This window comes from Megascapheus bottae, chromosome 18 (genome assembly GCF_031878675.1).
Source record: "Megascapheus bottae isolate mThoBot1 chromosome 18, mThoBot2.hap1, whole genome shotgun sequence".
Classification (NCBI taxonomy): domain Eukaryota; kingdom Metazoa; phylum Chordata; class Mammalia; order Rodentia; family Geomyidae; genus Megascapheus; species Megascapheus bottae.
The window spans coordinates 32,479,755-32,538,301 of NC_143526.1; the positions used below are offsets into that span (position 1 = coordinate 32,479,755).

At 40.1% G+C, this 58,547-nt stretch overlaps 1 protein-coding gene across 1 annotated transcript; it reads right to left on the minus strand.

Moving 5' to 3' along the window:
- Window positions 1-4,104: 4,104 nt before the first annotated feature.
- Rbl1 (RB transcriptional corepressor like 1) lies at window positions 4,105-58,233 on the minus strand. The gene is made up of 22 exons (XM_090352315.1): window positions 57,942-58,233; window positions 52,678-52,811; window positions 49,605-49,805; window positions 48,365-48,429; window positions 48,109-48,237; window positions 47,854-48,014; window positions 44,284-44,333; window positions 42,836-43,010; window positions 41,304-41,470; window positions 39,271-39,383; window positions 37,215-37,318; window positions 34,653-34,790; window positions 32,322-32,486; window positions 30,764-30,896; window positions 28,689-28,952; window positions 27,107-27,315; window positions 19,248-19,424; window positions 17,056-17,127; window positions 12,728-12,818; window positions 9,508-9,656; window positions 8,168-8,332; window positions 4,105-5,384 (listed from the first exon to the last, which is right to left on the minus strand). The coding sequence occupies exons 1-22, from the start codon at window positions 58,095-58,097 to the stop codon at window positions 5,214-5,216; spliced, it is 3,189 nt and encodes a 1,062-aa protein (XP_090208441.1). The 5' UTR covers window positions 58,098-58,233; the 3' UTR covers window positions 4,105-5,213.
- Between the last annotated feature and the right edge of the window lie 314 nt (window positions 58,234-58,547).

A 58,547-nucleotide genomic window follows, 5' to 3' on the forward strand; every position in this document is an offset into this window, starting at 1 on the left:
GACAGCATTTTGGATAAGGACTAAGCCTGTGTTTGAGAGTTGTGATGCTCAAACAAAATAATGACTAGACTTTCTATAGGAGACTGGCAATCCCAGGTAAAAATAACTTATAGAGGGGCTGGGAGTTTGGCCTAGTGGTAGAGTGCTTGCCTAGCATGTACAAAGACCGGGGTTCAATTTCTCGGTACCACATACATAGAAAAGCTGGAAGTGGTGCTGTGGCTCAAGTGGTAGAGCTCTAGCCTTGAGAAAGTCCAAGGATGGTGCTCAAGCCCAGGACTGGCAAATAAATAAAAATAAAATAACCTATAGAACCTTTAAAAGTTGTTGCTAAGAGTCAATTACATTTTTTTCCCCAGTTCTGAGGACTGAACTCAGGGCCTGAGCACTGTCCTTAGGCTTTCTCAAAGGTAGAGCTCTACCACTTGAGCCACATTACCACTAGAGGCTTTTTCTATATATGTGGTACCTAGAAATCCAATCCAGGTCTTCATGCATGCTAGGTAGGCAAGCACTCTACCACCAGGCCCAACTTCCAGCCCTCAATTACATTTTCTTAAATATTTTATTTATTGGTGCTTAGGACTAATGCTCTACCACAGGTCCACTTCTGACTTATTGAAGATTTTCATGGACTTTCCTGCCAGAGATAGCTTTGAACCATTGTCCTCAGATCTCAGTCTCCTAAGTAGATAGGATTACAGGCATGAGCCACTGGCACCTGGCTTATAGTTTATATTTCAGACAGTATTGATTTCTAAATTTGAACCATAATAGTATCAACCTGTCTTATGCCAACATGGATATGCTTGGTACCCCGAACTACAACAGAAGGGTAATTTGTTACTGATAGAGTTAGTTAGTCTACAACTATTAGAAGAGCTTTTAGAATAAGCTAACACTGCAGCTAGACCCTGGTACTCTGCATACATAATTATTTGAAATTCTAGAAAAGGTGAAACTACAGTGGCATGAAACAGACCAACAATTGACTATGAACAATGGACAGAATGTGGAGTGGTCAAAGTGCACAAGGAAAGTTTTAAAGTATGAGACCATGTTATCTGAAAGTAGGAATAAGTTGACTTCTTTCCCTGTTTGAAACATTTGTGTGTGGATACCTTTGTCTCATTTTTGACTTTTAGGGATATGATTTCAGCTTTTTCCTGTTTAGTTTGATATGGGCTACAGGTTTATCATATATGGATTTTTTTAATGTTTAAGTACATTCCTTTATTTCCCAGTTTCTTTGAAGATTTTATTATAAAAAAAGGATGCTGAATTTTGTCAAAGGCTTTTTCTATACCAATTGAAAATATCATGTGATTTCTATCCTTGGTTCTGTTTTTGTATTATGTTTATTCCACACACATTATTGCATCCCTGGAAAGAAACCAAGTTGATCATGGTACATCTTTTCATTGTGTTGGCTCACAAATTAATTCCAAGGCCTTGAAATAATTCTATTTATATGTTAAAATAATTAGCCTTATTTATATATTATCGCTTTTAAAAATTGAGGTGAAATTCATATAACCACTTTAATATGTATAATTCAACAGCTTTTAGTAAATTTGTGTTAAGCAACTATCACTATATATGTGTACATATATATGTTATATACACATGCATATGTACATGTGGGTGCATACACATGTATATAAGCTTGTTCACTATATTTACATAGGTATGCACGGTGATACACACACACGCACACAATACACACAAAGCTGCAAAATATTTTGACCACTCCAAAAGAAAGCCCTTTGCCCACTTAGTAGTAACTTCCCACTCCTTGTAAACCAAAGAAACAACCAAGAATGTGAACTTTTAGGCTGCACTGAAAAATTTTAAAGATAATTTAAGAACCAAAGATTTGCTTCTAGTCACAAGAATATTTTTTTCAAAATCTTAAAAATTCCCATTTTTATTCCCATTTATGTACATTGATACAAATATTAAAATTGATAAAACATGTCCAAAGCTTCCTACAGTCAATGTACAAATACTCATTTATATTTTGTAATTAATAATGAGAATAATACAGTAGTTACAGCTACACAGAAGTATGTACAAGATGCAAGACAGACTTTGTTATTTGGCTTATAAAGTGTAGATACTACACAAAAAAATGAGGATATAAATTTTCAAAAAAGTAGGATGTGACCAAAATTCCTTTTAAATTTTAAAAATAAAATTCTTGATGTTAATCATTAATTGTTAGTCATATCTGAGACTATTTAAATGAACTAGGATTAGGTAAGTTAAACATTACTATCTTTTTTTTGGTAGTGCTGGGGATTAAACCTAGGGCCTCACAAATGCTAGTCAGCACTCTATATCACTGAGCTACATATATCTTTTGCCTCATCATTGTGCATCTAAAAAATGCGGTTTGCATTTAAAATATAAATCCAATATCATTTTTTAAAAATGAATCAAAGCTGGCTGATCCAGTCTGACACTGGATGGCCTATGCCCATAATGATACTATTCAGAGGATTGTGGTTTGAAGACAGCTGGGGTAGGAAAGTCCACAAGAATCTTATCTCGGGGCCAGGAGTTTGGCCTAGTGGTAGAGTGCTTGCCTAGCATGCACGAAGACCCAGGTTCAATTCCTCGGTACCCCACATACATAGCAAAAAGCCGGAAGTGGTGCTGAGGCTCAAGTGCTATCCTTGAGAAAGTCCAAGGACAGTGCTCAAGCCCTGAGCCCAAGCCCAGGACTTGCAAAAAAAAAGAATCTTATCTCTAACCATTAAAAAGCAAGATTTGGAATGTAGCTCAAGTGGCAGAGTATCAGTCATTAGCAAAAAAGCTAAGGAATAGTGCCCAGGCCCTGAGTTCAAGTCCTTGTACTGGTACTAAAAAAAGAAGAATGGCTAAACCTTCCAATTCTGGAAACACTAGAAAAAGTGAATGTTGAAGGGCTGATTCTTTGGAAAGCTGAGTTCCTAGTAGGTGGAAAGCACCTTTGGGGAACTCAGTGGTGACATCCCAAGAGGAAAACTCGAGATATGCTAAAAGTTTAAAAAAAATTGTGGGGAAAGGCCGGGAGTTTGGCCTAGTGGTAGAGTGCTTGCCTAGCATGCACGAAGACCGGGTTCAATTCCTCGGTACCATATACATAGAAAAAAGCCAGAAATGGTGCTAAGGCTCAAGAGGTAGAGCTCTAGCCTTGAGAAAGTCCAAAGACAGTGCTTAGGCCCTGAGCTCAAGCCCACCACTGGCAAAAAAAAAAAAAAAAAATTGTGGGGAAGTAATAAGCTGCTATTTTAGTGATACATGTTAAAATGGTAAAGCATGAGGTGGTTTTAATGGAAACTGGGAATTAAGACAATAATTTTATAATGGCCTCAAAAGCAATATATTACATATTATCATAGTGCTACATTACTAAACAAGTTTATTTTTTATTTTTTTATTTTTATTTTTTTGCCAGTCCTGGGCTTGAGCTCAGGGCCTGAGCACTGTCCTTGGACTTTCTCAAGGCTAGAGATTACCACTTGAGCCTCAGCACCACTTCCGGCTTTTTTCTATATGTGGTACCGAGGAATCGAACCCGGGTCTTCATGCATGCTAGGCAAGCACTTTAACCACTAGGCCAAACTCCTGGCCTCAAGTTTAGTTTTTAATAACTATTGAGTTTTACTCTACTGGTTTGAGAAGCAGCTTCCTATTTTGAGAATTACATGACAATGACATTATAACCACATATAATTGTTAATACTATAATTATAATTATAACTATAATTATAGCTGTTTAAAAAACTAAAACAAGTTTAGTTTTTAATAACAATATTGAGTTTTACTCTACTGGTTTGAGAATTACATGACAATGACATTATAACCACATATAATTGTTAATACTATGAAAACTATAATTATAGCTATTTAAAAAAGTGAAGCATAGGACCAGGAGTTTGGCCTAGTGGTAGAATGCTTGCCTAGCATGCACAAAGACCTGGGTATGATTGCTCCGTACCACATACAGAGAAAAGGCCAGAACTGGTTCTGTGGCTCAAGTAGTGGAATACTAACCTTGAGGAAAGCCCAAGGACAGTGCTCAAGTCCTGAGTTCAATCCCTACGACTGGCCAAAAAAAAAAAAAAAAAAAGCAAAACATAGGGCCAGGAGTGCAGCCTAGTGGTACAGTGCTCACCTAGCATGCACAAAACCCTGGGTTCAACTCCTTGGTACCACACATTCAGAAAAAGCCAGAAATGGCAATGTCGCTCAAGTGTCAGAGTGCTAGCCTTGAGCAAAGAAAGTCCAAGGACAGTGCCCAGATTGGCAAAAAAAAAAAAAAAAGAGAGAAACAGAGAGAGAAAAAGAAGCATATGCCCCCTTTGCTAAGAAAGTGCTCAGGACTGGAAATCAAGAAATGGGGTAGTTTAAGGCTCAAGGAGAGGAAGAGGACAAGGGATCCAGAGAACCCAGAATGGAGTTACCATAATGGCACAGACCAGCTGGTGCTATCACCCTTGACCTATGTACTATGGGAACAAACCTTACCTTCAACAGTAACTGAAAATACAAGTATTTCAGAGCATACTTAGCAAGAACAGATAACTTTACCTCATATTATAAGACACAAAGGGAGATATTCAATTGCTTGAAAATGAGCTAAAAAATGATGAGGGTGGGGGGAAGGAAATGGGAACAAAAACATGAGAAGGGGTATCAATGTGTGAGAAGTAATGCACCTACTATCTGGCAAATATAACTGTAACCCCTCTATACATTACCCCAACAATAATTTTTTTTTCTTTTTGCCAGTCCTGGGGCTTGAGCTCAGAGCCTGAGCACTGTCCTTGGACTTTCTCAAGGTAGAGCTGTACCACTTGAGCCTTAGTACCACTTCCAGCTTTTTTTTTATGTATGTGGTACTGAGGAATCAAACCTGGGTCTTCATGCATGCTAGGCAAGCACTCTACCACTAGGCTAAACTCCTCGTCCCACTAAAATTTTTTTTAAAAAAGATGAGTTTTCTTTTTAATTCATCTTTGAAAAAAGTAATAATCCAAGAAGAAACATTTTGAAAAAGTCTTATGACTTAATATTTATAAAGGCACTTATTAGAACACTCCCTTGCATTTCAATTTAGGGACTTTTTCTGTATAATCTAGTGATAATTACCATCTACAAGACAAACAGCTTTGAAACCCAACTTTCTGCAGAATCTGAAAATGCTTTCAGCATGAACAGGAACATTAGTGGTTTGCTCTTTCACTGACAACATCCTGCAGCCGTTTAAGTAAAACATCATCATTTTCTTGGCAGAGACGTTTAGAAGGGGATTCTGCATCTCCACTGATTGCTATGGATCGCTTCTTGGTTCTCTGTTCACCTTGCCTTATCATGTTGTTGATCTCTTTCAAACTCTGGAAAACGGGGGATATGTGTAAATAAACAGGAGAAAAGGGAAGCAGCAATGGAAAAAAAGGGAGGAGGGGCAGAAAAAAAACAAGTCAACTCCTTTCTGCCTCGAACTCCTGTCCACATCTGACATTATTTGAATCTATACCAAACTAATATGGAAGATGACTTTTGTGGGTGGTTTAGAAAGATGAATGTACCATACAGCAATTGTTCTTGAAATGTAGTAACCACATCAGAAGCATGTCCCCTATGACACATGTCACATGATACTCATATTATTAGGGATACACCTGACTTGTATGTCTCTTATCAACCCAGCATGCATCGTCCACATCACAAATGGTATAAATATTATCATTGGCTCATGTGTCACAAATGATAGGCATGCCAAATTACATGCGTTTCAAAAATGACACATTTGCCAGAAATGTGACGTGTATGTTATGAACAACACTCTCACCTCATGTGCTATGCATGTCATGAATGACACAGCATTCATTGCGTATGGCATACATGCGAAGACCCATGCCATGTATGGTGTGCACATGTCAAATTACGCCTTTTTTCTTTTTGGTGGGTCATGGGCTTGAACTCTGGGCCTGGGCGCTGTTCCTTAGCTCTTCAGCTCAAGACTATTGCCTTATCCCCAGTCCTGGGCATTGTCCCTGAACTCATCAACTCATGGCTACCACCCTCCCCCTTAAGCCACAGCCCCTCTTCCCATTTTCTAGTGATTAATTGGAGACAAGAGTCTCATGTTTTAGTGCCTTTCAACCATGATCCTCAGATCTTAGCCTCCTGAGTAGCTAGGATTACAGGTTTGAATCATTACCCTCGGCTATATTTTCTACCCACACTTGTTTTGAGCATTGATCCTCTACACCTTAGTTTCCTGAGAGCTAAGATTACAGGTGTGAGTCAACTGCTCATACTTATTAAAATATTTATTTAATAAATATTTATTAAAATAAACATTTAGTTTTCTATAACTAACCCCATTATAGACATGAGCCAACTGCTCTTAGCTTCTTCCTCTACTTAAAAATGTTTTAGAACATTTTCTGTACTAAACAAACTTATATTCATAGTTCTTTTTTTTGGGGGGGGGTGGTCATGGGACTTGAACTCTAGACCTGGACACTGTCCCTGAGCTCTTCAGCTCAAGGGCTACCACCCTACTCCTGGAGCCACAACACCACTTCCGGTTTTCTGATGGTTAATTGGAGATGAGAGTCTCATGGTCTTTAGTGTCCAGGGTTGGCTTTGAATGTTGATCCTCAGATCTCAGTATCCTGAAAAGCTAGGACTATAGGCATGCGCCACTGTGTCTGGGCAATGTTTCACTTTTGTCCGATATTTCACACCTCATATGTGTGAGGTGTGACATGCACATCATGTTAGTTACATGTCACAAGTGACATCCATAAGTATCACAAATGACATCCATGTCATGAATGACACATCACATACTATGCAGAAATGAAAGGCATATACATATTTTGCCACAAACTATTTAACTGACGTGACAATGTTGACATACATGTAATTCCTGACATGCATGACAATTCTGACATGTGTCAAGGCTGACACACATGCAATTTTGATGGGTATGTCAAGTCTGACGTGTCAATGTTGGCAAACGTGACTCCTGACACATGTCTGGCACACATGAGACTCCTGTTGCGTTAATTCCAATACGTGTCAATTCTGTCACATGGTTCAATTCTTTTTTTTTTTTTTTGCCAGTCCTGGGCTTGAGCTCAGGGCCTGAGCACTGTTCTTGGACTTTCTCAAGGCTAGAACTCTACCACTTGAGCCTCAGCACCACTTCCGGCTTTTTTCTATGTATGTGGTACCGAGGAATCGAACCCGGGTCTTCATGCATGCTAGGCAAGCACTTTAACCACTAGGCCAAACTCCCGACCCCGCACATGGTTCAATTCTGAAGTGTGTCGATTCTGACACACACATGATTTCTGGTGCACATGTCAATTCTCACATGACTCCTGACATGTGTGTCAATTCTGGAATACATGTCAATGTTGACATGTGTGTCATTTATGACACATACAACTCCTGACATGTGTCTTTGGCCCACATGCAATTCTGGATATCTGTGTCAGTTCTAGCACACATGTAACACCTGATACTTTCTGATGAGTGTCAACTCTGATGCATATGTCAATTCTCACATGTAATTTCTGATATGTGTCATTTCTCACACACATGTAATTAGATACATTAGTCAATTCTGACACACATGTAATTCCTGACATGTATGTCAACTCTGACTCATTCAGCTCCAGACATGTGTGATTCCTGACACATGTCAATTTTGACATGCATGTAATTCATGTTTTATTAATAATAACTTTATAAGAAAGATTAATGATTTATGTTTCGTCATCAGGAATCTTTTTTTTTTAAGTTACTTCAAAATTCCTCACTTGAAGTCTTGATTAGTGGCTCAAGCCTGTAATCCTAGCTACCCAGGAGACTGAGTTCTGTGGATCGTGGTTCAAAGCCAGTCCAGGCATTAAAGAACTAAAGAGCATGAGACTCTTATCTCCAATTAATTACTAGAAAACGGGAAGTGGGGCAGTTGCTCAAGGGTAGGGCAGTAGCCTTGAGCTGAAGAGCTTAGAGACATTGCTCAGCCCAGCATTCAAGGCCCATGACCCACAAAAAAAAAAAAAAATAAGAAAAATCCTGACTTGAAATTTAACTTAGAACATATTATGTATTTAAGGATATGTATGTTTTGGATAGTCTTCAAGCATCTTACCTTTGAAGGGCTGCCACTGAACCTATATAGAAGAGCACTGCTTGGTGTAAGGCTGGATCCATTCTTGTGAGGGGAAACATAAACAGAGTGCTGCTGAGAAATGCGGCGTGGAGAGCCTGGCTGTTGCTTAATGTGTGGAAAAGGAGACAGTGGTGGAGCATCCATCTAATATGGCCAAAAATAAGATTCATAAGAATTTTTCTGAATCATCTCATACTTTCACTTTTATAGCATGTCTGGTTAGTTAGTAACAGCTATTTATAATTTTAAAAAAAGGGGTGGCCATTATTACTTTTCAACAACATACTCTTGCTTGCTTGCTTGCGTTCTGTTTTTTTGGTTGGTATGGGGCCTGAACTCTGTGCTTGTGTGCTGTCCGCTGTCCCTGAGCTCTATCAACTCAAGGCTACTACTCTACCACTTGAGCCACAGCAGCACTTCTGGTTTTCTGGTGGTTAACTGGACGTAAGAGTCTCATGGACTTTAGTGCCCGGGTTGTTTTTGTTGTTTGTATTTTGTCAGTTATGGGGCTTGAACTCTAGATCTGTAGTTATCCCTGAGCTCTTCAGCTCAAGGCTACTGCCCTACCCTTGAGCCACAGCCCTACTTCCCATTTTCTAGTGGTTAATTGAAGACAAGAATCTCATGTTCTTTACTGTCTGGGCTGGCTTTGAACTGTGATCCTCTTAGATCTCAACCTTCTCAGTAGCTAGGATTACAGGCATGAGCCACTAGCACCCAGCTTAGGACCCTTTTTTCTTAAGAAACGAATGTATCAAGCTCACAATCACAAGGTCCTGAATTCATCCTTTTAACATATTTATTCTCATAATATAAAGAGAAATAAAAAAATATATCAGGACCAGGAGTGTAACTTAGTATAGAGTGCTTGCCTAACATGCATGAAGCTCTGGGTTCAGCTCCTTGATATCACATACATAGGAAAAGCAGGAAGCGGCTCTAGTGGTAGAGTGCTAGCCTTGAGAAAGCTTAAGGACAATGCCCAAGCCCTGAGTTTGGTTTGTAGACTAGCAAAAACAAACAAACAAAAATACCCAAATTTACTGTCTTAATATTTTCATGGTCCTGTTTAGTCCTTGCCTCTATACACACAAAATTTCTAGCAGAGTATAGGTGAAATCCCCATGGCTACCTCTGGACTGTTATATCATACCGCCTTAGTAATTCTAATTAATTGCTCTAATTAAATGCTAATATACTAATTTCCTACATAAATTATTGGTGAGGCTTTAAACTCTGAAATAATTATCTAACAAAATACACTCAGAAGTAATCCAAACATGACTCTAGAAATCAAGTAGTGAAACTGAAAAACATACCATATGTTCTTGATTTGACATGTCGTATTTCAATGCAAATGATTTCACTCTTCCTACAAATATTGTATTATAAAATTTGATAAGATCACCTCTTTCTTCTTTCACTGGTCCACTAGAACAGTCAGGTGTTTTTGTAGCATCTTCCATCTCTGTTAAAAACAGTTCAGTGTTGCAATAGATGTACTTTAGTATGTAAGTTGTTGATTTGAATCACAGCCCTCTATACAATATTATAAATGTCACAAATCTTTATGAAGAGGAAAATTCCAGAGAAGGTTCAAAAACCCATATACACTGTTTACAAACTGAATTTGAACCTAGAGAAATACAGCATGTATTAATTATACTTTTTTTTCCAGATACTCTTTCAGCAGTATGTTTACACAGCACAGTTTTTGAGTTCAATGTATTTGGTGGCTCTTAAAGAGAAACCAGGGACCGAAGTTTGGCCTAGTGGTAGAGTGCTTTCCTAGCATGCATGAAGACCTGGGTTCGATTCCTCAGTACTACATACATAGAAAAAAAAAGCTGAAGTGGTACTGAGGCTCAAGTGGTAGAGCTCTAGCCTTGAGAAAGTCCAAGGACAGTGCTCAGACCCTGCGCTCAGGCCCAGGACTGGTTAAAAATAAATAAATAAATAAATAAGAGAAACCAGCCCCGATGGGGTTAGCTAAACTTCACAGCATGAAAGGCAGTGGTGTAGCTTGAGCTTCAGATTATAAAAAGCCTGTAGCTATTTGTATGGATTCTTTGAAAAAGGTGGTAAAGCATATCCCCACAAATTAAGAAAGAAAAACTGCTTGTGTTTATCATTCTTCAAATATCTGATAAGTGGTAGGTGTTCTAAAATTCTTGCTTCCCATGTATAATATGAACTCTAGTGCTGATTCTAGTTAGTGCCCTCCATTATAAAATGGGTAAGCCATATAAAGTGGTGAACTGGGCATGGTGGCTCATGCCCGTAATCCTAGCTACGCAGGAGGCTGCGATCTGAGGATCACAGTTCAAAGCCAGCCCTGGGCACTAACGTTGGTGAGACTCTTATCTCCAGCTAACCACCAGAAAACTGGAAGTGGGTTGTGGCTCAAGTGGAGTGAGGTATTCCTGAGCTGAAGAGCTCAGAGACAGCGTCCAGGCCTAGGGTTCCAGAGTTCAAGCCCCTCGACTGACCAAAAAAAAAAAAGAAAGAAAGAAAGAAAAAGACAGTGGTTCCAGGGTGCTTTTCTTTATAGTGGTGCCATTCTGCCATAGCTTCTTACTCTATCCATAGCTTTTTTCCTACTCTTGCTTGAAGTCAGTGGCTAGTGGCTCACATTTTTCATCCCAGCTTCCCAACTACCTAACCAGAAAACTCTGTAAGACTTGAATGTCAAAAATAGTGAGGGTATGGAGCTGGGAGTTTGGCCCAGTGATATAGCACTTGCCTAGCATGTACAAAGACCCAGTTCACTTCCTCAGTACCACATACATAGAAAAAGTGGTGCTGTGGCTCAAGTGGCAGAGCTTTAGCCTTGAGAAAGCCCAAGGACAGTGGCCAGGCCCTGAGTTCAAGGCCCAGGACTGGCATAAAAAAAAAAAAAATGAGTGTAGGGCCAGGAGTATAGCCTAGTGGTACAGTCTTGCTTAGCATGCAAAGTTCGATTCCTCGGTATTACATACACAGAAAAAGTTGGAAGTGACGCTCAAGTGGCAGAGTGTTAACCTTGAGCAAGAAGTGTCTAAGGACAGTGCCCAGGCCCTGAGTTGAAGCTGCAGGATTGGTAAAAAGGAAAATAAAAAAAGCAGTGTTAAAAGGGGATGCAGGCATGGCTCAGTGATATTGTACTTGCCTAGCACCACAAAAATAAAACAAAAAAATGCACAGTATAGGATTCACAACACATTGGCACGTAAACATTGAGAACACAGATAGAAGCATGACTTTCCAAAACTCAAGCGAACCAGAAAATACAAATAGAGCTCAAGGACCAAGCAACTCTAGGAAGTCACCAAAAAGTTTTCAATCCTCATTTCAAGGTCATCCCTCCCATTTGAGCCCAGGACCTGTCAAGTACTATATTACTGGGTAATAATCCTAGGCCTAGATATCTTTTTTTGTGAAAAATAAATTGGTGTACACACACACACACACACACACACACACACACACACACACACACGCATATGAATATATCCTAGGCACTGGGTAGCTCATATCTGTAATCCTACTCAGGAGGCTGAGATCTGAGGATCATAGTTCAAAGCCAGCCTGTGTAAGAAAGCCTGGGAAACTCTTATCTCCAGTAAACTATTCAGAAAAATCCAGAAGTAGTGCTGTGGCTCAAGTGGTAGAGTACTAGCTTTGAACACAAAGAGGCTCAGGGACAGTGCATAGGCCCTGAGTTCAAAACCAAGGACTGGCAAGAAATAAAATAAACGAAGAAGGGTGGGAAGGAAAGCAGGAGAAAATGAAAGAGAGAGTAACACTGTTCAAAAAGAAATTGCCTTACTTATGAACTATAACTTCTCTATGCAATAAAATAAAAATAAATAATTATGGGGGTACACAGTACCAGGTCTTGAATTCAGGGCCTTGTATGAACTAGGCAGGAGCCTATCTAGTCTGGCCATGTTGCCAACCCCATTTCTGCTATTTCTCAAGGGGGGGGGGGGAGGGTGTGCGCGTGTGTGTGTGTGTGTGTGTGTGTGTGTGTGTGTGTGTGTGTGTGCGCGCGCGCGCATGTGTGCGTGTGTCGGTCATGGATTTTGATTTCTGGGCCTGGGCATTATCCCTGATCTTGATTTCTGGGCCTGGGCGTTATCCCTGAGCTCTTCAGCTCATGGCTACTGCCCTATCCTTGAGTTACAGTCCCTCTTCCCATTTCTAGTGATTAATTGGATAGGATTCTCACAGTCTTTAGTGACCCGGGCTGGCTTTGAACAGCGATACTTGATCTCAGACTCCTGAGTAGCTAGGATTACAAATGTGAACCACCAGCGCCCAGCTATGTAAGGAATCTGGACATACAATGTTTGTGGGATAGACTCAGAGGTTTAAATCAGTGCTACAATAGCTCCGATGTGTATACACCAGGCCCTAGGTTTGATCTCTAAACTATAAAGCAAAAAGTGCCTTGTCTGACATCATGACCCCGAAGTTGCCGGACACTCATAGTATAATAAGATCATATGATGCAATCAAAGGTATAATGTATGTAGCATGTTAAATTGGATAGCTTACCGATGCCTGTCATTTCACAATCACCATTTAGGTCACTATTGCATGTCACAACTTCTTTTGGAATACTTTTCAACAGAACACTTCTATAAACCTACAGGCGAGAGTGGGGAAAAACCTAAGTCACACAAAGCACAGGATAAAGAAAATAAGGAAAATAAATGCTACATGGCTGATGGTTAAGTTTAAAACTTTAGTAACTATGGTAAGTGCAGAAAATCTCAAATAACATAGAAGGAATTATGAGGTAGAGATTACTACCCCAAATTTGCTATCTTAGCTTACAAAACAGAAGAAGAAATTAGTAACTAAAGACTAATGAGGGCTGGGAGTTTGGCCTACAGGTAGAGTACTTGCCTAGCATGCACGGAAGACCAGGTTTGATTCCTCAGTATTACATACAAAGAAAAGGCCAGAAAGTTTATAATTCTAGCTACCAAGGAGGTTGAGCTCTGAAGATCACAGTTCAAAGTCAGCCCAGGCAGGGAGGTCTGTGAGATTCTAACTACCTACCATAAAGCTAGAAGCAGAGGTATAGCTCAAGTAGTAGAGTGTTAGCCTTGAGTGAAAAAGCTAAACGAAAGCACAAAGGACTGAGTTCAAGCCCTAGCACTGACACTAACTAACTGAATTTAATAAAGTAATATCAAAAACTGAAACTTATTCTTCCTTCCTTTTCGCTCCTTACACAAGAATAATTTGATCTGACTGAGTTGTTCCTAGCCCATTTTTATCTCCTTTCTGATAGTCACATGAAATTTATTTTTTCCTTGCTCCTAAAACCTTTCCTATTTCCTATGCAACAGAAGGACATGATCCAGTACCCCATCTTGCAAATTACTGATAGCTATTAGGAAGGCTATTTAGGAAGTAGGAAGCAGTGCTTGGCCTATTTTTGTTTTTTGTTGGGGGGGAGGGGTCTTGAACTCAGGGTGGGGTGGTTTTCCTAAGCTTTTTTCTGTTCAAGGCCACAGTGCCACTTCTGGTTTTCTGATGGTTAACTGAATATAAGAGTCTCAGAGGGCTGGGAGTTTGGCCTAGTGGTAGAGTGCTTGCCTGGCATGCATGAAGACCTGGGTTCGATTCCTTGGTCCCATATAAATAGAAAAAAAATCCGGAAGTGGTGCTAAGGCTAAAGTGCTAGAGCACTAACACTGAGAAAGTCCAAGGACAATGCTCAGGCCCTGAGCTCAAGCCCAGGACTGGTCAAAAAAAAAAAAAAAGCCTCATAGAAGCTGGTATTGGTGGCTCACACCTATAAATCCCAGCTACTCAGGAAGCTGAGATCTGAGGATTGCAGTTTAAAGCAAAACCAGGTAGGAAGTCCATGAGACTCTTCTTTTTTCTTTTTTTTGCCAGTTCCGGGGCTTGAACTCAGGGCCTGGCACTATCTTTGAGCTTTCTCAGGGCTAGCCCCCTACCACTTGAGCCATAGCATCACTTCTGGCTTTTTTTGTGCATGTGGGGCCAAGGGACTGAACCCAGGGCTTTATGCATGCTAAGCAAGCAATCTACCGCTAGGCCACATTTCTGCCTCCCCCCCTTTTTTTTGTCAGTCTTGGGGCTTAAACTTAGGGTCTGAGCACTGTTCTTGGGCTTTCACAAGGCTAGAGCTCTACCATTTGAGCCACAGCACCACTTTTGGCTTTTTTATGTATGTGGGACCAAGGAATTGAACCTGTGTCTTTGTACATGCTAGGTAAGCATTCTACTACTAGGCCATGCTCCTCACCCAGATTCTTTTTTTCCCCCCCAGCCCTGGGGACTGAACTAAGGACCTTGGACACTTTTTGCTCAAGTCTAGTGCCCTTGCCACTTGAACCACAGCACCACTTCTGGCTTTTTCTGAGTATGTGGCATCAAGGTATCGAACCCAGGGCTTTATGCATGCTAGGCAAACACTCTACCACTAGGCTACGATCCCAGCCCCCAGATCCTTTTTAAAAAAAAACATTTTTTTTTTTGCCAGTCAGGACCTGGGTACTGAGCTTCTTTTGCTCAAGGCTAATGATCTACCACTGGAGCCACAGCACCACTTCAAGCGTTTTTCTGTAAATGTGGTTCTGAGGAATCAAACCCAGGGCTTCATACATGCTAGGCAAGTACTTTACTGCTGAGCCATAACCCCAGCCCCATGAGATTCTCCAATTAACCACCAGAAAACAAGAAGTGGTTCTGTGGCTTAAAAAGGTAGAGCACTAGTCTTGAGCTGGACTCAGGAATAGTGCCCAAGTTCAAGAACCACAAGAACAACAACAACAAAAAGTCGCACAGAGCCTGATGCTTGTGTCTCATGCCTATAATCCTAGCAAATCAGGATGCTGCAATCTTAGGACTGTGGTTCATAACCAGCCTGAGCAGGAAAGTCCACAAGACTCTTATCTCCAGAAAACTGGAAGTGGCACTATAGCACCAAGTGGCAGATCACTAGCCTTGAGTAGAAAAAGCTCATGGACCAGGCCCAGGCTCTGAGTTCAAGCCCCATCACAGACAATAAAACGAAACAAAACAAAACAAAACAAAAAAGTCTCTCATACTTTCTCCTTGGGCTGGCTCTGAACCATGATCCTCAGATTCTAAGCAGCTAGAATTATAGGCATGAGCCACTAGCACCTGACTGCTTGGCCTATTTTCAACACATCCTAATTTCACTGCAATAATCTTTAGGGAAAAGCTAAACTTCTTAAGACTTGATTCCTGAGGGATTTTCTTCAGGAGTCTCAGAAACTGTCACAAGATTTAACAAATATGTATTCTTGGCTTTTAAATGGCTTTCTACTACTTATAGTCAGTGTATAGTCTAAGGCTTAAGTGAAACTATTTTGGGGATCTTAGTAGATATGACTACTTACCTCATTTCTCTCTTTCTACTTCAACCAAGGTTAAAGAAGAGGTCATTACAATCCCTAAGAGCAGAGATACTAGTTTCTTGTTTTTTTTTTTTTTTTTTTTTTAATATCCCATGTCTTAAAGTAACTTCACTATGTTCTTCAGCTTTACTAACAATATAAAACTAACACTTGTTAAATACTTACTGTGTGTCAGGATGACATACTAACTTTTTACATTTTTATAACTGAAAGGTTTCATAAGATTACTACCATGGCTATTAAGATAAAATATCAGAAAACTGAGTGCTGGTGGCTTATGCTAGTAATCCTACCTACTCAGAAAGTTGAGATCTGAGTATTACAGTTTGAAGCAGTCCAGGCAGAAAATATTGGAAGACCATGACCTACAATTATAACCACCAAAAAGTCAGAAATGAAGCTATCACTCAGGTGGTAGAGTACCAGCCTTCAGTGAAAATGCTAGGGGAGATTACCCCAGGTCCTGAGTTCAAACCCTGGTAATGGTACAAAGAAAGACGATCAGAGTTTAACATTTATTCAAAGATGGCAATTAGATACAGATGGTAAAAGAAGCTTTAGTAAATAAATTCTCAAATTTTTCAAAAAAAAAATCCAGAGAATCAAGTTTCACATAATTAAAGAATATTATTATTAAATATCTCACTACCTCTTTTAGTAAAAAGTGTCACTAGGGACTGGGAGTTTGGCCTAGTGGTAGAGTGCTTGCCTACCATGAACAAAGACCCACGTTCACTTCCTCGGTACCACATCCATTAAAAAAAAAAAACAGAAAAAAAAGCCAGGCCCAGTGGCTCACGCCTATAATCCTAACTACTCAGGAGGCTGAGATCTGAGGATCAAGGCTCAAAGCCAACCCAGGCACAAAAGGACCTGAGACTCTTATCTCCAATTAACCTCTAGAAAGAGAGAAATAGGGCTTGGCTCAAGGGTAGGGCGGTAGCCTTGAGCTGAAGAGCTCAGGGATACCACCCAGGCCCAGGGGTAGAGGGGTAGCCTTGAGCTGAAGAGCTTGAGCTGAAGAGCTCAGGGACAGTGCCTAGGACCCAGAGTTCAAGCCCCCAAGACCCACAAAAAAAAAAAAAAAAAAAAGCTGGAAGGTGCTGAGGCTCAAGTGGTAGAGCCTTGAGAAAGTCCAAGGACAGTGCTCAAGCTCTGAGCTCAAGCTCATGACTGGCAAAAAGAAAAGAAAAAAAGTGTCACTCAATAAGGAGCAATTGGAATGTCAGACTTGGCAAGAAATATATGCCAGTATATGGATATGTCAGAAACAGCCAGGTTTCCTGGCTTGAACTGAAACTGTCTTTCCATAAAACTTGTTCAAATTTAACAGTATCTATTAAACTAGAAAATCAAATGCACAGTAAAAATGTAAAGGTAATTTATATATTTTAAATGATTTGTCAGCAGAGAAATAGTTCAAATCTATTTTTGGACAGTAAGAAAAATAATATAACTCACATGACTATTAGCTTGGGGCTGATTCCTGTAACTTTTCATTATTTCTTGAAAAGTTCTTTCTTCTTTTGTTACCTAAAGAAAATAAAAACTACATTTATCAACTGGTTTTAAAAGAAACTATAGGGTTTCTAATACTTAGACAAGTCACTGTGGTGGCTCAAAGACAGAGAATTAGTGATCTAAATAGGAATCGCTTCTGTTTCATCTGTTATAAGAAAGTTCAATCCCTGTCTATTAGTAGCAAGTCTATTCTCTGTAATGATGAAGTAGAAAAAGGAAAGTCCGGGGCCGGGAGTTTGGCCTAGTGGTAGAGTGTTTGCCTAGCAAGCACAAAGCCCCAGGTTTGATTCCTCGGTACTATATACATAGGAAAAAAAGCCGGAAGCAATGCTGAGGCTCAAGTGGTGAAGCTCTAGCCTTGAGAGAGTCCAGGGACAGTGCTCAGGCTCTGAGATCAAGCCCAGGACTGGCAAAAAAAAAAAAAAAAAAAAAAAAAGGAAAGAAAAGAAAGAAAAGGAAAGTCCTAATTTCAGTGCTTTCTGAAAAATACAAATGATGAAACATTTATTAACAATTTTTTTTGCCAGTCTCAGAGCTTCAACTGTGGCGTGGGCAATGACCCTGAACTTGTTCCTGGGCTAATACTCTACTACTTGAGCCACACCACCACTACTGGATTTTTCTGTTTCTGTTTTTCTGTTCATGCATGCTAGGCAAGCACTCTACCACTAAGTCACATTCCTAGCCCCTTAAGATTTATTTTGTATAAAGTTTTTTTTGCCAGTCCTGGGCTTGGGCTCAGGGCCTGAGCACTGTCCTTGGACTTTCTCAAGGTTAGCACTCTACCACTTGAGCCTCAGCACCACTTCTGGCTTTTTTTTTATTTATGTGGTACCGAGGAATCGAACCCAGGTCTTCGTGCATTCTAGGCAAGCACTCTACCACTGGGCCAAACTCCTGGCCCTTGTATAAAGTTTTTTAATTTTAATTTTTGTCAGTTGTGGGGCTTGAACTCAAGGCCTGGGAGATGTCCCTGAGCTATATTTGCTAAAGGCTAGTGTTCTACCACTTTAAGTGACACTTCCAGTTTTCTGGTAGTTAACTGAAGAGCTTCATGGACTTTTTTGCCTGGTCTGACTCTGAACTGTGATCCTCAGATCTCAGCCTCCTGAGTAGCTAGGATTATACCAGTGCCCATCTATTTTGTATGAGGATTTAAACAATGAACTGTGAGAGAGGAATTCCAAAAAGCTTGAAAAAAATGTTTCAACTGCATATCTCAGCTAAGAGTACCAGTTTGGCCAATGTAGTCAAGATAGATATTGCAAATGATTTTTTTTAGATTAAAAAAAACAAGCAAGCTATGCTATTTTATGACTTAAAACAGTGTTGCAACAAGTGAAATTCATTAAAATTTTATTGTAAAATTAATTTTTTAGGCAGCAAAAAGTCACCAAAAGGTAATACCAGATTATGCAGAGATTCTAGGTTGCCTCTGTGTAACTCTGGCCAAGTTATAGTCTGTCTGTCTGTCTCTTTCTCTCTCTCTCTCTCTCTCTCTTTTCTCTCTCTCTTTTCTCTCTCTCTCTCTCTCTCTCTCTCTCTCTCTCTCTCTCTCTCTCTCTCTCTCTCTCTCTCTCTCTCTCCCTCTCCCTCCCTCCCTCCCTCTTCCTCCCTCCTTCTCTCTCTCTCTCTCTGTCAGTCTTGGGGCTTGAATTCAGGGCCTGGGTACTGTCCCTGAGCATCTTTTGCTCAAGGTTAGCACTCTACCACCTGAGCCACACCACCACTTTGGCTTTTTCTGTTTATGTGGCACTGAGGAATCGAACCCAGGATTTTATGTTTCTTAGCAAGCACTCTACCACTAAGCCACATTCCCAACCCTGGCCCAGTTGTTTTCATTTGATCATTTTACACTTAAAGTATCACATCAGAGACATCAGAGGGCTAGAGTAGAAAACATGTTATTTGCATTTTATAATTTCTTCATTATCAATGTAGTCATATGAAGTGGGAAAGCTGATTGTTATGATACTGAGGAATCCAAAGAAAATAGCCCAAATTATTACTTAATAATGATACCATTGGATCGAAGCACTAAAGGAAAACTAAGCATCAAATTCAAGACTTTTTTCTTTTAATTGATTCTTCAAAGTAAGTCAATATGAGCAAAGTCCCAACCTGTACATTACCTTGGCCATGATGTAAAAGGCACAAAGGAGGAGCTGATCCAAATGTCTATCTTTCATTAAGTCAGGGCAGTGAACTAACGTAAATTCAAAACATGTCCATATTTTCCTTCGCAGCTCATTTGAAACATCTAGCTTTAAACACAAGTCACGCAAGCGTACACTTGCCAAATGATATACCTAAAATAAGAGATAACACATTGATAAGTAAATTAGTTCTCAAATGTTTAAAACCATGAACAAGGACATAAAAGCCAAAATTTAATTAAAAACATCTGGCCTGTTGATACCAAAGTACTTAAAAGTTTCTGTTCTATAACATTAGCTCACTGCTATGGCAAGAGATTATACGTTAAAACGGAATCTCCTTGGCTGAATATGACTGAATACATGTGTGCATGAAAACAGCATAATGAAATCCATTCAAAAAGGGAAGATAAAAAAAAAAAGAGTATGGGGCTGGGAATTTGACCTAGTGGTAAAGTGCTTGCCTAGCATGCACGAAGACCTGGGTTCGATTCCTCAGTACCACATAGGTAGAAAAAAAAAAAAAGAGTAATAGGTGATGAAAATGTAAATAAAATAAATGTACTCATTACCTGACTTATATAACTGTAATCCCCCTGTACATCACCTTTAAATAAAAAATGAAAAATATGAAAAAAAACCCAGAATCTCCTTTAGAATATTATTTTAAAAGCATTTATGAATAGGATTAATCAATGTCAAATATGTATAGTTTTCAAGTGTTCAAAATCTCTATGTTCTTTTTCTTTCTTTTTTTTTTTTTTGCCAGTCCTGGGTTTGAGCTCAGGGCCTGAGCACTGTCCTTGGACTTTCTCAAGGCTAGAGCTCTACCACTTGAGCCTCAGCACCACTTCCGGCTTTTTCCTATGTATGTGGTACCGAGGAATCGAACCCGGGTCTTCATGCATGCTAGGCAAGCACTTTAACCACTAGGCCAAACTCCCGGCCCATCTATGTTCTTTTTCTATTAAGGTAAAATTGCTAAGAAGTCACTCATATGCCAGATAGTTAAACTACAAAAATGACTCAGAAGGCAAAATAATTAAAATTTTTTCTTGTATGCTATATTGTTTATAATGAGCAAAAACAAGAATACTTAAAGCAAATAATTTTGTCCCTACACTCCTTTGGCTCAAGGCTATAGCACTCTACCACTTGAGCCACAGCGCCATTTCTGGCTTTTTCTGTTTGTGGTATTTTCTGATTATGTGGTACAGAGGAATCAAACCCAGGGTTTCATCATGATAGGCAAACACTCTACTACTAAGCCACAATCCCCAAACCGATGAGGGTTCTTATTACTGAAAAAAAAAATTAGTTAAGTACATCAAGACATACATATATAGTCGATATGAATTCACACTAGTCTACATGATGTGAAAAAAAACTGCAAGAGGCTTTATTTTATTGCTTTAAGACTTAGTGATGTGATATGATGCAACTAAGCTGAATTATTCTCTCCCTCCCCACCTCTCTTTGTCAGGGTTTCAGCTCAGGGCCTGAGCACTGTCCTTGGGCTTTCTTAAGGCTAGAGCTTTACCACTAGAGCCACAGCAAAATTTCCGGATTTTTTTTCGACCCAGGAATCGAACCTGGGATTTCATGAATGTTAGGCAAACACACTATCACTAGGTCAAATTCCGGCCTTTTCTCTTTTCTTTCTTTCTTTTTTTTATTTTTAAAGACAATTCGAAAGTTAAACTGTACATATTTAGCAATTGTGCTTTGGTTGTTTTAACCTACAAATTTTGCTTCCTTATGTAAAAAACAGAATGTATAGGTTATTTTGTTTGTAATATTGAAAGGAAAAAAACTGCACAGTCACTTTTTTTTTTTTTTTTGCCAGTCCTGGGCTTGGGCTCAGGGCCTGAGCACTCTCCTAGGATTTTCTCAAGGCTAGCACTCTACCACTTGAGCCTCAGCACCACTTCCAGCACCACTTTTTGCTATGTATGTGGCACTGAGGAATCGAACCTGGGTCTTTGTGCAAGCACTCTACCACTAGGCCAAACTCCCGGCCCGCACAGTCACTTTTTAAAATGAATTTCTCCATTTACAATGGATAATTTGAACATAATAAGGTATATAAGAATGTCTAATTCTAATCATCTTACTACTTTTGGCAAATATATGTATTGGATATGACTGTACTTTATTTAAAATTTTTGAAGTAGTTGTGTAAAGGGGTTTTAATTCCACAAGTCAGATTTAATATAAGGTATCTGATTTTTGTGTGCTTCTTCTTTCTGGCTGTCTTTATCTTCCTCTCTGTGTCTGCCTGTGTTTCTCTCTCTTGTCTTGTTGCCTGAAGAACTGTCGGGGCTCTAAGAGCATCACACCACATGTAGAGAGCAGCTTATGGACTACACAAATAATTCCTTCAATAAGGCATTTACTGGAAAGTATAGTAGGGATAAACGGATAAACAGGTAAACACAGTGAATAACGTTAAGTGCCATGGCTCATACCCATTATCCTCACTACTCAGAAGGCTGAGATCTGAGAATTGCAGTTCAAAGCCAACCTGAGCAGGAAAGCTTGTGAGACTCTTCATTTCATTTTTGCTAAAACTAACTATAATTAAAAAAAAAAAAAGAAGCCAAAAGTGGAAGTATGGCTCCAGTGATAGAGCACTACCCTTGAGCCAAAGAAAATCAGGGACAGAGTCAAGGCCCTGAGTTCAAACCCCAGGACCAGAATGTGGCTGGCTTATGTACATGCATATTCACACACACACACACACACACACACACACACACACACACACACACACACACACAGTGAATAATTATTTTTAGAACTTTGATGAGTATTAACTTCCTTATAAAACAGATAGACTTTTTTACTAAGTAAATAACATTCTAGTAAGAACACATATTTTTGTACATAGATGTAATTGTGCACCCAAACATCCAGGGTTAAACTGGTGGTGCCTGTTGTTCATTTATCATGGGTGGATTTGCAACTTTACAAAAGGTGTCTCATGGTTTCAGAATGTTTTTAGTATGTATTTCCTGATCCCTTTGGGGCAGAACATCCAGAGCAGCCACCAGCATGGTGTAGTAGGGCTCTTAACGTGTCTGTAGTTAATATGCAGAAAGACTTAATACAAACAGGAGAATTCCCTGGTAACCCAAACATGTTAAACAATAGTTTGCTTACTGTTTCCTCAAATTAAAAAACAAAAACAATTTCTTGTCTTTCCAACTCCCCCACCTCCCTTTTCCAGTTGTTATTTGAAATTGAATTAAAAACTTCTATCCAGGGGCCGGGAATTTGGCCTAGTGGTAGAGTGCTTGCCTAGCATGCATGAAGACCCGGGTTCAATTCCTTGGTACTACGTGCATAGAAAAAAGCTGAAAGTGGTGCTGAGGCTCAAGTGGTAGAGCTCTAGCCTTGAGAAAGTCCAAGGACAGGGCTAAGGACCTGAGCTCAAGCCCAGGACTGGCAAAAGAAAAAAAAAAAAAAAGCTATCCAAACACTACCAAAAAGATGAGGCAAAGTCCTATTTCTCCAGTAAAGGAAGGAAACATTTTTTTCTATTTCACTCTATATTAATTTAGGCCTTCTTTTCCTTTATTAAGCATCTGGTTCCAATCTTTTTGCTGCTTCATCTAGTTAATCACAAGCTGAACCATTCTGAGTTTTTTGTTGTTGTTGGTTTTTGCCAGTCCTAGAGCTTGAACTCAGGGCCTAAGCACTGTCCTTGGGCTTTCCTCAAGGATAGTATTCTATCATTTGAGCCACAGCACCACTTTTGGCTTTTCTATGTATATGATACCAAAGAATTGAACCTGGGTCTTTGTGCATGGTAGCACGCATTCTGCCACTATGCCAAACTCCCAGCCCTTGAACCATTCTGTTTAAACTGACTTTTTGTGTTGTTTTTGGCCAGTCCTAGGGACTAAACTCAGAGCCTGAACACTGTCCTTGGGCTTTCCTCAAGGCTAGTGCTTGAGCCACAGCACCAGTTCTAGCTTTTCTATATTTGTGGTACCAAGGAATAGACCTGGGTCTTCGTGCATAGTGGGCAAGCACTTTACCACTAGGCCAAACTCCTGGCCCCTAAGCTGACTTTTTTTCCCTTCTGTCAGTCCTGGGCTTGAACTCAGGGCCTGAGCCCTGTCCTTGGGCTTTTTCCTTAACGCTAACACTGCTACTTGATCCATAGCACCATTTCTGGCTTTTCCTATGTATGTGGTACCAAGGAGTCGAACCTAGGACTTCGTGCATGCTAGGTAAACACTCTACCACTAGGCCAAACTCCTGGCCCCTAAACTGATTCTTTAATATTATGTTGGAAGGCAGATGTTGATGGCTCATGTATACTCAGGGGCTGAGATCTGAGGGCTGCAGTTCAAAGCTGGTAGGACAGGAAATACCTGTGATATTCTTATCTCCTATTAACTATCCTAAAACTGGAAGTGGAGCTGTGGCTTAAAGTGGCAGAGGGCTCTGGGCACGCCAATGGCTCATGTCTGTAATCTTAACTACTCAGGAGGCTGAGATCTGAGGGCCACAGTTCAAAGATCGCCTGGCAGGAAAGTCCATGAGACTCTTATCTCCAATTGATCACCACCATAAAACAGGAAGTGTCACTGAGGCTCAAGTGGCAGAGCATTAGCTTTGAGCTGAAGAGCTCAGGGAGAGTGCCCAGGCCCAGAGTTCAAGCTCCAGGAGTGACAATAAAATAAAATAAAAATAAAAATAAAATAAAGTGGCAGAGGACTAGTCTTGAGCAAAAAACCCATATACATAGAAAAAAACCAAAAGGGGTACTGTGGCTCAAGTGGTAGAGCTCTAACCTTGAGAAAGCCAAAGGACACTGTTCAAGTCCTGAGTTCAAGCCCCAGGACTGGAAAAAAAAAAAACTGTTCGGTGGCTCACGCCTGTAATTCTAGATACTCAGAAGGCTGATATCTGAAGATCACAGTTCAAAGCCAGCCCAGGCACAAAACATCCTGAAAATCCTGACCTGAGACTCTTATTTCCAACTAACCTCTAGAAAACAGAGAAGTGGGGTTTGGCTCAAGGGTAGGATTGTAGCCTTGAGCTGAAGAACTAGGGGACAATGCCTAGGCCCAGGGGCAGCGTGGAAACCTTGAGCTGAAGAGCTTAGGGACGGTGCCCAGGCCGAATTCAAGCCCCATGACACCCCCCCCAAAAAATAATTAGACAAGGGTATGTGAATTTAAAAAAAAAATAACAACAGTACTGTATCCTTTAGATAAAATCATTTTTGGCAAGCAAAATATTCACATACTGAGTTGAAAAACTAATTCTTTAATTTTATTGTTTGCCAGTCCTGGAGCTTGAACTCAGGGCCTGAACATTGTCTTTAGGCTTTCTCAAGGCTAGAGCTCTACCACTTGAGCCATAGCACCACTTCCAGCTTTTTCTGTGTATGTGGTATTGAGGAATCAAACTCAGGGTTTCATGCATGCTAGGTGAGCACGCTACCACTAGGCCACAGCCCTGGCTGCTGAAAAACTAATTTAAGGTAATTGATAGGCAAATTTGATTAAAAGAGACCCGTGGTCAACTCCAAAACTCTGAGTAATTTTACAGTGAAGTTATTTTCTGCATCCTATCCCTATCACAGTCCAGCAGGCCCTGAGATGATCAGGTACCAGTTTGGGTCAGAGTAGAGGTAGATTTTCTATGCAAGAGAAAAGGCAATAACATATAGTCTCAGCTAGAAGAATTAAAATATACATACTGGTACAGAATTAATCCTTATAGGTACATAGAAAAGACATTTTATACTAAAAATATTAACAGTGAATTTTATTCAGCTATAGAATTCTAGCATGACATTAAGTTCTTTATGGAATGATTATTTTAAATATATTATAGATGTGGGCATTTTAATTCTCTACCTCTGGAGGGAGGAGAAGATTGTTGCAGTTTTGGTGCTAAGTTTGAATACAAAGGGCTCATTAATGCTAAGCATGCACTCTACCACTGAAGCCATGCTATCTATGCCTCCTCATGTTCTAGGCAGGCTATTTTTTAAAAAGTTTATTTATTTATTTTTTGTCAGTCATGGGCAGTAAATGCTTATCCATTTTTTTTTGTTGTTGTTGTTACTCATGGGCCTGAGTGCTGTCCCTGAATTTTTGTACTCAAGGCTAGCTCTACCACTTTCAGCCACAACTCCACTTACAGTATTCTGATGGTCAAAGATAAGAGTATTATAGACTTTCCTGACTGGGCTGGCTTTGAACCAGGATCCTCAGATCTCAGGAATCACTAACAGGCCACCAGCACACAGCAGGCTATGATTTTATAATTTAAGGTATTTCTAAAAAAATTATTAAGAAGTTGTACAAAGAGATTTCAATTCTGTAAGTCAGATTATGAGATATTATCAGCACAGTGAAACAACTACTGCTGGGAAAATAGTTGCAAGTCTGGTAAGGGATTAAGATTTTGAACAGATAAGAGAAATACCACACCTCGATCACAAACATCCAATCATCCAATTAAAAACAGGCCAAGGACTTTCTCCAAAGAAGGTACGTAAATAGGCTCATGAAAATATTTGTAACTTCAATAATCATTAAAGAAATGAAAATCCAAATTACAAGGACATACTATTTAATCTCCATTGGATGGTTATTATTTTTAAAAAACACAGAAAATAACAAATGCTGGCAATGAGAACTTGTGCATTGCCAGTAGTCATATAAACTGGTGCATTTGTTGCAGAAAATTGTATGGCAGTTGTAAATAAGTTAAATATTACATTACTATCCCACTTTTGGGAAGATACTCAAAAGAACTGAAAGCAAGGACTGAAAACAGCATCAATGGTCCTAAAAGGCATAAAGCTGGGTGCAGTGGCTCACACCTGTAATCCCAGGTACACAGGAGGCTGAGATCTGAGGATCACAGTTCAAAGCCAGCTTAGGCACTAAAGTCTGTGGGACTCTTATCTTCAATTAACCACCAGAAAACTGGAAATGGCCCTGTGGCTCAAGGGGTAAGGCAGTACCTTTGAGTTGAAGAGCTCAGGGACAATGCCCAGGCCCAGAGTTTAAGCCCCATGAACAACAACAACAACAAAAAGCAACCTGAACAGGGAAGTCCATGAGACTCTTATCTGCAATTAAACACCAGAAAAATGGAAGTGGTAGAATGATAGCTACGAGTACAAAAGCTCAGAGACATCATATAGACACTGAGTTCAAGCCCCAGACTGAAAAAACAAACAAACAGAAACAGAGAAAGAGTTCTTTCTTAAAACCAGGGAGCCTAGTACACTCAAATATGAAGATCTTCATGAAGACCCTCATGGACAAGACCATCATCCCACAAGGTCAAGCCCAGCAACACATGGAGAATGTCAAAGTTAAAGTCCAGAGTGAGGAAGGTTTCCTAATTGGCTGGCAGTGGCTGATATTGATGGTAAGCAGCTAGAAGATGGCCACATTGTCAGATGACAGTATCTAAAAAGAGTCTATCCTCGTTTGATGCTCTGCCTTTGAGGTGGCATCACTGAGCCCACCCTACACAGCTAGCATAGAGGTACAACTCTGACAAGTTGATCTACCACAAGTGCTACCCCACCGTGCTGTCAACTATGACAAGAAGTATAGCCATACCAACAAGTTCCACCCCAAGAAAGTCAAGTAAAAGCCCCTGAGGGCCAGGGCCTCTTCCTGTTTCCCTATGTAGGTTAGAGCAGAAGAGAGAGTGACAGAGACAGAGACAGAGAGACAGAGATAGAGAGAAAACAGACAGGAAAGGAAAAAGAAAGGAAAGGAGTAAGACAAAGTTGCTATTACTTGTTGATTAAACAAGGACTTTTCAAATGCTACAAAAACACATACCTTTCTGTAAAATAACGCTAAGGACCCAGTTCTCTTTGGTTTGCTTATTCCAGTCAGATGAACATCCTGTGCATTAGTCAGATGGGTCTGTTTTGGAGAAGCACCAGTTAATGACTGAGCAGTCAGTGGTACTGGACACTCAACTTTGGATGCTTGGGTTGAGTTCCTAATAGGTATCAATGTGATCTCTCCAGCATCATTTGCAACACCTAAATGTGTAATAAGAGATCTTGGTTTTAGAAATAAGCTCTTATGTTCTCTGTATGAAAAAGCATAAGAAGATGTTAGGCAACAAGAGGAGGGGTATGAAATAATAAGTCTCTGTTAGGACTGAATTTCTATTTCTTCTTGAAAAAAGAATATTGTTCTTTTTTCAGATATTTTATTTAAAGAAACATTTTTTTCCGCTTTGCATGAGTCTGAAATGTTTTCATACTTACATTTTTAAAAGCAAATCTGGAAGATGTTAATTGAAATTCAAAATTCTTGCTCAATATACCTATTTATAAAGCTCAAAGAATAAGGAAAAGGATGACATTACTCAAGATATATTGTACTCAAGTTTGACTTATGGGATTGAAACACCTTTGTACAATTATTTTAAAAATACATAAAATGTTAAAATGCATTGTACTCATAAACTGACATGTTGAATTATAACCTCTTTGTACAATTTAAGATATTAAAATTATAATTTTAAAAAGCTCAGCTAAGATAAATTCTAACAAAGAGGGTAGAAAAACTCGAAAAATATGAAAATTTATGAAACAGTTTAGGTTCATAACAAAACTAAAGATGAAGCATGAAGGATTTTTCAGTTTACTATGTATGATACTATAATGATAGATGTCATCATACATTGTCAAAATGTTCAGTGTATAACAGCAATTATTGTATGTTATAGGCTTTGGGCAGTGAATATTGATGTAGGTACACAAATTATACCACTTGAGAATAAGAGATGATGAAAAAAAAGGCAAAGATGATGACTAGTGACGCTGGGGTGTTGGGAGGGGGGCAGGGTGTCCAGCAATCTTTGTATCTTACTTTCAATATTGCTGTAAACTTTAAACTGCTCTAAAACATCAAGTCTATTAACAAGGAAGGTTTGGGATCCAGAAAAAATACAAAATTATTGAACAGAAGACTATGAACCAATTCAATATGACATTTATTCCATTTTTAAATCTATTTCAAAAAGAGAGAGAGAGAGAGAGAGAGAGAGAGAGAGAGAGAGAGAGAGAGAGAGAGAGAGAGAGAGAGAGAGAGAGGGAGAGAGAGGGAGAGAGAGGGGGAAAGAGAGAGAGAGCTGGACACCAGTGGCTCACACCTGTAATCCTAGCTACTCAGGAAAATGGGATCTGAGAATCACAGTTTAAAGCCAACCTGGCACGAAAATCCATGAGACTCTTATCTGCAATTAACCACCAGAAAAATGGAAGTGGTACTATGGCTCAAAGTGGTAGAATGCTAGCCTTGTGCTGAAGAACTTAGGAACATCACCCAGGCCCAGAGTTCAAGCCCTATGACTGACAACAATACATTTAAAAAAATATAGATGAAATAAGTATAATAAGGTTACCATGCATTGGAATTGTAACTTTATGTCCTTGTGACCCTGTTACTGTAGTTGTGGTCATCGTTAGAAGAGTTTGCCCAGGTGAAACTGAAATGTTTTCAGCAGTAATATTTGAAGGAGCGATTTTCAGTTTTGTTCCTTCTGCTATAATCTTATCCACAAGCATTTCCTTGGGGGGGTCATCTCTAAAAAGTCTTCTCTTGGCACTCCCTGCAGCAGGAGAACTGTAGCGTTCATGTACAGAAATTGGAGACAATGGCTGCGTGTCTAATAAAGAGAAAATAAATGGACAAGTTTGGTATATATTCCAAAATAAGCAGTTTTACTTATTTATAAATTAGGCATTAGGGATGATAGTCTAACTAACATGGCTTCTGCCTTTATAGAATATCAAGTTTATTTATTGAGACAGGCATGAAATATAGCATTACAATAACAAAAAAATTGATAGTTCATTTTTCTGATTTCTTGAAGGTTTGCCTATTCAGGAGTCCCATAGTAAGAACAAAGTAGAAGAGGAAGAATGAAGTGCCTGTTAAACTCAAGTAGTCTATCTACCTTCTATATCTCAATCTTACTAATAGCATCTTATCCTATCCAAAGAAGAATATACTTATGTATCTGGAAAAGTATTAGTTTATTTTAAATAGTTTAACAATAGCATGGAGCAAAAGTCCAACTACTATTTCCATAATAATTGACTTTGCAACTTAAAAAATAAATTACCTCCAAACAGTATAAGAACAAAGACTCAATAGTTGCATACCCAATGCTATGGACATGGTACTGGAAATATAAACACAACTACATAGACATATAAATTTATGACTCTATAGACATGATGTTTTATTACATAGATTAATATGTATCTATGACACACAAACCCTCAGCCTAATTTTGATTATGTTCTAAAATCTAAGTGCCAGTGATTGTTTATAGAGATTCCCTTCTTGAATACTTGTTTGTTAAACATGTCATTTGAAATGATGTAAAAATCAATGTTAATACATTCTTTAATAAAAAATATTCAAAAAAATAAATTACCTTAGCTAGGCACAATTACAGATGGCTTACACATATAATTCTAGCTATTCAGGAGGCTGAGATATGAGGATCAAGGTTCAAAGCCAGCCCAAGTAGTAAAGTCTATGAAACTTATCTTCAATTAACCACCAAAAGGCCAGAAATGAAGTTATGGCTCAAGTGGTAGAGGGCTAGTTAAGAGCACAAAAGCTCAGGGACAGCACCTAGGCACTGAGCTCCTGCCACAGGGCAGGTGTGCACACACAAAACACGCAGACACACGCGTGCACACACACACACACACACACAAATTATATTAGAAAATCAGACTAGAAATCCTTTTACTTTGGCTGTGTAGTGGCTCATGCCTGTAATACTAGCTACACAGTAGGGCTGAGATCTGAGGATCAAGGTTCAAAGCGAGCCCAGGCACAAAAGGACCTGAGACTCTTTATCTCTAATTAACCTCTAGAAAATGGGAAGTGGGGGCCAGGAGTTTAGCCTAGTGGTAGAGTGCTTGCCGAGCATGCAAGAGGACCGGGGTTCAATTCTTTGGTTCCACCTACATAGAAAAAACTGGAAGTGGTGAAGTGGCTCAAGTGGCAGAGTGCTAACCTTGAGAAAAGACCAAGGACAGTGCTCAGGCCCTAAGTTCAAGCCTGCAACCTAGCAAAAAAAAAAAAAAAGAAAAGTAAAGAAAAGAAAATGGGAAGTGGGGCTACGCTCAACCGCTCAGCCGCTCAACCGTAAGGCGGTAGCCTTGACCTGAAAAGCGCAGGGACAACGCCCAGGCCAAGGGGTAGGGTGGTAGTCTTGAACTGAAGAGTTCAGGGACAGCCCAGGCCGAATTCAAGCCTCACGACTCCCCCCCCGCCAAAAAAAATCCTTTTACTTTAATACATACTAAGTATATAATATGCCAGAGAAGATCTAAGCATTAAGTTTTTTCTCAAATCTTTATGAAGAAATTAGATCTCTTAATGATATATTGACTTGATATTTTCTCTGAGAATGACTTTGTTATTGTTTCACTGTTTTGCCAAGGTTAAACCTACCCTTTCGAAGGCTTCCACTGTCAGTCCGAACTTCCTTGACTCTTGGATGCATGATAGGAGACATGGGTATCATAGGGAGATGCATCTGTACATTTCCACCATTTCCTATTTCAAAGTTATTTGGGAATATAACCTATAAAAAACAAAAACACGGGGCGGGGGTGTTGGCCTAATGGTAGAGTGTTTGTCTAGCATGTACAAAGACTCGGGTTCGATTCCTTGGCACCACATACATAGAAAAAGCTGGAAGTGGTGCTAAGGCTCAAGTGGTAGCGCTCTAGCCTTGACAAAGCCCAAGGACAGTGCTCAGGCCCTGAGTTCAAGCCCCAAGACTGGCAAAAAAAAAAAAAAGGAAACAAAAACACTTTATATGAATGAACCCAGTCATGAAAAAGTAGGTTTTACTATATTTAAATAGTTTCACACTAGCATGGAGCAAAAGTCATATTATCTTTCTAAAAGCCCAAATACTATAATTGCAACTTAAAAAAAAAAAAAAAACCAAATTACATTAGCTAGGCACTGGATGCTCACACCTGTAATTCTTAGCTACTCAGGAAGCTAAGATATGAGGATCAAGGCTCAAAGCCAGCCCAAGCAGCAAAGTCTATGAGACTCATCTCCAGTTAATCACCAAAAGACCAGAAGTGAAGCTATGGGTCAAGTGGTAGAAAAGCAGCCTTGAGCAGAAAAAGCTAAGTGTCAGCTAGCTGACATTTACTAAAAGCTTACAAATCAGTTACCAAATGAGCCAGCAATTCTCACTGTACATGTATATGCAGGAAAAATGAAAATATCTTCATACCTCCTTGCATATGAATGTTCACAGCAACATCATTTGTATTAGCCAAAAGGCAAAAATAAACCATTTATCTGCTGAAAAATGGATAAGAGGTAGTATACTGCCAGGCACCAGACTCAAGCCTATAATCTTAGCTGCACAGGAAGCTGAGATCTGAGGATCATGTTTGTAGCCAGCTCAGGCAGAAAACTCCATGAGACTTTTATTTATAATTAACTACACCCCCATCCTCCCAAAATAGGAAGCAGTAGAGCTATGGCTCAAGAGGTAGAGCACTAACCTTGAGGGAAAAAAAAAATCATATGAATACAGTGCCCAGGCCCTAAGTTCAAGCCCGGGGACCTGGACATACACACAAAAAATAGTATGTTCATAAATGGAGTATTATTTGGCAACACAAGGAGGTGAAAGACTAATACCTACTGTAACATGGGATGAACTAAAACAATTATGCTAAGTGAAAAAAATCAAGAACCACAGATATATATGATTCCATTTGTACAAAAAGTCCACAATATGCAAACCTATACTGACAGAAAATCAATTAGTGGTTGCTCAGGATTAGGGACAAGGAAGTACTAGCTAAGGGGTATTTCTTACTGAGGTATAAATATATTTTAAAACTGACTGCATTGACTACACATATCTACATACTAAAAAACACTTTTAGTGAGCAAATTACATGGTATACAAAATATATCTTAAAGAAACTCCTATTTTAAAAATGATGGGATACTTAGCCTTGCCACAACTCACTTCTTCACAAGTAGGAACTTTGTCTGAAGACAACTGAAGAGCCTCCCACAGTGTAGAATTATGACCCCATGCTAAACTCTCCAAAATCTGCTCTTCAATGCTGTTCAGGTGTTTTACCATGTCCCTGGAGAGCCCTTCCTCTGAACGGATCACCACCTCAATAACCTGGAAAGGAGGAAAGCTGAGAAGGTAAGGGTAGTTTCACATCATCAGTTCCAATCTGGCCTTACAAATATGACGACTGGTTCTAGCCTTACACCCAGAAACAACACCATCTTTTAACTTATAAAGAAGCTTTCAAATCTTTTTTTTTTTTGGTCAGTCCTGGGCTTAAGCTCAGGGCCTGAGCCTTGTCCTTGGATTTTCTGAAGGCTAGAACTCTACCACTTGAGCCTCAGCACCACTTCCGGCTTTTATTTTTATGTATGTGGTACCGAGGAATCGAACCCAGGTCTTTGTGCATGCTAGGCAAGCACTCTACCACAAAGCCAAACTCCTAGTCTCAAAGCTTTCAATAAAAATTTCCTATACATTTCTGTTGCTTTTGTTATTTATGGTACTGGGGATTGAAGCCAGGGATCTATTACTTGAGTTACTTCCTCAGCCCTTCTTTTTTGAGATGAGATCTCACTAACTTTGCCTGAGCTAACCTTGAATTTATAATCCTCTTGCCTGTGCATCCTTAGAAGCTACCTAGAATTTTATATGTGCAACACAATACAATTGTTTATTGTGTCTAATTTTAAATATGAAACCGGTACAAAGATAAGTAGAAACTGCTGTGGTAGAAAATAACTCTTGGGGAGATGAGAGCATGACCTAGCAGTAGAGTGCTAGCCTAGCATGCATGAAGCCTTGGGTTTGATTCCCTAGTACCACATGAACAGAAAAAAGCCAGATATGGTGCTGTAGTTCAAGCGATAGAGCACTAGCCTTGAGAATGCACAAGGACAGGGCTGGGAGTGTGGCCTTGTGGTAGAGTGCTTGCCCAGCATGCACAAAGCCCTGGGTTCAATTCCTTAGTACCACATATACAGAAAAGGCTGGAAGTGGGGGCCAGGAGTTTGGCCTAGTGGTAGAGTGCTTGCCTACCAAGCACAAAGACCTAGGTTCGATTCCTCGGTACCATATACATAGAAAAAAGCTGGAAGTGGGGCTGTGGCTGAAGTGGTAGACCAGCACTATCCTTGAGAAAGCCCAAGTATAGTGCTCAGGCCCTGAGTTACATCCCTAGGACTGGCAAAAAAAAGAAAAAGAAAAAGAAAAAGAAAAGGAAAGGCTGGACGTGATGCTGAGTCTCAAGTGGTAGAGCACTAGCCTTGAGAAAACCTAAGGATAGTGCCCAGGCACTGAGTTTAAGCCCTAGGACTAGAAGGAAATAAAACTAAAGAAATAATAAAAAAAAAATTTTGGCCTCCAATCTAGCCACTTTACCTTCTTTATTAGCATGCATTAATCAAACAAAGAAGTTTCTTGTGATCTTTCCATATATGAACATAATGTACTTGATCAAATTCATACCCATCAATATTTCCTTTCCCCCATGTAGTCTAGTTTTACTTTTAATTCACTGTCCTTTCCCAGACTATTCTTTCCAAGTTTTCAAAAGAGCAGAAGAAATATAACTATTTAAAAGTAGCTGAAGCCACGTGCCAGTAGTTCATGCCTATAATCCTGGCTACTCAGGAGGCTGAGATCTGAGGATCAAGGTTCAAAGCCAACCCGGGCACAAAAGGACCTGAGACTCTTATCGCCAATTAAACTCTAGAAAACAGAAAGTAGGGCTTGGCTCAAGGGTAGGGCAGTAGCCTTGAGCTGAAGAGCTCAGGGACAGCACCCAGGCTAAGTTCAAAGCCCCTTGACCCACCAAAAAGAGAAAGAGAGAGAGAATCTTTGCAATAATGTATTTTCTACAATTGTTTCAGGTTAAGTTTACATACAAAAATTAAGTCTTCAAACTTAAGTTTGAACACTTAATTTTTCTAACATCAGTAGCTTGAAAATAACAGAGGACAAAATAGTAACTAAATTATAGTAATCTTCATGTATGCATACAGAAAATCTGAAACATTTAAGTTTAAATATGAAAACTTAAATATTTATTACCAAGTGACACTTGTAACTTACTAATGGAAAAAGAAATGGAACAATGAAATTACTTAATTTACTGGCATCCTCATATTCTCTGAATCCTTGACTCTACCCAAAAGGGATATATATTATTTGTACAACTCTAGAAACATTTTATAGACATCATGACTGTGTTTCTTTAGCATTAAGATAAATACAATGTTTATGTGAAATACAGCATACAGAACTTTGGTATCTTACCTTATAGAAGTAAAATGGCTGCAAATGTAGAACTTCAATAATCCAAGGAAAAGTACGAGGTGAACTGTAGGCAAACAGCACAATTTCCAAGCAACAAGCTATCAAGGAGCGATGGAATACATCCTGCTCTAAAAGTACCTTAGGAAAAAGAAAGTTTGAATTAACATTGCCTGGCAATTTCAGCCTTTAACATTCTGGAAATACAACTATAACTTAGCAAGAGAATCGTAACTTTAAGGCCAATCTAAAAACTACAGAAGGAAACTCTACCACAAAAAAAAACAAAAAGGAAAACTGTATAAGCATTTTTTTTTTTTGCCAGTCCTGGGGCTTGAACTCAGGGCGTGGGGTTTCTCGAGGCTAGTGTTCTACCACTTGTGCCACAGCACCACTTTTCCGGCTTTTCTATGCATACGGTACTGAGGAATCAAACCTGGGTCTTTGTGCATGCTAGGCAAACACTCTACCACTAGGTCAAACTCCAGGCCCCAAGACAATCATTTTTTGAAGTTATTATGCCTGATTAACAGAGATAGAAAAATTCTTAGGCTAGGAGAGTAACTCGGTGGAAGACCTCTTGAATAGCACATGTAATGTTCTGCATTCAATACTACTGTATACACACTACATACACACACCATTCACACATATATACAAGAACCAGTTCTCAGATCAGCAGTTTTCCTGGTATATCTAATTTTAATCACTCCTATTGTAGCTAATCTTGTTTACTTTAAATACAACATTCATTCAAAATCTGTTTTTAGAAAGAAAAACGTTAGAGGGGAATTGCTAAAGGGTAGAACGCCTGCCTAGAAAGTATGAGACTCTGAGTTCAAACCCCAGTATTGTTAAAAGAGAAATATGTTTTACAGAGAACATCAAGTTCTTTCACAGTCCAGTTAATATATGTTCTCCATGTTAGAAAGAGAGTTTGTTACCCTCCTTCTTCCCAGTATCAAAGAGAAAAAGAGGGCAGGCCAAATGGTAGAGTGCTTGCTTTGCATGTATGAAGACGGGTTCGATTGCTCAGTACCACATACATAGAAAAAGCTGGAAGTGGTACTGTGGCTCAAATAGAAGAGCTCTAGCTTTGAGAAAGCCCAAAGACAGTGCCCAGGCCCTGAGTTCAAGCTCCAGGACGGGCAAAAAAAAAAAGTAACAGAAACTCTATTTTACATAAAACTAGGAGTAAACGAAAAAGAAAAAAATGAGGAAGATTCTTTCTAGTTTTGATTATTCAAAGGGAAGACAGAGGAAGGAATGAAGAGCAGATAAAACATAAAACCACACACACACACACACACACACACACACACACACACACACACACACAAAATGTGGCTTACACCTATAATCCTAACTATTCAGAAAGCTGAGAGCTGAGTACTGCAATTGCAAGCCAGACCAGGCCGGAAAAGTCCTGAAACTCTCCTAATTAACCAGCAGAAAGCCAGAAGTGAAGTGCTAGCTTTGAGTAAAAAGCTAAGAGAAAGTGCCTAGGTCCTGAGTTCAATCTCTAGTACCAGTGTGCATGTGCGTGCATACACACTCCCCCCCCTCCCTCTAAACCACTAAAGACAAAATCAAGGAAAAAAAACAACAGTAGAAAACATCTTTCCAGAGTGAAAACGAAGAGACACTCTTAACAGATAGGCAAACAGTGATGAGAAGACTTCAAGAGTGATCACGGGAGGGCTGGGAGTTTCGCCTACTGGTAGAGTGCTTGCCTAGCATACACAAAGACCTGGGTTTGATTCTTTGGTACCACATACATAGAAAAAGCCGGAAGTTGTATTGTGGCTCAAATGGTAGAGTTCTAGCCTTGACACAGTCCAAGGACAGTGTTCAAGGACAGTGGTCAAGCCCTGAGTTCAAGCCCCAGGACAGGCCAAAAGAAAAAAAAATGAACACAGGAGAAGAGTGGAAAAAGGAGGAAAGTGAAAGACCAAAAGACAGGCTTAACTTTGAGGAAAATTGTTTTAGCTAGCTGTTGGAAACAGTGGTCACGCTTTGTCCAATGTTGATATAAAAATAACTTTGTTTTTTAGGACAACTATTGTCATTTTACAATGCAAAAATATCTGGGAGGTATAAATAAGTACGTATCTTAGATACAAGTTAGCTTAATAGCTGGAAACTGTGACATTCATTTTCACTAGCTGGGAATGAAAGACTAAATAAATAAAAAGGACCCAAAGGGAAAGAACACTGAATTTACCTGTATAGGCCGTTGCTAGTTGGGCACATACCGAACCCAACAAGAGTAAATTAAATGTTATCATGCTCAAGTCTGCCACAAACTGCTGCTTTCTGGCAAGAACTCCAGGGCAATGCCAGTTTGGGCACATGCCGAACCCAACAAGAGCAAATTAAATGTCATCATGCCAAGACTGCCACAAACTGCTGCTTCCAGGCAAGAACTCCAGGGCAATGCCAGTTTGGGCACATGCCGAACCCAACAAGAGCAAATTAAATGTCATCATGCCCAAGTCTGCCACAAACTGCTGCTTCCAGGCAAGAACTCTGGGGCAATGCCAGTAAGAGAGTAGATTTACTTACCGACATGTCCATTCCATGAAGCCTTCGTGTTTCCTGAACCATTACAGTCTCTAACATTTTATAATACAAAATTTCTGCCAGCTTTAGCCTATTTACAGCAAAGTCTAAAGGGAAATAAATGAAAGGTATGTGCTGTTGAAATCTAGTTACAGACAGAAATTGAAACTTAGCATAGTAAGAATAACAGAGAAAAAAAAAACCTAAATTGTCACTAAAAAGACATCTATTTTATTTATTTATTTATTTATTTTTGTGGGTCATGGGGCTTGAACTCTGCCTGGGCAATGTCCCTGAGCTCTTCGGCTCAAGGCTACTGCCCTATCCTTGAGCCAAGCCCCACTTCCCATTTCCTAGAATTGGAGATAAGAGTCTCAGACCCTTTAATGCCTGGGCTGACTTTGAACCTTGATCCTCAGATCTCAGCCTCCTGTGTAGCAAGGATTACAGGCGTGAGCCACTGGGCCGGCTTGGATATCTATCTATTTTATCTTTTGCTTTTTAAAGTATTTGCTTTTGTTTCTTTCTCTTTTGGTCAGTCATAGAGTTTGAACTCTGGGCCTGGGCTTTGTCCCTGAGCTCTTCAGCTCAAAGGTACAGCCCTACCCCTGAGGCCACAGCAGGTTTTCTAGTGGTTAATTGGAAATAAGAGTCTCATGGCTGGCTCTGAACCACAATCCTCAGATCTCAGCCTCTTGAGTAGCTAGGATTACAGGTGTGAGACACTTGCCCAGCTGTTTCTCTTCTTAACTTTTTTGTTTTGTTTTGTTTTTTGCATGAACTCTGGGCCTGGGCTCTGTCCCTGAACTTTTTTTGCTCAAGGCTAACACTCTAGTTGAACCACAGTGCCACTTCCAGTTTTCACTGAGTAGTTTATTAGAGATTAAGAATCTCACAGACTTTCCTGCCTGGGCTGGCTTCAAATTGAGATCCTCACATCTCAGGTACCTGAGTAGCTAGGATTACAGGCATGAGCCACCAGTGTCCGACTTTTTAGTATTTTTGGTGGTACTATTGTGAGGCCTAAATTAATTTTGAAGTCTGATGAACTTCAGTAAAAAGTTATTTTTAAACAGCCTCCATTTTGTAAAGTTCTGAGAAATCCCCTAACTGCCTCTTCTCAGGAGAACTGCAAGATGCTCCATCAGCTATTTACTCCGAGAGCTAGCAAGGACATTCAAAGGGAATCTCTAGGACAGCAGATGTGTTCCACAGCTAGCAAGGACATCTAAAACTAAACTCCTGTGAGTAAACAATAACATGAGGCTGTAAGAATGAAAACTAAAATTTGTTTATTCTGTACTATAAAAGCTGTGCTAATTCTGTACTCGGGGCCTCCAAGTGTCACTGGTTTCCAAGGCGTGGGGGACCAAGCTTGATCTTGCTAATAAATGGCTCTTTGTTGCTTGCATTGGTCGTGGTCTCTGGTGGTCTTTCAGGGGGATATTGAACGCTGGGCATAACACTAGGGTTTGAACTCAAGGACTCCCACTTGCTAGGCCAGGTAGGTACTCTATCATTTGAATCACACTCTTAGCCCTTTTGCTTTAGTTTTTTGTTTTGTTTTTTGTTTTTTTTTTTTTTGGTAGGGTTTATAGTTTTTTGCCAAGGAAAGTACAGATAATGAACCCTCTACTTATGCTTCTCACAAGCTGGGATGACAGATATGCAACACCATGCCCAGCTTTTTGTTGAGATGAGATCTTACTAACACTTAGCCCAGGCTGACAAAAAGGCCTTAGAAATCTTTCCCTCCCGAGTAACTAGGATTATAAACACGAGCCACAGCACCTTCATATCTACCTACTTTTAATGTTGTCTCAACTTTAGTTTTTGTTTGTTTTTTGCCAGTCCTAGAGCCTGAACTCAGGGCCTAAGCACTTGTCCTTGGGCTTTCCACAAGGTTAATGCTCTACCACTTGAGTTACAGCACCATTTCCAACTTTCTGTGTATGTGGTATCGAGGAATCGAACCTAGATCTTTGTGTATGCTAGGCAAGCACTCTACACTAGGCGAAATTCCCAGCCCAAAATCAACTTAAGGTTTTTTTATTCTTACCTATGTGAGATCCTGGTTGATCATCGGTTGATTGAGTATAGTGTTGGCAGAAAGTCTCTCCTATTTCTTTCACTATCTTCATAATATTTTTCATAGGATTCCGCATACAAGATCTACAAAGCACAAGAGGAACCTAATTATGAAGGAAAAAAGCCTAGACTACTAACATTTCTTCTTTCAAGCCTAGGACAAGGAGCCTATGAGCTTGAGATCAGCCTGGGCTACATGGCAAGATGCTAACTCAAAAATCAAATCTTAGAATTAATTTGGTTTTTAGTTTCCAAGGTTCTTCTTTCAGCTATGTATCTACAAATGTGACATAGCTCTACATATACAAAAGAAAGATAAAGCAGGGTGCTGGTGGCTCATGCCTGTAATCTTACCTACTATTCAGGAGGCTGAGATCTGGGGATCGATGTTCAAAGGTAGCCTAGGCAGGAAAGTTCATGAGACCCTATCCTACTTTCCTTTGTACTTTGTTACCTTTGCTAAATAAAATTTTAAATTTGATAAAGTTTGCATTTGTTACTTGTGCTTTTGGTGGAATTCCAATGTCACAAAGTATTCTCTTCATATTTTCTTCTAGGAGTGTCTAGTTCCAGGGATAATAGATTGCTATTGCTTTTTTTATTTTTAGTGCTTCTGGAGTCTGAACTTAAGAGCCTCACCCTTACTGTGTAAGTGCTCTAGTACTCTCCCTTGCCCAGACAGGCCTTTTAGTCTCTTTTTCCTCTGGTTATTTTGAGGTAGATTTCACTCTATGCTTTCCATTTATTTTTGACCGGCTTCTGCTTACTGTTCAGGCACACGCCTAGAGACCAAAGTTCTTTATGTTATAGACTTCCTGGTGTTGCTGGGATGACAGACAAATGTCAGTGCTTCCAGTTTCCCTTGGTTCAGATAAGATAGTGTTTCCTGGACTTTTCTATCTTGACTGGCTCTGAACTTTATTTCTTCCATTTTTTTTTTTATTTTTTATTTTTTTGTCGGTCGTGGGGCTTGAACTCTAGGCCTGGGCGCTATCCCTGAGCTCTTCAGCTCAAGGCTAGTGCTCTACCACTTGAGCTACAGCACTTGTTTCTTCCATTCTAAACCTCCCAAAGAACTTGGATTATCGGTGTGAGTCAGTGATGTCCAAGTACATTTTGGGGGGTAACAAGGTCTTCATTATGCATGCCAGGTTCATCTTGAACTTGTCAAGTAGCCCAAATTTCCTTAAACTCAATATTCTACTGCCTATTTCCCAAGTGCTAGAATTATAGGTATATACCACTATACCTGGCTTTTTAATGTATTTTTTTGTTATTTTCACATATTGTGTGATATGTATGAATGATCAGCATCTGGCTCTTGCTCTCTCGCCTTCCCTCCTTCCTTCCTTTCCTCACTCCCTCCTTCCCTCCTGGTATATAATCCAGGCTATCTCTGAACTTGCAAGCCTCCTGCCTCAGCTTCCAGAATGCTGGGATAACAGGCTTGTACTACCACATTGTCACAAACGTATCTCTAAAAAAAATTTACATTAAATTCCTTTTAATTAGCCATACTACCAATACATACTCAATCTCCCCTTTCTTAGGCATTTAACCTATTTAGTTATTTGAAAAAGAAAAAAATGCATAACTCAGGAATAATTACCAGAATATCTGAACAAAATAAATTTTAAGATCTGCTTGAACTCAGGGCCTGAACACTGTCCTTAGGCTTTCTCAAGGCTAGAGCTTTACCACCTGAACCACAGCACCCCTTTGGCTTTTTCTCTGTAAGTGGCACCAAGGAATCGAACCCAGGTCTTCACGTATGGTAGGCAAGCACTCTATCACTAAGCCAAACTCCCAGCCCTGACATATAATTTTAATGGGTATTTTTATGTGGTTCTAGGTCAACATGTATAATGACTTCATAATGACTGAAATGATACCATTTAGCTTGACAGATGCATATTCACAATCTCAAACATTTTATCTATACTGAAAATGAAAGAATGTAATTCAAAGACATTTAGAAAAAAAAAATCACTGTATTATACTTACTCAAAAATACTTGTAAGTTGTTCACTAGGTGCGTTTTTCAGTCCAGCCACAATACTCTGTAAGCGACTCACACTCTGGGTAGCTGAAGCCACAGGAGTAATAGCCGCTTCTTTCTCTCGTAAATATTTCCGTCCTGTCAGCGGAGTAGAAGGTGCAAATGATCTTTTCTGTCAGAGAAGAAAAATCTGTGAGACTGAAAAGTGATATTCCCCCTTAAAATACATTTAATTTAGCACATATACCATCTTCTATACTCATTTAGACATGAATTTCTTTATGTCTTTTCCAGGTCATCCACCAATTTTTTAAGCACTATTATGCTAGTAACTTCTGCATATTTGAATAATGCTTTTCCAAAATGCTTTGTATTTAATATAACCTCATTTTGTTCTTTGAAAACGCATCTGAAATATAAAGCATACCCACTTTAATTTTTACCTATTAAGAAACAGGTATAGGTGGGCGCAGTGGCTCACACCTGAAATCCTAGCTACTCAGAAGGCTGAGATCTGAGGATCATGGTTCAAAGCCAATCCAGGCACTAAAATGTCCATGAGATTCTTATCTCCAATTAATCAACAGAAAACTGGAAGTGGTGCTGTGGCTCAATGGGTAGGGTGGTAGCCTTGAGCTGAAGAGCTTAGGGGTAATGCCCAGGCCCAGAGTTTAGTCTCACAACCGACAAAAAAAAAAAAGGAAAGAAAATTACAGAAAATTACGCTGAACCTAACTACTCAGGATCCTGAGATCTGAGGATTTCAGTGTAAACCCATCTGGGCAGACAAATCTGAAATTATCTACTAGCAAAAAGCCAGAAATGCAGGTATGATTCAAGTAGCAGAATGCCAGTAGTGAGTGAAAAAGCCCTAATCCTTTCACTAAAACAAACAAAAACAAAAATCAAAGGGCTTCACAAGCTCAGGCAGGAGAATAACAAGTTTGAGACTACCTGGGGGGGAAGTATGGGAGACCCGCTCTCAGAAACAAAAGAAAAATAAAAACGCCAGGCCCGGGTGGCTAACATGCATGAGGCCCCAGAAGTGACCAAAGAAAAAGAAAAAAAAGACAGATACAGAGAAGTAAATTACTTCTTTTAAGCTAACAAAGATAATGGCAAAGCTTGGGCTAAATCAGGTGTCTACTTTAGGCTTTCTACAACAAGGACATGTAGATCAACAATCAAGTATAGAGTTATCTAGTTGAAATCAAGGAAGAGCTTAGATTGTTTCATAAGTAGGAAAGCAAACTATATTTCAAGCAGCATAAGAGAGGCTACAGTGAAGCAACACACAAAAAAATGCAGATATATATTGTAATGATAAAACCAGGTATGCTGGAAAAATGTATCCTAATGATTAACATCAAGAATAAATGCCACAATTTTCAAAAATTACCTTTTAAAGCTTTCATGGGAACTATGAATTAGTAGAAGAAACTCAAGATTTAACTTGAAAGTTGCCTCTGCTGTTAGTAGAATCACACAGAAAAAGACAAGCATCATTCAAGACTGAGGCCAGGGTAGGTTATATTACTTTTTCGAAGTGTTGTTGAAGGTTATACTCCACATTAGTTTGTGCTAATGGGGTGTCAACAGGAAGTTTTCGAGGTGTTCCAATTTCCTCTTCTGCGTCTGCTCCCAAAAAGATCCTCTCATCAAAATCACCAACAGTTAGAACATATTCTTCATATTCCTTGTTCACAGCTTTGCTGCAAAGAAAGTTATTTTAAGCTCCTTGAGTAAAACAAAGTTTTAAAACAAAGATTTATCTTAGCTTGCAGATAGATTTAATAGTACATAGCAAAGGGAAACTTGTGACTGCCTACTTCTATTAATTTTGCCCATTTATAGTATTAGAGCTTCCTATCTAATTACAGATATCCTTCCTATTTACAAACACAACAACAAATTGCTTGAAAAGCGATTTAAAAGAGTATCTAATCTAAAAACCACATGAAACTAATTCAGGAAAAAAAAAACATAAATCTAGGCATGTCTCCTGTATTTAATCCTAGCTGCTTGGGAGGCAAAAATGAAGGTTTGAGGCTATCCTGCACAAAGTTACTAAGAATATATCTCAACAAAAAAGGTGGGCTATGCAGTAGGAGAAAGTAGGAAGACTAAAGTCCAGGGAGGACCCTTTGGCAAAAGTGATGCCTTACCTGAAAAATAAACTGAAAGAAGTTAGGGGTGTAGCTCAAATGGTAAAGCACCTGCTAAGCAAGCATGGGGCCCTCAGTTCATAACACATTTGATTTGTGGGAAACATAAAATCAGATATAGAAGTCATTGGGCTCATTTGAGTTTTTCAGGAGATTACAGCTATTCTAAATGCTAAAAGCTTTATATCCTTATTTATTTCTTTAGGTGGTATGAACTCAGAGCTAGGCAGGTTCTCTACTACTTGAACCATATTTCTATCCCAAATAATTTATTTATTTTTCTTTTTTGGTGCCAGTCCTAGGGCTTGAACTCAGGACTTGGGGACTATCCTTGAGCTTCTTTTGCTGAAAACCAGTACCCTACCACTTGAGTCACAGTGACTTTCAGCCTTTTCTGTTTATGTGGTACTAAGAAATTGAACCTAGGGCTTCATGTATGCTGGGCAAGCCCTCTACCAGTAGGCCACACTCCCAGCCCAGGAGAGTGAATTTGAATTTAGAAGAGTTATCTTCACTTAAGAAATTTCAGAGCTGGGAGTTTGGCCTAGTGGGAGAGTGCTTGCCTTGCATGCACAAAGACCCAGGTTCAGTGCCTTGGCACCACACGCACAGAAAATGCCAGAAAGTGTCACTAAGGCTCAAGTGGCAGAGAGCTAGCATTGAGTAAAAAGTGTCCAAGTACAGTGCTCAGGCTCTGATTTCAAGCTACAGGACTTAAAAAAAAAAAAAAAGAAAGAAAGGAAGAAGAAATTTCAATAGTCATTACCAGCAATCTATGATATGCCAGACACCATCACTGCTTAAAACTTAAGATACTTACCTATTATCAGTAAAAGTGGAAAGGTCTAGGAGGCATTCTCCTTTCAAAATCTGGAAAGAAAAAAAATATATAACTAAACTAATTATGATGTAATTAAACATATTATAGCTGGGGGTGATGGTTCACACTTGTAATCTTAGCTACTCAGGAGATGAGATTAGGAGGATCACCATTTAAGGACAACAAAATAATTAGCAAGAAACTCATCTTAGTGAAAAAATGCTAAGTACAGTAATAGCAGGCCTGTCACCCAGGGCAGGAAGTGTAAAATTGGAGGATGTACGCCTGCCACGGTAAGAAAAGTAAGACCCTATCTGAAAAATGATCAAAGTCTATGGCCAAACCACCCTGAACATGCCTGATCTTGTCTGAAAAATGATCAAAGCAAAAGGGTTAGGGATGTGACTCAAGTGGTGGAATGCTTGCCTGGCATATGTAGGACACTGAGCTCAAATCCCAGTACTGCCAAAAACCTATCAACACAGGCAAAAATATTTCTTTAAATTTTCACAGATATAACACAGAGAACAACTATAAACAGTAAAACCTGTTAAGTATGCAAATAAAACATTAAATTTAAAGTCAAGTGATGCTGGGCACCTACAGCTCAGAGTGATCTTAGCTACTTAGGAGGCTGAGACCTGAGGACCAAGGTTTAAAGGGAAAGCATCTAGGTCCTAAATTCAAGCCCTAAGTTGGTATGCACACACGCACAAGCAGACATGCATGTGAACACACATATACACACACAAGTCATTTGTTATCTACCTCCAGTACTGTGCCCGAAACAGACATAGGTCAAGGATTTTTGTTTAGAGATTATTTTTCTTCATCTCTGGGGATCAAACCCATGAGTTCATAAATGTTTGAAAAGAGTTCTACCACTAAGCTACATCTGAGTCCAAAAATCAAGTTCTGAAACTTCTTTGAAGTTAGTCTACAGTCTTTCAGATTTTAGTGACAAAATCACTCAGAGGATATAGATGGATGAACCTGAAGAACTTAGGGAATTTAAGAAATTTTCTATGTGATTTTGATGACAGCTTCTCATTATTAAACACTGGACTGAGAAGAAAATTTAAATTAAATGTTTCAGGAAAGTTAAAGATTCTAAAAAGGAAATGCAGGATCTTCCTGCTTGTGAGAAACTACATTGTTATTACTATTTTCTGTGTGTCACATTATATATACATTTACTATAAGAGGTTTAAAAACTCAAGTCTTAGGGTCAGGATGAACATCCATGAATGGACGCATGTCTCCCCTCCCAAAAGTAATGGCCATCATTTAGCTTAACAATAGTTAATTGTAGAAATTTCAACCCAGGAACTGGCGCTGTGGCTCAAGGGGTAGAACAGTAGCCTTGAGCTGAAGAGCTCGGGAACAGTGCCCAGGCCCAAAGTTCAAGCCCCATGACCCATAAAAAAGAAAAGAAATTTCAACCCAGTATTTTGCCACAATTCCTGACCTTAAAAAGCTTTTAGTTCTTAAGCGGGGAGTTTGGCCTAGTGGTAGAGTGCTTGCCTAGCATGCACAAAGACCCGGATTCGATTCCTCAGTACCACATACATAGAAAAAAGCCAGAAGTGGTGCTGAGGCGCAAGTGGTAGAGTTCTAGCCTTGAGAAAATCCAAGGATAGTGCTCAGGACTGGCACACACACACAAAAAAAGCTTTTAGTTCTTGATATATTGTAAGGTGCTGGTACACATGTCTGTACTTGTGCTACTCAAGAGGCTGAGAAGCAAGCCCAGGCAGAAAAGTCCCCATGAGACTCTTATTTCCAATTAACTACTCAAAAATTGGAAGTGGTGTCAAGACCAAAGGAAGAAAAGGCGCATAGTATCCTTAATATGTGGATATTAGATCCAAACAGTACAAGAGTGATGACTCAATATTTGGGTACCCAAGGTTATGGCCATGGTCTTGGAGATATAAACATAACTACACGGACATAAAAATATATGATGGAATATATACTCTATAGACATAATGTTATATTATATAGATTGATATGTATCTATGACATATACAAACCCCCAGCTTAATTTTAATTATGTTTTCAAATCTATGTGCCAGTGAGTATATACAAAGAATCCCTTCTTGAATACTTGTTTAACATGACTTTTGAAGTATGATTTGAAAATCAATGTCAATAAAATATTTTAAGAAAATTGGAAGTGGCACAGCTGTTCAAAGTGGTAGAGCACTAGGGGCCAGGAGTTTGGCCTAGTGGTAGTGTGCTTGCGTAGCATGCTCAAAGACCAGGGTTTGACTCCTCTGTACCACATACATAGAAAAGCCAGAAACAGTGCTGTGGCTAAAGTGGTAGAGCGCTAGCCTTGAGAAAGCCCAAGGACAGTGCTCAGGCCCTGAGATAAAGCCCAAGACTAGAAAAAAAGGAAAAAAATAAATAGTAGAGCACTAGCCTTAAGCAAGAGAGCTCAGGGACAATGCCCAGGCGCTGAGTTAAAAAAAAAAAAAGAAAGAAAAAAAGTTCTTGATATTTATACTAAAAACTCAACAAGAATGAAATAAGAGTATCATTGTATACAGGCCATAGACAGGACATATCTAGAATCAATTTAGAATCCTTGAAGTATTTTCAAAAACAGAATTATGGTTGAAATGACAAGGTTAATTTTGGAATGAAAGAAGGTAACCAAAATATAGAACTACTATATCCAGGGGCACTAATATACCACTTCTGTGCAACACACTAGACATACCCTCTGGTACCTTTAAAAGTTTATCTTGCTGATGACAATAGTGTTTTCTTTTTTTGCCAAACCTCATGGTTAACCTGTGATCCACCTACTCTATGCTACCATGCCCAGTTTCTTCCCCTGGAATGGAATCTCTCAGACTTTCTTGCCTGAAGAGGCCAAGAATGGTGACTTTTCCAATCTTAGTCCTTCACAGAGCTGAGATGCCAGGTATGTACCACCATAATCCCACATTGTAACAAGAGGTCATGTATATATTTCCAGGGTGGCCATGTACTATAATCCTCCTGGTTTTAGCTTCTGAAGAAGCTAGGATTACAGATACGAACCATTAGCACTCACTTGTTTTTGTTAATCAGGCTGACTCTCATGTTCTATTCTTTAGATTTCTTTATCAGAGACCTCCTAGAGTTGTCCTGATAGTAAATTTCTTTATTAATACATATGTCTAGGCACATTCTTCAATACCTTAATTTCTCATCTCAAGAAGACCAAAGGAGGGCTGGGAGTTTGGCCTAGTGGTAGAGTGCTTGCCTAGCATGCACGAAGACCCGGGTTCGATTCCTCAGTACCACATACATAGAAAAAAGCCAGAAGTGGTGCTGAGGCTCAAGTGGTAGAGCTCTAGCCTTGAGAAAGTCCAAGGATAGTGCTCAGGCCCTGAGCTCAAGCCCAGGACTGGCAAAAAAAAAAAAAAAAAGAAGACCAAAGGAAAATTCTTCACAGTAGAGACTAAAACTTGAGAATCTTATCCCTGAGTCCTACAACGCAGAGAATAATTTTTTTCTGTGAAGGCTGCTGGAGAACCCCTACAAATTTCAGTCTTTTAATTATAAATACAGTACCTTCTTATCAAAGAGTTTTGAAATATATGGCTTAAAGTAGTGCTCCTTTATTCCTTTTGCTTCTACTAGAAGCCCATCATGCAGTTCACACAGTACAGCAATTATACAGGGAGGTTCTTCAGAAGCCCTAACGTCAGCAGTATGGAAATCAGATGGCAAACCTAGTTTGACAGTGTGTGAGAAGAACACAGTCAATCTTTCAAACTCCTTTTCCAAAAAAATATAATTGGTTTTCAAAAATAATTAAGATCTTACCTTTAAATGATGGATTTAGCAAGTCTTGCCTATTTGGGCACATTATGGCATTGGCAAAAATCAGATCCAAGCAGCACAGAAGTAAATGATAAGAGTTCACTAAATCATCTCCAATCATACGAAAATTACCTTTATAAGAGGGGAAAAAACACAAACACACACATACAGAAGTCAAAAATCTTTCATGTCAAATACCACTAAGTTCCCACAGTAAGAATACAGAAACTAGTAAGGCCAAACAAGAGTGTCCCCTTACCCTTAGTATAAACAAAGAGTGTCCAACAGAAATTAAAGAGATCCTTAACACTGCAAGGAATCCTCCTAAAAAAGAAACAAATGTATTTTTTTGTTTGATGAGCTTGCAAAGTATCATTTAAATTTAAAAATCAAATAGAAATAATGTTAAACTGGGGTCAGGAGTTTGGCCTAGTGGTAGAGTCTTTGCCTAACATGCACGAAGACCAGGGTTCAATTCCTCAGTACCACATACATTAAAAAAAAAAAAAAAAGCCAGAATGGTGCTGTGGCTCAAGTGGTAGAGCTCTAGCCCTGAGCCCAAGCCCAGGACTGACAAAAAAAAAAGAAGAAATAATGTCAAACTACATGTAAAATTCCATTGACAAGGGCAGATAATCTGTGGCTTATGAAATGGACTTTGCATTATGAAATAGATCTTTCTAATCTTGCATGAAAAAAATCAGAATATAGAGCTGAGAATGTAGCTTAGTGGTAAAGTGCTTGCCTAGAATGCATGAAGCCCTGGGTTCAATGCCTCGGTATGACATAAACAGAAAAGGCCAGAAGTGGCTCTGGGGCTCAAGTGGTAGAGTGCTAGCTTTGAGCAATAGAAGTTCAGGGACAGAGGTCAGGAATTTGGCCTAGTGGTAGAGTACTTGCCTAGCATGCACTAAGACCCAGGTTCAATTCTTCAGTACCACATACATAGAAAAAAAACAGAAGTGGTACTGGGGTTCAAGTGGTAGAGCTCTAACCTTGAAGAAAGCCACAAGAACAGTGCTCAGCCCGTGAGCTCAAGTCTGGGACTGGCAAAAATAAATAAATCAGAATATAGAAAAACAAGTGAAAAATGCTACCCTGAGTTCCCAGATCACATAACTGTCCATAAATTTACTTCTTTTTGTTTTGGTCAGTCACAGGGCTTGAACTCTAGGCCTGGGCACTGTCCCTGAGCTCTTCAGCTCAAGGTTAGTGCTCTACTACTTTGAGCCACAGTACCCCTTCAGGTTTTCTGGCTGTTAATCAGAGATAAGAAAGACTTTCATGTATAGGCTGGCTTTGAACCACAATCCTCAGATCTTAGCCTCCTGAGTAGTTAGGATTACAGGTGTGAACCACCATGCCCGGCTCTGTCCAAAAATTTTAAAAGAAATTTAAGTCTTTGCAGATATATATTTCAGACAAGATGGAGACTTTTAAAAGAACAAACTCTCCAAATAGGTTTCTATCACAGATACATAAGGATTCAAATGTCTTACCTCTGTTTTCTGCTTCGTGGTAACTTTGGTAACTCTTCATATGGATTTTGAAACACATCTAAAAAAATAGGCTCAAATTTTTTAAAAATTACAGTAGATACTTCAAAATTTCTTTCTAGCCTTTCTATACGTTCACGAAATTCTTGTGGCAGGTTTGACATGTCCATCCACTTCTTCATTTTACTAAAAAATTGTATTAAACTAAAAATATAAGAGGAAAAAGTGACATTAAAATTAATCCAAATAATGGAATAAAAAGAACATTCTATTCATGACTTAGAAAATAAAAAGCAGGGCTGGGAGTTTGGCCTAGTGGTAGAGTGCTTGCCTAGTATGCACGAAGACACGGGTTCGATTCCTTGGTACCACATACATAGAAAAAAAGCCAGAAATGGTGCTGAGGCTCAAGTGGTAGAACTCTAGCCTTGAGAAAGTCCAAGGACAGTGCTCAGGCCTTGAGCTCAAGCCCAGGACTGGCAAAAAAAAAAGAAAAGAAAAGAAAAGAAAAAGCAATTTGAATTTATTTAAAAAAAAAACCTCATCCCAGGGCCGGGAATTTGGCCTACTGGTAGAGTGCTTGCCTAGCATGCATGAAGACGTGGGTTTGATTCCTCGGTACCATATATATAGAAAAGCTGGAAGTGGTGCTGTGGCTCAAGTGGTAGAGCCCTGCCTTGAGGAAAGCCCAAGGAAAGTGCTCAGGCCCTAAGTTCAAGCCAGGACTGGCAAAAAATAATAATAATAACAAAACAAAAAACAAACTTCATTTCAAGTGTTATGAAATTACTTTGGTTGCCAGGACTAAAACAGAGGTACAGATTTTGAGTTAGTAGATATAGCATAGTATTTTCTGCTATACAGGAAGTGAGAATATCATCACTTCTATTTTCTAAAATATCTAGATGATGCTCTGCATTTAAGCTACAAAGTATGCTGGGCTCTAAATTCCATCCTCAGACTCAATCTCCTATGTAGCTAGGATTACAGATGTAAGCCACCAAGAAACATTGTTTTGGCTTTAAAAATATTGACTCTGTCTGTCTGTCTCTCTCTCTCTCTCTTTTTCTCTCTCTCTCTCTTGTCCATCATGGGGCTCAAGGCCTGAACACTGTCCTAGAGCTAGCATTAAACTCTGAGCTCCCTCCAACCCACTCCCACCCTACTCCCTCCCCCCCAAAAAAAAACCCAAACACTACTCTACAAAGTCTGTGGTAAAAGGTCCTATAAGAATTGATACAGGGGCCGGGAGTTTGGCCTAGTGGTTAAAGTGCTTGCCTAGCATGCATGAAGACCCGGGTTCGATTCCTCGGTACCCCACATACATAGAAGAAAAAAAAAAAAGCCAGAAGTGGTGCTGAGGCTCAAGTGGTAGAGCTCTAGCCTTGAGAAAGTCCAAGGACAGTGCCAGGCCCAGGACTGGCAAAAAAAAAAAAAAAAAAAAAAAAAGAATTGATACAGATGGCTGGGAGTTTGGCCTAGTGGTAGAGTGCTTGCCTAGCATGCACGAAGACCCGGGTTCAATTCCTCAGTACCACATACATAGAAAAAAGCTGGAAGTGGTGCCGAGGCTCAAGTGGTAGAGCTCTAGCCTTGAGAAAGTCCAAGGACAGTGCTCAGGCCCTGAGCCCAAGCCCAGGACTGGAAAAAAAAAAAAAAAAAAAGAATTGATATAGAGCCAGGTGCTGGTGACTCACACCTGTAATCCTAGCTGCTCAGGAGGCTGAGATCTGAGGATCACAGTTCAAAGCCAGCCCAAGCACTCAACTCCATGAGACTCATATCTCCAATTAACTACCAGAAAACCAGAAATGGCACTGTGGCTCAAGTGGTAGAGCACTAGTATTGAGCTGAAGAGCTCAGGGACAGTACCCAGGCCCAGAGTTCAAGCCCTATGACTGATAACAAAAAAAAAAAAAAAAAAGAATTAATACAGCAATTCAGCAAGAAAAGGAAAAAAAAAGCCTTAAAAATGCTCAAATTCTTTCATACTGATATTGTTTCAGTAAGAAGAAAGTCAACAAAAAGGCAAAATATTTACAAAGAAGCATATCATGATATTTGAGCTTTTTCATTTAAGGCTACAACTCTGTTACCAATCTGCCCAATTTGGCTTCAAACTCTCAGCTCCCTGAGTAACGAAGATTATAGGTATGAGCCAAGGGTGCTAGATATATTATGCATTTTGTGTGTGAGTGTGTGTGTGTGTGTGTGATAAGAGATAGAACTCCAGTAACTTCACATATACTACACATAAAGATTAATTATTTTGAAGTAGGTTAAGTACATATTCAATGAAAATCACTTTATATATTATTACTCCCTCTTCCTGAACTATTCAAGTTAATGTATCCTTTAATTAAAAATTTGTAATTTTTTAAAGAAGTTTTGTCAGCTATCTCCATAGGTATTGAAACTCTGAGAATACAAAAAGGTTCTAGAAATGAATGGTCGTGATGGGTGTAAAACAATGTGAACGTTCGTAATGTCAATAAACTAAATGTCTGAAAATGGTTAAAATGACTATCTTATCTCATTCTTTTCACATACACATGTGTCCACACATACAACATAGGGTAAGTATAGTATGTTCCAACAGTGGCATACTAGTTAATTTTATTGGACTTGAAGGATAGAAAAGGAAATTATAATCAACTAACATCATCAATGAACCAATTCAAATGTATGAAAAAGCGTTTTTGAACGCATTTTCAAGAAGTGTTCCCTCTAGTTTTATAATATAAAAATAAATAAATGAATAAAAGTCATCCTGATTTAAATCACAAGTAACTGAGAAAACTTTATCTACATTTTTCACAGCTTCAGGGAATGGGATGCACATAACTTCTTTACTAAAACTATACAGTAGCTACTGCACACTATACAACATATGAGAGAACAGCCCTTGGTCAGAGTTTGAGGAAGAAAGGCAGAAAAGAAATGTGAGACTTTGAAAAGACAGGTATTCATTAACAACCTTGGGACTGAATTAAGTCAAATTATTTAAAATAAAAGCAAATTAAATGCTAAAATTAGACTTAGGACTCATACAACATTGAAAAATCAAAGTGTTTACCTTAATTTAGCTGAACGTAGTATTCTGGTAAGTGAAACACAGTTTCCTTCCATGATACCCTTTCCAACTGTGGGAATAATGCTTTTGCGGCATGCAACATATAATGAACATGCCAACCAGTGTTTAACTTCTCCCTGGAAGCCAAGAGACAAATAGAAAGATAGCTATAGTATGATAAAATGTTTGAATACCAAAACCAGCAGAGATCTTAGACCTATTTTGGTCTATTTTTCCTTCAACAAGTAAAGCCACAAAAAAAAAAAAAAAAATCTCCCCTAGGTCACAAAGCTAAGACAGTCAGAATGATGAATATAAAACTCCTTTTTCTTTTTTTGCTTGCACTCAGGGTTTGAGCACTGTCCTCGAGCTTTCTCAAGGCTAGAGCTCCACCACTTGAGCAACAGCACTACTTTCGGCTTTTTCTATGCATGTGATACCGACAAAATTCCTTTTTCTTAGTCTTCTCTTCTTCCAACCAGAACATGCTAAATCAGTACTGATCTAAGAACAAACCTCTCCCACATTCCAAAAATGTAACATATTCAAAAAGGTAAAAATTCCAGGGTGAGAGTGTGGGCACCAGTGGCTTATGCTTGAAATCCTAGCTACTGAGGAAGCTGAGATCTGAGGATCACAATTCAAAGCCAGTGGAGCACTAAACTCTGTGAAACTGGTATCTCCAATTAACCACCAGAAAACCAGAAGTGGTGCTGTGACACAAGTGGTAGAGTGCTAGCCTTGAGCTGAAGAGCTCAGGGACAAAACCCAGGTCCAGAATTCAAGCGCTATGACTGACAAAAAAAAAATAAAAAAGTAGTCTCCTCCTCTTCCATCTTAGTAGATATCTCTGTTCACTAAATAACAACAACAAGAAAAAGAATGATATCTAGGATATCTAGTAATCAAGTACTTAATTTTCTCTTTTTAGACTTGAAATATTTCCAAGAGGCCAGGCGCAGGTGGCTCACACCTGTAATCCTGTAATCCTAATTATTCAGGAGGCTGAGATCTGAGGATCATAGCCAGCCTTGGGCACTAAAGTCCTTGAGACTCTTATCTCCAATTAACCACCAGAAAACTGGAAGTGGTGCAGTGGCTCAAGTGATAGAGCACTATCCTTGAGGTGAAGAGCACAGGGTCAGTGCCCAGGCCCAGAGTTCAAGTCCCATGACCAACCAAAAAAAAAAAATTTTTTTTTCAAGATAGAATTCTTTATGTACATGCTGCTGAAATATTACTGGATTTTAAGAATTTAAGAATAACCAATCTGGGAATGTGATTTAATGGCAGAGTGCTTACCTAGCATGCATGAAGTCCTGGGTTCGATTCCTCAGTACCACATACAAAAAAAAAGCCAGAAGTAGCTTTGTGGCTCAATTGGTCAAGTGCTAGCCTTGAGCAAAAGAAGCTCAGATGCGGAGCCCATGCCCTGAATTCAAGTCCCAGGACTGGGGGGTGAGAGGAGAACAGACACAAATCTCTAATACTGTTCATATTCATTGTTCTGCAGACCTTATGACCAAACTCTAAGACTTATAAAAGAGGCTGAGGCCAGGCAGAGGTGGCTCATGTCTGTAATCCTAGCTACTCAGGAGGATGAGATCTGAGGACTGTGGTTCAAAGCCAGCCCAGGCACTAAAGTTCATGAGACTTTTAATTCCAATTAACCACTGGAAAACCAGAAGTGGCACTGTGGTTCAAGGGGTAGGGCGATAGAGCTCAGGGACAGCACTGAGGCCCAGAGTTCAAGTCCCATGGCCAACCAAAAAAAAAAAAAAGAAAAGAAAAAAGGCTGGGGGCCGGGAGTTTGGCCTAGTGGTTAAAGTGCTTGCCTAGCATGCATGAAGACCCGGGTTCGATTCCGCGGTACCACATACACAGAAAAAAGCCGGAAGTGGTGCTGAGGCTCAAGTGGTAAAGCTCTAGCCTTGAGAAAGTCCAAGGACAGTGCTCAGGCCCTGAGCTCAAGCCCAGGACTGGCAAAAAAAAAAAAAAAAAAAAAAAAAAGCTGGGAGCATGGCCTAGTGACAGAGTGCTTGTCAAACCCAGGAAGACCTGGGTTTGATTCCCCATTACCACATAAACAGAAGAAGCCAGAAGTGGTGCTGTAGCCCAAGTTATAGAGTGCTAACTTTGAAAAAGTCCAAGGATTCAGTTCAAGCCCCAGGACTGGCAAAAAAAGAAAAAAAAAAGAAAGAAAAGAACTAAATGAAACTGTTATGCTAAAAATTTTGTAGAGTCTTTGACTAATGAATTAATTGAGAATAACATCCATGTTATTATAGAGCTTTGGATACAGGTTACTACTACTAAGATTGAGACTATATAAGTACTAAAGAAAAGGACGGGGAATGTAGCTTAATGTTTGAGTGCCTGCATAGGATGTGAAAAGGCCTTTGAGTATTCCAGGGACTCCAATGATATTAACCCTAGATTTGATCCTTAAACAAACCAGTACTATCCAAGCCCAGGACTGGCAAAAAAAAAAAAAAAAAAAATCAAGTACTAGAATTATTGACCTTTTCTTCCTAAGAAAAGAATCAGGCAAGATACTAATTTCAAATGCTAGTACCATCAAGAAAACAAAAAGTATTTATTATTTTTGCAGTCAAGAGATTTAACCCTACACCTTGTGTATGTGAAGCAAGCCCTCTACCACTGAGTATATCCCCAGCCCACAATGATGGCTTCTGACTTCACAGATTTCCAATCTAAACCTAAAAAGAGCAACAGAAACTATTTTCTATAATTGGTAAGATGTGGGGCAGGGAGCATGGCCTACTGGTAGAGTGCTTACTTAGCATATGCAAAGCTCTGGGTTCAATTCCTTAGCATCACATATACATATAAAAAGCCAGGAGTGGCCGGTGGCTCACACCTGTAATCCTAGCTACTCAAGAGGCTGAGATTTGAGGATCAAGTCCAAAGCCCGCCCAGGCACAAAAGGACCTGCGACTCTTATCTCCAATTAACCTCTAGAAAATGGGAAGTGGGGCTTGGCTCAAGGTTAAGGTGGTAGCCTTGAGCTGAAGAGCTCAGGGACAGTGCCCAGGCCAAGTTGAAGCCCCATGACCCCCCCCCCCAAAAAAAAAAGCCAGAAGTGGTGCTTTGGCTAAAGTGGTAGAGCACTCGCCCTGAGAAAGTTCAAGGATAGTGCCCAGGCCCTGAGTTCAAGCTCCAGGACTGGCCAAAAAAAAAAAAAAAAAGAATTGCTAAGATGTAGGGCCCGGAGTTTGGCCTAGTGGTAGAGTGCTTGCCTAGCACACATGAAAACCTGACACTGGATTCCTGGGTATCACATACAGAGAAAATGCCGGAAGTGGTGCTGTGGCTCAAGTGGTAGAGCACTAGCCTTGAGAAAACCTAAGAACAGTGCTCAGACCCTGAGTTTAAGCCAAGACTGGGGAAAAAAAAAATTGGTAAGATGATGTAGTCTTAAGAAGAATTGCAGATAAGTGTTGTGGTACACAAACCATAGCAACAGCAGCAGACTTTGGAGGTCAGGGAAGGCTTCACAAAAGAAGATTTCAAATTGCTAAGTAGAAATCACCAAAACTCTAAGTGGGGAATGGGAGAAAATGTAAGCAAGGGATGATTAATTGGATAAGGCTCTGACTTTTCTGCCAGGGCTGGCTCCAAACCTTAATCCTTATTTCTTAGCCTCCTGAGTAACTAAGATTACAGGTGTGAGCCACTGGCACCTGACTAACACCCATGGTTTCTAAAGAAAATATTTAAAGTATCCAGATTGATTCTGTCTAAAACAGATATTTAGGTCTTTCACCTTCCCTGGAGTTATTGGTAAAAGGCTCTAGACAGAGCAAATAGTTTGCAGAAGCAAGGGTCTAGTTGAACACTCAATATATGTTTGTTCGGTAAGACCAAAGGAAGTTTTAGCCTTCTCTGGCTGTCAAAGAACAGCAGTCTACAACTACAAGACCACTAATTCATCATTCCTTAACCTTCTCATTCTCCTCTCAGCTTTCTAGTTATGCCACTCCAGATGCAGATCACTGCCCTTTATCTAATAGATTCAGCCTTATCATGAAGACATCAGTCTCTCATAAGGATACACAAAGTCCAACTAGGATCTTCCTACTTGATGCCTTTGAACTCAATCATTATTTCACTGAGTTTTGCCAGCTTGTGGTGTGAGTCCAGCCCTTTGGGTTCATTCCCAGGCCACTGGAGCAATGTGCTGAAACAAAATCACGCTTTGGTATCCCTCAGGGGATTGGTTCCATGACCCCAGAAGACACCAAAACCCAGGAGTGCTCATCAAGTCCTGGATATGAGTGCATAATCTGTAGTCACCTTTCCATACCAGATCTACACTCTACCTTCAATCTACCCTCTCTAATACACTTTAAATTAACTCTAGATTACTTATACTTAATAGAATATACTCGTGCTGTATTGTTTGTTGAATGACACATACTCAGTACAAATGCAAGAAATGGAGGCTACTCCATTTCTACACTAGGTTTGCTCAGGCTTGTCTGAGTTTCTACATTATAATGACACAGGGCAGAAAAAATCCATTTGAATCTTGAATCTCCCTAATTTGGCATGTTCAGAACACGGAATGTTATGAAAACAGAACATAAGAACGACTGAGAAACTCTAATGATGATAACCGCCAATTCTTTTATTCAGCGCCAGACACAGCTAAGCATAAGGACAGCAGGCAGACAGAGGAAGAGGGAGGGAGCTTTGTAAGGCACACCACAAAAGTGTCCTCTTGCCTACGAGGGGGAAAAGTGCGGAGAGCACTTAAAGGGCATAGCCTCCGCAGGCTGGCTTAGCCACCGCGTTTCAGTGGCTGGGGCTCCGCTGCTTCTTCTTTGGAATGGAGCGGCATAGAATGCGTTCATAGAGAACGCGCAGATGACAGACTGCAAGAGCTGGGCAGCAGCGTCTCGGCGCGCAATTCGCTTTTACCATTCTACTTACAAGGATGCAACGGCAGTGGGGTTTGGCGGGGCAGGGAGATCAGGTCTGGAAGCCCGGAGTGGGGAGTGGGGCGCTCCAGAGCGACGCGGAGCGCAGGGCGGGCCGCGCCTTCCCAGAGCTCCGCTTTCCCGCCTCGAAGCAGCCGAGGGGCTGCGGGGCCCCGACGAGCCTCCCAGTCACGCCCTCCGGGCGCGGGGAAGGGCCGAGACCCCACTCGGTTCGGAGCTCCCGGCGCCCCCCCGGGGGCAGGGGCGGGGCGGGAGGGGTGGGGCCAGGCCAGGTTGGGTCCGCGCCCACCTGCCGCCGCTCACCTCTAGACTGTAGTTGCCCCTGATGGCGGTGAAGTCGTCCAGAGCCTCGGCCGCGCTCCCCTCGTCCAGGTTCAGCTCCTGGCAGAGAGCTTGCAGCACCTCCCCGGCCGCGGCGGCCACCGCCGCGCCCTCGGCGTGGGACTCCTCTTCCAACATAGCCTCGAGCCCCGCGGGCGGCGCGCCTCAGCACCCCCCGGTTCTTTTCTCCCTCCCGGCGCGCCTACCCACAACGCCCCGCGGCAAAAGCGCGCGAAAATCCGCCGCTTCAGAGCGTCGTCCATTGCCTCGTCTGCCTCCGCCTCGCCCATCCCCCGCAAAGAGTCCCTTTCTACTCTGAAGTTTCCAGGAGACCTTCTCCAGAAACAGGATCGGAAAACGCAGAGGATGGACTGCGGGTTCCGAGGGGACCTAGCGTTGCCCTCAGTGGGCTTTGGAGTAAGCAGGTGGGGATACTTGGACGCGGCGCGCCGTAGGCTGGGTGGGGCGGGGCGGAGGGATCCGCGCCGCGCGAGGGCCGCCGGGATTGTAGTCCGGGCGCCGCCCTCTGGGCGGCGGATTCTCTAGGTAGCGAGACGACTTCCCCAGCGCCAGCCCCGGGGCCTTAGA

What these genes read in the sequence shown, in the direction of transcription:
- Rbl1 (XM_090352315.1), bottom strand. Translation starts at nt 58,097, where the DNA reads ATGTTGGAAGAGGAGTCCCACGCCGAGGGCGCGGCGGTGGCCGCCGCG. An exon ending in ACTCTTTGTTTATACTAAGG is followed by an intron (nt 48,238 to 48,364) that starts GTAAGGGGACAC and finishes CCTCTTATAAAG; the next exon opens with GTAATTTTCGTATGATTGGA. An exon ending in CAGTGGAAGCCTTCGAAAGG is followed by an intron (nt 28,953 to 30,763) that starts GTAGGTTTAACC and finishes TCTCTTTATTAG; the next exon opens with ACACGCAGCCATTGTCTCCA.